Raw genomic sequence first — 71,014 nt, forward strand, 5'->3', positions numbered from 1 at the left:
CCTTCACACTCCTTCCCTTATTCAGAGTATTAAGAGTTAGACAGAGAAACAGTCACGACTTGTTAGAGCGGGTTCTGACACGCCCTGCATTTCTCTCTGATGAAGAGAACTAAGAGAACAATCAGACTGAAACTCATTCTACCTGAAACACTGACAACAGTACATGGAGATCTTTCTAAACTCATTCTGCTTTCACTCAGAGAGAAACCCTACACAATATTTCAGACAGATGTTCAACAGACCCTGGATATGTTTGAGTTATCTTAACTAACCCTAACAAACGAGATCTCGCTAAGTGGTCCTACGACGCTGGTTATCAACTCAGTAAATCAACCAGGGTTTCACAAACATGGACAAGCGTACTGACAGCACAGTGTCATTCATACTTCATGATTGAATAGTAAACTATCATGTTAGACAAATATGAAGACGTTCAACTTTTAACATCCATGACTTAACACTTTATCCAGGATAAAAGACACATAGTTGCAAGGTCAATACAGAACAGCTGGTAAAAAAAAAACTACCAAGTGTTTGAATGCGTTCATTAACAGTTTTATGATATTACTGCCTGTCTACTCACAGACTCTCTTCAGGTCTACTCACAGACTCTCTTCAGGTCTACTCGCAGACTCTCTTCAGGTCTACTCGCAGACTCTCTTCAGGTCTACTCGCAGACTCTCTTCAGGTCCACTCACAGACTCTCTCCAGGTGAGGAGGAAACTCCGCTCATCTCTTCCTCTTCAGTCCTGAGTCTGCCTGCATCTGATCTGAGGACACCTTCACACCCTCAGAAATCCAGAGAGTAAACACACGTCAGAGTCACGTGGAAACCAGCCTCACAGGATGTAGCTGTCAGCCTGCCAGACTCTCCCTCACCTGCCTTATTCAGAGCATTAAGAGTGAGACAGAAAAACAGTCACGACATGTTAGAGCGGGTTCTGACACGCCCTGCATTTCTCTCTGATGAAGAGAACTCAGAGAACAATCAGACTTCAATTCATTCTACCTGAAACACTGACAACAGTACACGGAGATCTTTCTAAACTCATTCTGCTTTCACTCAGAGAGAAACCCTACACAATATTTCAGACAGATGTTTAGAATCAGCATCAAGAAACATGTGTCCTGTTCAGTGTTGCGCAAGTTAAATGTAATACAGTATATTGTAGCGATCACTAATTTACTCATGTTACATCATTCACTCATGGAACTACGTGTTGGGGGTATTGTTTCCGCACGGACACGTATGTTGACTGTACCTACTGTATACCTACTGTGTGCCCTCCGTTCTCTTCTTCCCTTCTCTTCCCGGTCTTCAAGCCAGCAACATGTGCTTTTCTGCTGCTCAATAAAGTAAACCTTGCACCTTCGATGCACCGCCTCCGACTCTCATCTCTCGGCACTACACTATATTACTTATTAGTGTCTCTTTTAAGTAATGAGTTACATTAGAATATTACTGTCTCTGAAATGTAATGAGTTACACTACTTTAGTTACTTTTGAGTTACTTTCACCAAAATAACTGCAAAAGAATGGCTAGCTATTTTAAATGCTGAAATGTAGTTTAGTGCAGCTCATTATACATCCAGTGAAGGGCGATGTGGTATAGCATAACAACTGTGCAGGCCCTTAAGGCTACTAACAACTTTTATTCCACGGCTTAGATGAATCCTCAAGTTTGATTGGTCAATTCAGAACATGTGACACGTTGTTAATACAGCAGTACAGACCGCTGTCAAGGACTATAAAGACCATTGCTAAGGAGGATCAAGAAAGAGAAAGGAAAAGAGGTTAAAAGACGTAGCGCTGTACGTCAGATAAATCACCAGAAGAAGGCAGACAGGAAGTAAACACTAACAGGAACACGTTATGGACTACAAACAGGAAGTAAACACTAACAGGAACACGTTATGGACTACAAACAGTAAGTAAACACCAACAGGAACACGGTATAAACCAGCGGCAGACTGGGACTACAAATCAGCCCGGGACGGGACGGGGGTGCCAGTGACTTATCCGACCGGCCCACATCGTCCAATCGGCCCACTTTAGTACCGTCCCGACCGTCCTGATGGCCAATCCGCCCCTGGTATAGACAGAGATGAAGTAAACACTAACAGGAACACGGTATGGACTACAGACAGGAAGTAAACACTAACAGGAACACGGTATGGACTACAGACAGGAAGTAAACACTAACAGGAACACGGTATGGACTACAGACAGGAAGTAAACACTAACAGGAACACGGTATGCACTACAGACAGGAATTAAACACTAACAGGAACACAGAATGGGCTACAGACAGGAAGTAAACACTAACAGGAACACGGAATGGGCTCTGCAGTGTTAAAGGACTTGTTAGTGAAGGGGTGGGGAACCTCCGGCGCCCGGGCCGTATACGGCCCGCCCGCGAGACCATTTGATATGCCCCTCGAGTTAATTTATAAACAAAAATTAAATAAATCTAGATTGCAAAATAATTAAACAAGCGAGTGCCTGTTTTTCCTGGCCAAGGTCAAGGTCCTTGAACGAGCCTAACGTGTCATCATGTGGTGTATGTCTCGTCTGATGACACGTGCTGACGGAGAGCACCAGAACGCGGCTCAGCCACTTCAGAAAGTGCAATACCCACAAGGAGCCGTACACATGCCGCAGTTTCTGCGTGGCTGTGTCTTTAGTTGAAAGCCCAGTGGCGATCTGTTCATCTGTCAAACTGATCATACAGTCAATAACTTTGTTGTTATTAGCATCTGGTTAGCTAGCTATGCTAACGAATATAAGAAGCTTTTTCTACAACAACAGGTAAACAAGTATAAAATACTATATGACAGTAAAAAAAAGTTATTAATAAACAAGAATACAGTTTGAAAGGGGAGTGATGCTTTTAACTTCAACAAGGAGCATGCCCCTCGGACCCCCCTAGAGGAGGTGAGGACCCCCCCCCCCCACTTAAATCATGTCCACATGGATATGAAACTAAATACATTTGCATACATCTTGTGTCTATATCTTTCTGTGTTGTAGTGATGTGTCGGTCGCGAACGAGCCGATTCTTTTGAACGGCTCTTTGGTATGAACGAGGGGAACCGAGTCGTACTTGGTGAGAGCCGTTCTTGTTATCGTTCAATTGTTAGTCCGCACTCACTGCCTGCCAAAATCCACTCGCCTGTTAAAAAGCTTGATTTTGTTCCCCAAACGTATTCTGTGAAGACCCGCCCCTACTCTGATTAGTAGGTTTCAGCAGGAGGAGTGAGATGGGGTGGGTCTTAACGGAATACGCGAGAGAGAGAAGTCATAACAAGTGGTAGGCTACAGGACAGGTAGACGACGTGTTGTTCGGATGGAAAATGAGCCAAACGCGAAAACGCAGCAGCATTTTGATGCACTTCAACCAAAAAAGCGCACCATTTGTAAAGGCAAAATATCCTTTAAAGCAGGGCCAACAAATGATCTCCATCGCCACTTAAAAACACAGTATCTAATATTAAGAGTTGCGTGAATTTCATTCAAGGCAAGGCAACTTTATTTACTTAACACATACGGAGGGTAAATTCAAAGTAGTACATTCACGGACATGAATGACATGGATATGGCGCCACCTTGTGTCGTGTTTACAAAGCAGATTATTGACATTAGGTCTGGCAATACAGTCAATCCTTATCCTGGTGATTATTTCACAGACAAACCAAGTAACCCCGCCAAAAAAACGGCTCTTTTGAACGGCTCTTTTGAACGGCTCTTTGAAAGGAACGGAGCCATAAGATCCGGCTCTCTTCAAAGAGCCATAAATCCCATCACTACTGTGTTGGTGGTCATGCCACACCGTGCACGTGCATGCATGCCACACCGTGCACGTGAATGCATGCATGCCACACCGTGCACGTGAATGCATGCATCCGTGAGTCATGGTAAGATATCTGGATTAAGAGCTTGCTTTTTCTTTGCACAGCGTGAAAGAAAGACCAAATGAATGGGCTGTGATTTTAGTATTTTTAAGCAGACGTCAATAATTTGTACGGCCCTCGGAGGATGTTATAAAAATGTAAATGGCCCTTGAGAGGAAAAAGGTTCCCCCCCCCCTGTGTTCGTGGATCAGAAACTGTGATATTAATTATAATATTGTGAAGGGTTTCTCTCTGAGTGAAAGCAGAATGAGTTTAGAAAGATCTCCATGTACTGTTGTCAGTGTTTCAGGTAGAATGAGTTGCAATCTGATTGTTCTCTGAGTTCTCGTCATCAGATAAAAATGCAGGGTGTGTCAGAACCCGCTCTAACAAGTCGTGACTGTTTTTCTGTTTAACTCTTACTGCTCTGAATAAGGCAGGTGAGGGAGAGTCTGGCAGCCAGACTCTCCCTCACCTGCCTTATTCAGAGCAGTAAGAGTTAAACATCCTACAGGATCAATTAAGATATGTTTATCATGCTTGGGCTAAAATCATGAACCAGTTGTCAGAATCCAGTGTAATCTGCAGGAGAATTCAGATCAGATGATGTACTCTTACCTTCTGTACACTAGATGGTGATAGCAGACCATGTAATGGAAGAAAGATAAATGAGAAGAATGTATCAGAAGTAAAAGCACACAGTTATTGCTTGTTCTGAAGGTTAGATAACTCCACTAGTCCACTGCGCCAAACGCCTCCCACTTTCTTAACAAGAGAACATAATCGAGGGGTGATCAATAACTTTTCCGTATTTATTTATTTCTCCAAGTTATGTTTTTGTGTGCACGGAGGAGTCTCAAACAGGCGTTTGTTAAATCATTTAAAGATTGGCTTTAATCATTTGTTGTTAATTAATTATAATATATTGTAGCGACCGTGATAGGATGCTGAGGGTGTCACTCAGGCATCCCCCGTCTCTCTGCCAATCACAGAGCTGCACAGTGATGCTGGTCTAGGTGCGGTCCTGTGGTTGGGGGAGCAGACGGGGGAGGGCGGGGAAGTTGTGACGTAGACACTGTTATATATATGGGTATGTGTGGGAGTTAGCGTCAGAGAGTGTGTAAGGTGGAAACCCCAAGCTGTACCTGTATTCCTATAAGCTAAGAAGAGTTATTAAAGCCTAATAACTTGCAGCCTGTTTCCGACTCCATCTGTGAACGTTACAATATGATACATGAGAGGTAACATTTTATGTGAGACTGCAGGTCTCCCTTGAAAAAGAGATCTATGATCTCAAGGGACAATCTGGATAAATAAAGGTTTGAAATGAAATTCATGGTATTATTTCCACATATTTCTCTCCATTCTTCCTTCTGTCAACGGTGTCGCAGTTTCTCGTCTCTCCCGTTTTTGTGTGTGGAGGACGGCACATTTTCCAGTCAAGTTCGTTTTTTATAAATCGCAAAGATTGCTTAGAAATTGGCGTACGCCATCTTTTGAGCGTACGCCACGTTTATAAATGAGGCCCCAGGTCAGTGGCGGCGCCAGAGATTTTCTCTAGGGTGTGCTGTGGGTGTCACGGTTTGAGAAACAAGCAGGACCCAAATGCAGATTTAAACTGAAACTTCCTTTATTTCAAGGCTATGATATATATGTACAATGACAAACAGAACACTCACCGCAGAACTAGTCAGGGAACAAGACGAACCGACCAAGACAGACAGACAACCAGAACTTAAATACACACAAGACTCAATCACACAACAAGACACAGGTGAGGAGGGAGGAGAAAACACAGGGGCCCAGGTGAACACAATCAGACCATTAGACACACCAGGGAAACTAATGACAAGAGGAAAACACAGGGAGAAGGACCAGACAATAACCCAAAGGGAAACATGACATGGAAAACAGCAAAAACACCCAAACCTACAAAACTATAAACGTGACATAACATGAGAATCGTGACAGTGGGGTAGCTTGACGTTTCATAGAGGGTGCTCAAACTTTAAGGGTTTCCCATTAATGCACCAGCGCTACAGTTTAATTTTCAACTGCAACCATACTTGTCAACCCTCCCGATTTTTGCGGGAGACTCCCGATTTCATTGCCCTCTCCCGGTTTCCTCCCGGGGTCATATTTCTCCCGATTTCTGACAAAATCAGATTTACTCAGGACTGTTTCCACTCGGACTTTAATACAGCTACACCATTGGTTGGTTTCCATGGTAACACGTCTCTTTAGTAGCGCGCGCAACTCAAAGTCTGAGCGTGTGAGGAAGATATTCACAGAAAACAGAACAAGAATCGACAACTACTCTACTCTCTGCTCACTCCTTTCCTGTACAGGTCCAGCCCACACATATGCTCCATCAAGGACGGTGCTACAGGCCGCAAGGCAGTGCCCTTACAACTACAATAAGCATGTTAATGTTAATCTAACAGCTCCAGCAATCCACTAGCACCCCCCCCCCCCACCATTTTGCATTTTGAAATGCTCCCGATTTCTGAGGTCTCAAGGTTGGCAAGTGTGACTGCAACACTCCCCACACGCACACACAGTGTACCCGCGACTGTTACAATGAAGGCTCGGAAATCAGTTCACGGCATATAGGTGTAAGCAGGGGTAAAGTGCTATTTTTACAAGTGGGGGAGTGGACCTCACCTCCTCGAGGAGGGTCTTCACCTCCTGTTGTGGGGGAGATTTTTTTTTAAATATTGAAGTTAAAAGCATCAATCTGGTGCACTTTGGGAGCAAAATGAAGAGATCTATGGATACATCTCTCAACATACATATGAAACAGAAATGTAAACAGATTTACTATTTCTTTATAGATTTTTTAAAAATCACTCCCCTTTTAAAACAAACCGTTTGAGACCCACTGAGATAACTAGACTAAAGTTAACTATCTAAACACTGAGAGTCCTTTACTTCACCTGAGCTGAGGTTATCTGAGACTCTCAGTCTGACAGGAGAGAGTTCTCCCTCCACCTTGTTGTTGAAAAAGCTCCTCATATCCGTTAGCTTGGCTAGCTAGCACCAGATGCTAACCACAACGATCTCCGGTAGAGACCCACCGGTGCTTGCGCACGCACACAAAATGGCTCGTGCCACACACACACAGAGCAGAGCTTGAATGAAACACAGAGAGCCAGAAGTAAGCTACTTGTACTCACGAGGCCTATTATGTGCAGAATCCCTCTCGCTTTCAGGTGGTTTTGATTGAGTGTCCACACGTGGACGTTTAAGGACTACAAAACGATCCATTTGTCACTTTGCTGTTAGCAAATAATTTGGCGCTCCAGCTAACAGGAAGTCACTCAAGTGTCACAAAGTAATTTAGCCTATGTGTAGGTCAAAAATCTAATGGGTGCTGGCCATTGGCCTAATCATATCACCTGTGTTGGCTTTATGTTTTTGGTCAAACATTTATTTGTTTCACATTTGCATTGATGTAATCAATCATTTTAATAATTTAATTTAATAATTTCTTTTTTTTTAAAATCGAAAAAAAACAAACATATTTCTTCGGGGTGCTTAGGGGGTGCTTTGGTAATCCTGGGGGGTGCTTCAGCACCCCCTAGCTCCCCCCTGGCGCCTTCCCTGCCCCAGATCAGCCCAGAAGGTTCCCCACAGCCCCAGAACCACACACAAACTCAGGGTGTTGACCCATAAATATGTGTAAATGTGTCGCAGTTTATCACAGCACACACAAACAGTCACTTCAATTAACATCCACAGGTAAATTACAGCCCTGCCCGTCACAAAATATCCCACACACCTGGGGCCTCATGTATAACGCCGTGCGTAGGATTGACGTGGGAAGGTTGCTTACGTAGTAGAAATCCGAAAAATAGGTCCATACATTTTCAGCCACTTTGCGATTCACCAAACATTGCGTACCGGCGAGGAAAGTGCGTACGGCACTTCCTACGCCGGTTTCCCTTTATAAATCACAACCGACTCGAAATGCGGTGCAGCTTTTGCGGGCTTCACGTAACGCCCATGTTTGCCTATAAATAGTCAAAGAAACACCCTTTCATTCATTCATTTTGACTGACTGCATGGAGAAGATCGCAGGAAATGACGACAGCTAAAAAAAACATCTCACACCAGATTTTGGTTATTTTGGGGAGGTGGAGATAAATCATATTGTTTGGTGGATGCAGTTTGAACCAGAGTAGCAGCATGGAGGTCGGATCGTGACCAAAATAAAAATTGTGTTATATTAGCTGTACAATTTACCACATATGGTGCTCTTAGTTTCCATATATAAAACCATGCTCGTATCTAAAACCTATAGAAATGCAACACGGCGTCAGTTTAGACGTAATTCTGTCCTCCTGCTTACCGCATCATTTATGAGAAAACATTTCATAACATGAACACAACATATTCGAGGTGGTTTTAAATAACATATCTGTAATTATTTATTTCTCCCAGTTATGTTTTTGTGTGCTCTGAGGAGTCTCAAACAGGCGTTTGTTAAATCATTTTAGGATTGGCTTTAATCAATGTTTGAAAATGAATTCTTCTTATATGATAAATGAGAGGTAACATTTTATTTATGGTATTATTTCCACTTATTTCTCTCCATTCTCGTCTCTCCCGTTTTTGTGCTTAGTGCATGGGTTAAGGCCCAGATACACCGGCCCGAAATCGGCAGTAAATGGGAGTCGGGCCGAACATGAGCGTGGCCACGCCCTATTCGGAGTGGTGTGCGCCGCACCGTCGGGTCTTCTCTGCCGACCTGACGCCTTTTCTTGCCGATTCAACGTGTTGGATCGGCGTCGGGAACACCACCAGAAGTCGGACAAAGGGATAACACTGATTGGCTGTTCAGCTAGCGAATCAACGGAAGTGAGGGAGGTAAACAAATGATTTAAAATGGAAGACGGAACACACACGGACGGCTATTTCACCTCATGGGTTTATAGAGCTCCTGTTCGTTCATGTTTTCAATGGACGAGAGTGAACATGAAAAGAAAAACGCTATTTGTTGTTTGTTTATATCACGGAGTCTGTTCTTCTTCTCTGTCTTCCGGTTGTTCCGGTTGTTGCCTCTTTTGAATGATGAATACACACTACTGCCGCCTGCTGGTAAGGAGAGTTATTGCCACTCACGCATTTGCAGTTCATACGTGCTCGGCTCGGATTTGCGGTGTGTTCCAGTGCGCGAAGTCGGCAAATATGCAGGAGAGTCCGGTGACGCAACAGTCGGTGTCGGCGTCGGCGACTTCTCAACTGTCGGGCCGGTGTATCTGGGCCTTTAGAGTTTGCGTGGAGGACCGCACGTTTTCTCGTCAAGTTAGTATTTTATAAATCGCAAACATTGCGTAGAAACTGCCGTACGCCATTTTTTGAGCGTGTATCCTTTTATAAGTGAGGCCCCTGGTCAGTGTTGGAAGACGGGCCCTTCACACTCCTTCCCTTATTCAGAGTATTAAGAGTTAGAAAGAGAAACAGTGACAAGTTGTTAGAGTGGGTTCTGACACACAGGGGCGGCGCCAGGGGGGAGCTAGGGCCACCCAGGATTGCCAAAGCACCCCCTAAGCACCCCCAAGAAATATGCGGTTTTTTTTTTCGTTTTTCTTTGAAAATTATTATTATTATTTGTATTACATTAGAAAAATTATTGATTACATCGATGCAAAAGTGAACAAACTAATTTTTGACCAAAAACATAAAGCCAACGCAGGTGATATGATTAAGCCAATGGCCAGCACCTAGGGGTGTAACGTTATCCGTATTCGTACCGTACCGTCACGGTTCGGACGTCACGGTTCGGACGTCACGGTTCGGACGTCACGGTTCGGATGTCACGGTTCGGTGCATGCAGTCACATGACGAATACGCCTTTTTTTTACGAGTGGGAAAAAAGTCTGTCATTCAGGGCAGTATCCACTTCACTATTTATAATCCAGGGGGCGGTATTGCGCCTAAAAGCTGTTTTGCCAGCCGCCCTTAAACAACAAGTAAAGAAGAAGAAGAAAACACAACAAAACAAACAAAATACTAGAAGAAGAAAAGTTAGTAAGGTGATTTCAGATAACACATAGGAGCTAGAACCCACCTGCTTCTTTTAAATCAGCTGTGTGGGAACATTTCGGGTTCCTTGTGGGCTACAATAACGATGGAGTGCGAGTGGTGGATCGGGAGGACGGTGTGTCGGCTTGTGTCGGCCTAACCCTAACCCTAACCCTAACCCCTAACCCCTAACCCTAACCCCTAACCCTAACCCTAACCCTAACCCTAACCCCTAACCCCTAACCCCTAACCCCTAACCCTAACCCCTAACCCTTCTATAACCATTTTTTATGGACCATCTTTCCCTCAGTTTGACCACTAATCCTAACCACTCTGGCTCTTTGCCTAATCTTAAAATACTTCTCCATAAAAGGCTATTTTACTCTCAATTCCAACAATTAAAATTAACTTATGGTCATAGCCGTGGGAACATGTTTCAAATGGGGGGTGCTGTGGGGATGACACCAGGGGCGGTTCTGACCAATTTGCTGCCCTAGGCAAGATTTTAGCTGGTAATGAAAAACCTCTACAAAAGACCAATACACTACAAAAAGAGAAACGTATTGACATGGTGGACAGCTTATATAAAGAGGCTTCAAATATATTTAGTATTATAACATGTTTTAATTGGAGGGGTGGACTTCACATCCTCTAGGGCAGGGGTGGGGAACATCCGGCCCCCGGGCCGTATACGGCCCGTGAGACCATTTGGTACGGCCCTCGAGGTAATTTATAAACACACGCAAAAAAGAAAAATGTGTAAGAAATCTAGACCGCAAACAAATTAAACAAGCGAGTGCCTGTTTTTCCTTGCCAAGGTCAGGGTCCTTGAACACAACACGAGCCTAACATGTCATCACGTGGTATATGTCTCGTCTGACAGGGGTGCCGGTATGCCGGAGAGCAGCAGAACGTCGCCCCGGCTCTTCAGAAATTGCAGTACCCATAAGGAGCTGTACACATGCCGCAGTTTCTGCGTGGCTGTGTCTTTAGTTGAAAGCCCAGTGACGATCTGTTCATCTGTCATACTGACCATACAGTCAATAACTTTGTTGTTATTAGCCACTGGTTAGCTAGCTATGCTAACGAATATAAGAAGCTTTTTCTACAACCAGTGAGGTAAAGGCACATCTTTATATGATCATTATAGTTATAAAAAAAACAAGAGAATAAAGTAAACAGGTATAAAATACTATATGACAGAAACAAAAAGTTGTTAATAAACAAGAATACAGTTTGAAAGGAGAGTGATTTGTAAAATATCCATAAAGAAAAATAAATCTGCTTCCAGTTCTGTTTCATCTGGGTGTTGAGCGATGTATCCATAGATCTCCTCATGTTGCTCTCAAAGTGCACCAGATTGATGCTTTTAACTTCAACATTTAAAAAAAAAAATCTTGCCCCCAGACCCCCCTAGAGGAGGTTAGGTCCCCCCCCAACTGAAATCATGTGCACATGCATACGAAACTAAATACATTTGCACACATCTTGTGTGTCTATGCGCGAGTCATGGTAAGGTATCTGGATTAAGAGGTTGCTGTTTCTTTGCACAGCATGAAAGAAAGGCCAAATGAATGAATTTGAGCATTTTTAAGCAGAGGTCAATAATTTGAACGGCCCTCGGAGGATGTTGAAGAAATTGAAATGGCCCTTGAGAGGAAAAAGGTTCCCCACCCCTGCTCTAGGGGGGTCCGGGGTGCCCCCCCGGGAAAAGATTTTGTTGAACATTTTAAAGTAAAATGCTTCAATCTGGTGCACTTTGAGCGTCCAATTACTAGAGACTGATCTAGGTACAATTCTAAACACCCATATGAAAAAGATCGGTTTACATTTTATTAATCGAATCATATGAACATAACCAATAACCTACCATAACCAATACAAAATAAATGTAGGCTAACTTATTTTATTTTTGAGGTTCATTTATATCTTATTTTAACAGTCAACATTTATTTATTTATGCATATTTTTAAATCTCTCCAGTTTTAAACAATGTTTTTGATTTACTGTCCTATAGTATACATTGGAATGATTTCAAACCTGTTTTTATTTATCCTAATAATTATAAAGGTGTGCCTCTTTACTTAATTATGTCCTCCACCAGGGGGTGCTGCAGCACCCTCAGCACCCCTACTTCCCACGGCCCTGCTTATGGTACACTCTTATCTTAAATCCCAAACTTGAAATTAATTTAGATAAATAGTTGATTAATTAATGGGACACTCTTAACCAAATATCAAATAATAGACCATCTTCAGTCTAAATGCGGACTATTTTGTTCCCCAAAGGAACACAGCTTATCCTAGTTTGACCAACTAATCTCAACCACTTTGGCTTCCGTGCCTAACCCTAAACCACATTCTCCCCCTTCATTCTGCCCTGTTTCCGACCCCTTTCCGGATCGAGCTACTTTGTGAGTGACGAAAGGAAACGGGTTAAAAACAGGTACGGCCCTTGCGGCCATGGGAGGCGTCCGTCGGTAACCACCACTAACCTGCCCGGTGCCTGTCCTCAAGCTTAATGATCCTGTCTCCTGTTACACACTTCATTCTTTATGGTCCAGTCATAATGCTATGCTAGGGTAAGGCCGACACGTCCTCTAGTGCGCGTGCCTTTCCTTGGATCTCTGTATAACCATGAAGTCGTTGGGCGACATGGGGAGATCCGGTGGCCCTTACAAAAACCTAACCCTAACCCTAACCCTAACCCTAACCCTAACCCTAACCCTAGCCAATATCGCTAATGGTAGCACAAAAATGCTAAATCATATCAGAAGGCATCACCCAGATTAGCCAATCACCGGAGCCCGGCAAAAGACAACAGCAGTTCAACAGCTTCTCCCGCTGTTTTTAAGAAGCCAAGAGACATGAGAGTCAGAACGTTCATTTGTTTTGAGAATGCTTTTCTCATTTTTCTCAGAATATTTTTTTTCCCTAATTCTGACTTTTTTCCTGATAGTTTTTTTTAATCACACTTTAAAAAAGAGAAAAGGAAACATTCGGGGAAAAGGAATTTGACCTTTTTCAAAATTCCTGACTTTCCTGAAATTCTGTTTTTTCTCACAATTTTTGCTTTTCTTAAATTCTCAAAAACTAATTCAGATTTTTTTTTCTTAGAATTTAAATTTGTTTCCGAATTCTGACTTTTTCTTCAGGATTTTTGTTATTTATAGAAAGTTGACTTTTCTCATCTTTTGACTTGTTTCTCAAATGTTTTATTTGTTTGAGGATTCTGACTTTATTTATAGTATTTTGACTGTTTTCAGATTTGTTTTTCTTCCATATCTGACTGTTTCTCAGACTTTTGATCTTTTTCAGAATTAAAATGTGTTCATGATTGTTACGTGCCGTGGTTTGCGCCTTTCACGAAACCCAAGGTCGCTTTACAAGTTGGGTAGGGGGGGGAGTAGGGGCTCTTTACTGTCTTTGACTGATTAAGACATCACCTTGTGGCTTCAGCAATCAGTTTCCTCTCTCCCGGTTATTTTATGTGTTGTTACTTCCCTTTGTACTCTTTCTAGTCCCGGAGGGAACGTAACAAGGATTCAGACTTTTTTACAATATTTTTCCTTTTTCAGTCTTTTTTTTACGATATTCTCTCTTGAAATTAAAATGGTCAAATAAAGAGGACTCTCACGTCGTCAGGTCTGCAGTTTAATCAGAATCCCTTTTTTAGTCCTTACAGAAAAAAGGCAAACAGTTATAATAATAATAATAATACATTTAATTTAGAGACGCCTTTCAAAACACCCAGGGACACATTACATCTCATCACATCACATTTAGCTGAGGCTTTTATCCAAAGCAACTTACAATAAGTGCGTTCGACCAACAAAGTACAACCTTGAAGAAAACAGAATCATATAAGTCCATCAGGTTTCATAGAGCCAAACATTTCAAGTGCTCCTCAACTGGCTTTAGATCAGCCAGTCCTTTATTAGTATATAAGTGCTTTGTTAGTAATTCTATCTCTGGAAGTGGAGTCCAAAGAGATGAGTTTTCAGTCTGAAGAAGATGTGTAAGCTTTCTGCTGTCCTGATTTCAATGGGGAGCTCATTCCACCATTTTGGATCCAGGATAGCAAACCCACGTGTTTCTGCACCAACTATTCAGTAGAAGTACTCAGATCTTGTACTTGAGTAAAAGTAGAAGTACTCAGATCTTGTTCTTGAGTAAAAGTAGAAGTACTCAGGTCTTGTAGTTAAAGTAGAAGTACTCAGGTCTTGTAGTTAAAGTAGAAGTACTCAGGTCTTGTAGTTAAAGTAGAAGTACTCAGATCTTGTACTTCAGTAAAAGTAGAAGTACTCAGATCTTGTACTTGAGTAAAAGTAGAAGTACGCAGATATTGTACTTGAGTAAAAGTAGAAGTACGCAGATATTGTACTTGAGTAAAAGTAGAAGTACTCAGATCTTGTTCTTGAGTAAAAGTAGAAGTACGCAGATATTGTACTTGAGTAAAAGTAGAAGTACTCAGATCCTGTACTTGAGTAAAAGTAGAAGTACTCAGATCTTGTTCTTGAGTAAAAGTAGAAGTACTCAGATATTGTACTTGAGTTAAAGTAGAAGTACTCAGATCTTGTACTTGAGTAAAAGTAGAAGTACTCAGATCTTGTACTTGAGTAAAAGTAGAAGTACTCAGATCTTTTACTTCAGTAAAAGTAGAAGTACTCAGATCTTGTACTTGAGTAATAGTAGAAGTACTCAGATCTTTTACTTCAGTAAAAGTGGAAGTACTCAGATCTTGTACTTCAGTAAAAGTAGAAGTACTCAGATCTTGTACTTGAGTAATAGTAGAAGTACTCAGATCTTTTACTTCAGTAAAAGTAGAAGTACTCAGGTCTTGTACTTGAGTAATAGTAGAAGTACTCAGGTCTTGTACTTGAGTAATAGTAGAAGTACTCAGATCTTGTACTTGAGTAAAAGTAGAAGTACTCAGATCTTTTACTTCAGTAAAAGTAGAAGTACTCAGGTCTTGTACTTGAGTAATAGTAGAAGTACTCAGATCTTTTACTTCAGTAAAAGTAGAAGTACTCAGGTCTTGTACTTGAGTAATAGTAGAAGTACTCAGATCTTTTACTTCAGTAAAAGTAGAAGTACTCAGGTCTTGTACTTGAGTAATAGTAGAAGTACTCAGGTCTTGTACTTGAGTAATAGTAGAAGTACTCAGGTCTTGTACTTTAGTAAAAGTAGAAGTACTCAGGTCTTGTACTTGAGTAAAAGTAGAAGTACTCAGGTCTTGTACTTGAGTAATAGTAGAAGTACTCAGATCTAGTACTTGAGTAATAGTAGAAGTACTCAGGTCTTGTACTTGAGTAATAGTAGAAGTACTCAGATCTAGTACTTGAGTAATAGTAGAAGTACTCAGATCTTGTACTTGAGTATTCAGTGGCTCTTCTGTAACTACCAACTTGAACATGGAACCCTTTGTTGATTCCTGTAATTTCTCTCCTCTCAGCAGAAATCTCTCTCTCTCCAAACTGTCCTCTTTCCTTCCTCTTTTCATCCTGAAACTCCCCACACCCCCCCCCCCTCCCTCCACCAGCTGCAGCACAAAGCTTCTCTATCAACCAAACACATCAAATACAAACACAACGGTTGTATAATAATAATAATAAGAGCTGCCCTGCTCCCCAATAAGGTTGTATAACATCTCTAATGACGTCTTTGTTGACTGTCTTTCTGTGCAGCTCGTTTTGCATGAGCCATAAGTCGCTGTAAAGTCAGATAAACACACACTAACATCCAGAACTCTGTGTTGCTAAAACATAAACAAGAGATTATTCATTTCACCTAATGACATTTTTGAAGCGGAAAGCCACGTTGTTAGAAACAGAATCCCCCTTATTTAAATGTTATTCAAAGTATTCAAATATCTCTCCTGCGGTGATGAACTTCTCTCCATGGAGCTTCAATAAACCTTAAAATATACAAGTACACTTTATAATTATAAAGTCGGTGGGGGCCCTCGGCAAACATTCACTGGGGGCCCCTCGAACCAGCTTTTCATCACCACCCACAGCCGACAGCTCACTCCCCCCCCGCCCCCCCCCCCCCCCCCCCCCCCCATTTTACGGCGTGCTATGCATGGGGCCCCCTTGAGGGAGTTTCCCGACGTGTCGTTGCAGTAAATTAAAGGGTGTTTCATGTTGTCGTTGCTGTGGACCTTCTTAATCTACCTTCTTTGGGGGCCCCCTTCTGGTCCGGGGGCCCCGAGCAGTTGCCTGCCTTGCCTGTTCGCAAGCGGCGCCCCTGACAGTAAGGGAGTATTATTCCCTGCGGTGTCCGACAGGTGCGCTACAAGGAACACAATGCAGATGTAAAAACACAAAACCAGAACAAATGCAAATATAGAAGCAGCTGCAACACATTTATTATAATTATAATTATTTTATTAAATGTTCAATCAGTTTTTTATTTAGTTTGTACTTTATATGTGTTCCCACATTTGTAAGATCTAATTACCTCTGTGTCATTATTATATCTATTTTAAATAATATTTAAAAGCTTTTTAAAAAAACTTTTATTCACTTTTGTGTTGTTTATGTAATGTTCTGTTTAACTTCACCTAACGCATGTTTTGCATCACGTGACCCCCCCCCCCCCCCCCCCTCCTCCTCCTCCCTTTATTCCACAGCAGACGGTGTTGTGGATGTTTGGAAGTCAAATGAGCTCCAAAGTAACGGCCGCACTTTGCATGTCCTGCAGGCAACTGAGACGACCTGATGATGGAAAACCACTTCCTGTTAGTTCCAGTCGCTGCAGCTCATTGATGCTTCCCTTAAACACCGAGGACTGCAGGTAGGAACGTCTCTATTGATATATTTCTATTATATCAATATACATGTCTTCTTTATTTGATATAACTTGTGCCATAGCTGGTCCACTTCAACAGACAGTGCAGATATACTCAAAGTGTTTCACTGTGTTCTGACATTGCTGGTAAAGTACTCTGAATTGATGGTATAATAATATATATGTATATTAGTGCAGAGGAATACAAATCAGAAAAAAGGAAATAAATCCTAAATAATTGTAGAGGGTAATTAAGTGGTACATCTTTTAGTAGAACAAATCACGTTTTAGGACGTTTTAAGGCCATAGTAGGTTAGATTTAAAAAAATAAAGATACCAGTGTTCATAGACTAAAATTCTGATAAAAAAACTTGAAATAAATCTTAAATAATTAAAAAAGGTCATTAAAGGTTTCAAAATTAAATTGGGATAATTCAGTCGATCTAAAGGCACCTATTACCGAGAACACGTACTTGATTAAAGTGTTAAAATCGTGGAGAGAAATACCATCATTTTACAAGTAAAAAACTTGATCTCTAGACTTAAAGAGATAAACTAATACGAAGAAAATCAGTCAGGGTAATAATGTAGTATTTTCGGAGCTAGAAAGAGAAGTTGGAGGAAGTTGGAAATGTTCTCACGCCGTCCGGTCTGCAGCTTGATCAGAATCCCTTCATTAGTCCTGACAGACTGCAGGTCAAAAAGAGTAATAATAATAATACATTTTATTTAGTGGCACCTTTCAAAACGTATTACTCAAGTACTCAGATCTTGTACTTGAGTAAAAGTAGAAGTACTCAGATCTTGTACTTGAGTAAAAGTAGAAGTACTCAGATCTTGTTCTTGAGTAAAAGTAGAAGTACTCAGATCTTGTACTTGAGTAAAAGTAGAAGTACTCAGATCTTGTACTTGAGTAAAAGTAGAAGTACTCAGGTCTTGTTCTTGAGTAAAAGTAGAAGTACTCAGATCTTGTGTTTGAGTAAAAGTAGAAGTACTCAGATCTTGTACTTGAGTAAAAGTAGAAGTACTCAGATGTTGTACTTCAGTAAAAGTAGAAGTACTCAGATCTTGTACTTGAGTAAAAGTAGAAGTACTCAGATCTTGTACTTGAGTAAAAGTAGAAGTACTCAGATCTTGTTCTTGAGTAAAAGTAGAAGTACTCAGATCTTGTGTTTGAGTAAAAGTAGAAGTACTCAGATCTTGTACTTGAGTAAAAGTAGAAGTACTCAGATGTTGTACTTCAGTAAAAGTAGAAGTACTCAGGTCTTGTACTTCAGTAAAAGTAGAAGTACTCAGATCTTGTACTTGAGTAAAAGTAGAAGTACTCAGATCTTGTGTTTGAGTAAAAGTAGAAGTACTCAGATATTGTACTTGAGTAAAAGTAGAAGTACTCAGATCTTGTACTTGAGTAAAAGTAGAAGTACTCAGATCTTGTACTTGAGTAAAAGTAGAAGTACTCAGATCTTGTACTTTAGTAAAAGTAGAAGTACTCAGATCTTGTTCTTGAGTAAAAGTAGAAGTACTCAGGTCTTGTGTTTGAGTAAAAGTAGAAGTACTCAGATATTGTACTTGAGTAAAAGTAGAAGTACTCAGATGTTGTACTTCAGTAAAAGTAGAAGTACTCAGGTCTTGTACTTCAGTAAAAGTAGAAGTACTCAGATCTTGTACTTGAGTAAAAGTAGAAGTACTCAGATCTTGTTTTTGACTAAAAGTAGAAGTACTCAGATCTTGTTCTTGAGTAAAAGTAGAAGTACTCAGATCTTGTTTTTGACTAAAAGTAGAAGTACTCAGATCTTGTACTTGAGTAAAAGTAGAAGTACTCAGATCTTATACTTGAGTAAAAGTAGAAGTACTCAGATCTTATACTTGAGTAAAAGTAGAAGTACCAGAGTGTAGGAATACTCTGTTTCAGTAAAAGTAGTCGTTGTGCAGATTGGTCCATTTCAGAATAATAGATATGATATGTTTTATATCGAGCACCGCTAAATCTTTTAAAGAGTAAGCTAACTTATCAAATTTAGAGAAAAATAATGCATAAGTTATAAATGAGTAAACATGCATGCAATCTAAAAGCCAAGTGACATATTGAGTCATTTATTGCAAAGTAGAAATGAAGAAAGTTTGTTTATGAAACAGTTTATCGGAACATATGAAACATATTTATTGTTTCCTTGCTGTGTGTGTTGTTGTTGTTGTTGTTGTTGTTGTTGTTATTGTTTGCAGGAACACGATGTGGACGATCACACTCCTCTACATCCTGGGACTAACCCTCTGCCAGGTATCATTAGAGCACACATTCATATGTTATATTAAAATCCCACCATCACTCTGCGTCTAACGGCTGGTTTCCCGTGTGTTACAGGCGTCTGGACAAGGTGACTGATGACTCACAACGTTACACTTTAACACTCTTACTTTCTATGTGACACGTTTCCTTGTTTGAATATACAAATGAGAGATTATATAATGCTTGCTTTTCTCCATTTTGCATATTTGAGGCGCGTCCACACAGATGTACTATGTGAGGCTGACAATAGAGAGCAGTGCCCTCCCCAATATCACAGAGAAACTGGGGGAGAAGTTTGTGAAGGAGACGATCCTGCAGGTGGACGGCCTCACGATGACCACAGGTAAACTGCTTTATGTATATATATATATATATATATATATATATATATATATATATATATATATACACAGAATCACACGGGGGTGATTACCTGGAGGTTCACACACAGGAGGGATCAGTGCATTCAAAGACACAGAAAGAAGAATACGTAGCAAAACAAATCAAAGAAATGTCATGACAGCTTTTTGAAAACACTATTTTAACGATATGTAGAAAAACTTTCTACTGTTTTTACATTTTGAGAGAAAAGTAACTCACGCATGAACTGAATATCTATTATGCAAAATCTACGTCTTCATGTCTCTTCCACATCAACATGTGTCCCCTCTTCTTCATGTCTCCTCTACATCAACATGTGTCCCCTCTTCTTCATGTCTCTTCTACATCAACATGTGTCCCCTCTTCTTCATGTCTCTTCTACATCAACATGTGTCCCCTCTTCCTCATGTCTCTTCTACATCAAGATGTGTCCCCTCTTCTTCATGTCTCTTCTACATCAACATGTGTCCCCTCTTCTCCATGTCTCTTCTACCTCAACATGTGTCCCCTCTTCTTCATGTCTCTTCTACATCAACATGTGTCCCCTCTTCTTCATGTCTCTTCTACATCAACATGTGTCCCCTCTTCTCCATGTCTCTTCTACATCAACATGTGTCCCCTCTTCTTCATGTCTCTTCTACATCAACATGTGTCCCCTCTTCTCCATGTCTCTTCAACATCAACATGTGTCCCCTCTTCTCCATGTCTCTTCAACATCAACATGTGTCCCCTCTTCTCCATGTCTCTTCTACATCAACATGTCTCCCCTCTTCTTCATGTCTCTTCTACATCAACATGTGTCCCCTCTTCTTCATGTCTCTTCTACATCAACATCTGTCCCCTCTTCTTCATGTCTCTTCTACATCAACATGTGTCCCCTCTTCTCCATGTCTCTTCTACATCAACATGTGTCCCCTCTTCTTCATGTCTCTTCTACATCAACATGTGTCCCCTCTTCTTCATGTCTCCTCTACATCAACATGTGTCCCCTCTTCTTCATGTCTCTTCTACATCAACATGTGTCCCCTCTTCTCCATGTCTCTTCAACATCAACATGTGTCCCCTCTTCTTCATGTCTCTTCTACATCAACATGTGTCCCCTCTTCTTCATGTCTCTTCTACATCAACATGTGTCCCCTCTTCTTCATGTCTCTTCTTCATCAACATGTGTCCCCTCTTCTTCATGTCTCTTCTACATCAACATGTGTCCCCTCTTCTTCATGTCTCTTCTACATCAACATGTGTCCCCTCTTCTTCATGTCTCTTCTACATCAACATGTGTCCCCTCTTCTTCATGTCTCTTCTTCATCAACATGTGTCCCCTCTTCTTCATGTCTCTTCTACATCAACATGTGTCCCCTCTTCTTCATGTCTCTTCTACATCAACATGTGTCCCCTCTTCTTCATGTCTCTTCTACATCAACATGTGTCCCCTCTTCTCCATGTCTCTTCAACATCACCATGTGTCCCCTCTTCTTCATGTCTCTTCTACATCAACATGTGTCCCCTCTTCTTCATGTCTCTTCTACATCAACATGTGTCCCCTCTTCTTCATGTCTCTTCTACATCAACATGTGTCCCCTCTTCTTCATGTCTCTTCTACATCAACATGTGTCCCCTCTTCTTCATGTCTCTTATACATCAACATGTGTCCCCTCTTCTCCATGTCTCTTCTACATCAACATGTGTCCCCTCTTCTTCATGTCTCTTCTACATCACCATGTGTCCCCTCTTCTTCATGTCTCTTCTACATCAACATGTGTCCCCTCTTCTTCATGTCTCTTCTACATCAACATGTGTCCCCTCTTCTTCATGTCTCTTCTACATCAACATGTGTCCCCTCTTCTTCATGTCTCTTCTACATCAACATGTGTCCCCTCTTCTTCATGTCTCTTATACATCAACATGTGTCCCCTCTTCTCCATGTCTCTTCAACATCACCATGTGTCCCCTCTTCTTCATGTCTCTTCAACATCAACATGTGTCCCCTCTTCTCCATGTCTCTTCAACATCACCATGTGTCCCCTCTTCTCCATGTCTCTTCAACATCAACATGTGTCCCCTCTTCTCCATGTCTCTTCTACATCAACATGTGTCCCCTCTTCTCCATGTCTCTTCTACATCAACATGTGTCCCCTCTTCTTCATGTCTCTTCTACATCAACATGTGTCCACTCTTCTTCATGTCTCTTCTACATCAACATGTGTCCCCTCTTCTCCATGTCTCTTCTACATCAACATGTGTCCCCTCTTCTTCATGTCTCTTCTACATCAACATGTGTCCCCTCTTCTTCATGTCTCTTCTTCATCAACATGTGTCCACTCTTCTTCATGTCTCTTCTACATCAACATGTGTCCCCTCTTCTTCATGTCTCTTCTACATCAACATGTGTCCCCTCTTCTTCATGTCTCTTCTACATCAACATGTGTCCCCTCTTCTCCATGTCTCTTCTACATCAACATGTGTCCCCTCTTCTTCATGTCTCTTCTACATCAACATGTGTCCCCTCTTCTTCATGTCTCTTCTACATCAACATGTGTCCCCTCTTCTTCATGTCTCTTCTACATCAACATGTGTCCCCTCTTCTTCATGTCTCTTCTACATCAACATGTGTCCCCTCTTCTTCATGTCTCTTCTACATCAACATGTGTCCCCTCTTCTTCATGTCTCTTCTACATCAACATGTGTCCCCTCTTCTTCATGTCTCCTCTACATCAACATGTGTCCCCTCTTCTTCATGTCTCTTCTACATCAACATGTGTCCCCTCTTCTCCATGTCTCTTCAACATCAACATGTGTCCCCTCTTCTTCATGTCTCTTCTACATCAACATGTGTCCCCTCTTCTTCATGTCTCTTCTACATCAACATGTGTCCCCTCTTCTTCATGTCTCTTCTACATCAACATGTGTCCCCTCTTCTTCATGTCTCTTCTACATCAACATGTGTCCCCTCTTCTCCATGTCTCTTCTACATCAACATGTGTCCCCTCTTCTTCATGTCTCTTCTACATCAACATGTGTCCCCTCTTCTTCATGTCTCTTCTACATCAACATGTGTCCCCTCTTCTTCATGTCTCTTCTACATCAACATGTGTCCCCTCTTCTCCATGTCTCTTCTACCTCAACATGTGTCCCCTCTTCTTCATGTCTCTTCTACATCAACATGTGTCCCCTCTTCTTCATGTCTCTTCTACATCAACATGTGTCCCCTCTTCTCCATGTCTCTTCTACATCAACATGTGTCCCCTCTTCTTCATGTCTCTTCTACATCAACATGTGTCCCCTCTTCTCCATGTCTCTTCAACATCAACATGTGTCCCCTCTTCTCCATGTCTCTTCAACATCAACATGTGTCCCCTCTTCTCCATGTCTCTTCTACATCAACATGTCTCCCCTCTTCTTCATGTCTCTTCTACATCAACATGTGTCCCCTCTTCTTCATGTCTCTTCTACATCAACATGTGTCCCCTCTTCTTCATGTCTCTTCTACATCAACATGTGTCCCCTCTTCTCCATGTCTCTTCTACATCAACATGTGTCCCCTCTTCTTCATGTCTCTTCTACATCAACATGTGTCCCCTCTTCTTCATGTCTCTTCTACATCAACATGTGTCCCCTCTTCTCCATGTCTCTTCTACATCAACATGTGTCCCCTCTTCTTCATGTCTCTTCTACATCAACATGTGTCCCCTCTTCTCCATGTCTCTTCAACATCAACATGTGTCCCCTCTTCTCCATGTCTCTTCAACATCAACATGTGTCCCCTCTTCTCCATGTCTCTTCTACATCAACATGTCTCCCCTCTTCTTCATGTCTCTTCTACATCAACATGTGTCCCCTCTTCTTCATGTCTCTTCTACATCAACATGTGTCCCCTCTTCTTCATGTCTCTTCTACATCAACATGTGTCCCCTCTTCTCCATGTCTCTTCAACATCAACATGTGTCCCCTCTTCTCCATGTCTCTTCAACATCAACATGTGTCCCCTCTTCTCCATGTCTCTTCTACATCAACATGTGTCCCCTCTTCTTCATGTCTCTTCTACATCAACATGTGTCCCCTCTTCTTCATGTCTCCTCTACATCAACATGTGTCCCCTCTTCTTCATGTCTCTTCTACATCAACATGTGTCCCCTCTTCTCCATGTCTCTTCAACATCAACATGTGTCCCCTCTTCTTCATGTCTCTTCTACATCAACATGTGTCCCCTCTTCTTCATGTCTCTTCTACATCAACATGTGTCCCCTCTTCTTCATGTCTCTTCTTCATCAACATGTGTCCCCTCTTCTTCATGTCTCTTCTACATCAACATGTGTCCCCTCTTCTTCATGTCTCTTCTACATCAACATGTGTCCCCTCTTCTTCATGTCTCTTCTACATCAACATGTGTCCCCTCTTCTTCATGTCTCTTCTTCATCAACATGTGTCCCCTCTTCTTCATGTCTCTTCTACATCAACATGTGTCCCCTCTTCTTCATGTCTCTTCTACATCAACATGTGTCCCCTCTTCTTCATGTCTCTCCTACATCAACATGTGTCCCCTCTTCTCCATGTCTCTTCAACATCACCATGTGTCCCCTCTTCTTCATGTCTCTTCTACATCAACATGTGTCCCCTCTTCTCCATGTCTCTTCAACATCACCATGTGTCCCCTCTTCTTCATGTCTCTTCAACATCAACATGTGTCCCCTCTTCTCCATGTCTCTTCAACATCACCATGTGTCCCCTCTTCTCCATGTCTCTTCAACATCAACATGTGTCCCCTCTTCTCCATGTCTCTTCTACATCAACATGTGTCCCCTCTTCTCCATGTCTCTTCTACATCAACATGTGTCCCCTCTTCTTCATGTCTCTTCTACATCAACATGTGTCCCCTCTTCTCCATGTCTCTTCTACATCAACATGTGTCCCCTCTTCTCCATGTCTCTTCTACATCAACATGTGTCCCCTCTTCTTCATGTCTCTTCTACATCAACATGTGTCCACTCTTCTTCATGTCTCTTCTACATCAACATGTGTCCCCTCTTCTTCATGTCTCTTCTACATCAACATGTGTCCCCTCTTCTTCATGTCTCTTCTACATCAACATGTGTCCCCTCTTCTCCATGTCTCTTCTACATCAACATGTGTCCCCTCTTCTTCATGTCTCTTCTACATCAACATGTGTCCCCTCTTCTTCATGTCTCTTCTACATCAACATGTGTCCCCTCTTCTTCATGTCTCTTCTACATCAACATGTGTCCCCTCTTCTTCATGTCTCTTCTACATCAACATGTGTCCCCTCTTCTTCATGTCTCTTCTACATCAACATGTTTCCCCTCTTCTTCATGTCTCTTCTACATCAACATGTGTCCCCTCTTCTCCATGTCTCTTCTACATCAACATGTGTCCCCTCTTCTTCATGTCTCTTCTACATCAACATGTGTCCCCTCTTCTTCATGTCTCTTCTACATCAACATGTGTCCCCTCTTCTTCATGTCTCTTCTACATCAACATGTGTCCCCTCTTCTTCATGTCTCTTCTACATCAACATGTGTCCCCTCTTCTTCATGTCTCTTCTACATCAACATGTGTCCCCTCTTCTTCATGTCTCTTCTACATCAACATGTTTCCCCTCTTCTTCATGTCTCTTCTACATCAACATGTGTCCCCTCTTCTTCATGTCTCCTCTACATCAACATGTGTCCCCTCTTCTTCATGTCTCTTCTACATCAACATGTGTCCCCTCTTCTCCATGTCTCTTCAACATCAACATGTGTCCCCTCTTCTCCATGTCTCTTCAACATCAACATGTGTCCCCTCTTCTCCATGTCTCTTCTACATCAACATGTGTCCCCTCTTCTTCATGTCTCTTCTACATCAACATGTGTCCCCTCTTCTCCATGTCTCTTCTACATCAACATGTGTCCCCTCTTCTTCATGTCTCTTCTACATCAACATGTGTCCCCTCTTCTCCATGTCTCTTCTACATCAACATGTGTCCCCTCTTCTTCATGTCTCTTCTACATCAACATGTGTCCCCTCTTCTTCATGTCTCTTCTACATCAACCTGTGTCCCCTCTTCTCCATGTCTCTTCTACATCAACATGTGTCCCCTCTTCTTCATGTCTCTTCTACATCAACATGTGTCCCCTCTTCTTCATGTCTCTTCTACATCAACATGTGTCCCCTCTTCTTCATGTCTCTTCTACATCAACATGTGTCCCCTCTTCTCCATGTCTCTTCTACATCAACATGTGTCCCCTCTTCTCCATGTCTCTTCTACATCAACATGTGTCCCCTCTTCTCCATGTCTCTTCTACATCAACATGTGTCCCCTCTTCTTCATGTCTCTTCTACATCAACATGTGTCCCCTCTTCTCCATGTCTCCTCTACATCAACATGTGTCCCCTCTGTGGAAAGAGACTCTGAAAGTTTCAGGAACAAAGATTCTCTCTCTTTTTGATCCATTTCTATAAAAACCTGTCTGAAAATGAGCTGATCAGATTTTGGCCACTTGATGATGTCATAACGATGTTTTGTCTTGTGTAACCATTAGCCAATCAGTAACCAAGGTACCCCCCCCCCCCCCCCCTTATCACCTGAATCTCCTCTAGAGCTCCATTGAGTTCTTTGTAACCAAATGTCTCTCAGAGGGGCGTGGGGAGGGGCTCCTTATTTTCATCTAAAGTAACAGACAGAGAATCAACACTTTGGAAACAGGGCTGAAACAGAGGGGATTATGGGTAATGCTGCAATGATGGTGGTGTTTCAGCCAATCAGAGACAGGCTCTGGATATATCTGAGACCTGTGATATATTGATGAAGAGGAGGATGATAGGAGACCTTTTAAATAAAAAAAACTCAAATCTACAAGAAAAGTAAGTAAAATCCCCAAAATGTACAAAAAAAATGGACAAGAAGAAATCCAAAATATACGAAAAAAAATCCAAAAGGTGCAAGAAACAATCCCATATTTACAACATTAAAATTCCAGGAAAAATCACAAATGTTCAAGACAAAAAACGTTGATTTTCTCTGATATTAAAATGGTGAAATAAAGAGGTGATGTGTTGTGTCTCAGAGTGTCAGAGTGATGCGGGCAGCAGGGAGTGCTACTGCCGGCCTAACTTCAGATGGACCGAAAAGGGCTGCGATCTCCAGGAGAAGTGCACTTTCCCCAAAGACCGGACCCCAATGTGTGTTCATAACGATGCAGGTAGAGCTGCTCTTTTGCATTCATGTGTTTTTCTTTCTGTATATCTGCAGAGATGGCAGAAGTACACACATCATTTACTTTAGTAGAAGTACAGACACTCGTGTTTAAAAATACACTGGTGAAAGTAGAAGTACACACATCCTTTACTGAAGTAGAAGTACACACATCATTTACTCAAGTAGAAGTACACACATCCTGTACTCAAGTAGAAGTAGACACATCATTTACTCAAGTAGAAGTACACACATCCTGTACTCAAGTAGAAGTACACACATCCTTTACTCAAGTAGAAGTACACACATCCTTTACTCAAGTAGAAGTACAGACATCCTGTACTCAAGTAGAAGTACACACATCCTGTATTCAAGTAGAAGTACACACGTCCTTTACTCAAGTAGAAGTACACACATCCTGTACTCAAGTAGAAGTACACACGTCCTTTACTCAAGTAGAAGTACACACATCCTGTACTCAAGTAGAAGTATACATACATCCTTTACTCAAGTAGATGTACACACATCCTTTACTCAAGTTGAAGTACAGATACTGGTGTTTAAAAATACTCTGGTGAAAGTAGAAGTACTGACTAAACTTCTTTCCTCAAGTCAAAGTAAAGAGGCTTTGAAATGTACTTCAGTAAAAAGTACCCATAACTAGCAGCTGTTTTAAAGAGTACCTGACCTCCCTTTATATTAATAGAACAATGATGTCATTGTTAGCTAATGAATGTTTCCATGGTGACCAACGGCAACATGACAACGTTTCCATTGGTCCCTCTTCTTTAGAGAAGACCAGGAAATGATGGATACACGGATCGTGTTCAAATCAATAGGCACTCAATGACTCTCAATAATAATGATCAACATAACAACATGCATATTAGAGTCAAACTACGAGACTTCACTTTAAAATAGGGAACATATTCTGAGTTAGAAAAAACACATTTTGAGTTATTTTGACACAATTAACCCTTTTAGTTTCATGTCTTGTTCCATAAGAACAGATCATATCTGTTAGGTGTTATTATGGGAGAGTTACTATTCTCATTAGGCCCATATTGAGCATACCAAAACTCATGGACAACAACTTCCTCACTTGCAATAAATCAGCACTAATTAAAGGGTTATTGAGGAAAAACTCTCAACTAATGGTTTAGTACTTGTAGAATATGGTAATGTTTTATAATGACTAATAAAGAGCCAATAATATGCATGTTAATGAACAACTAGTTGATGGTTCATTTGTGTACCTTCATATAAAGTGTTACCAAAGCTTTTTGTTTCGTTGCAGTTGCGATCAATGGATTCCTTCGATTGGAAGGAACAACTTATCATGACTGCCTGAAACCAGAAGACAGCGCGGAATATAAGGCGTGTCATAAAGACATGTTTATTAAGGTAAAACTGTGGGAATAATAAACAAAAGAGGAGAGACACTGCAGGGGAATGCTAATATCAAACTAACAAATATCACAGTGAAGAAAAAATCTCAAGACGGAAATCCACCAATTTACAAGACGGAAATCCACTAATTTACAAGACGGAAATACACGAATTTACAAGACGGAAATCCACTAATTTACAAGACGGAAATACACTAATTTACGAGACAGAAATACACCAATTTACAAGACGGAAATACACCAATTTACAAGACGGAAATCCACTAATTTACAAGACGGAAATACACTAATTTACGAGACAGAAATACACCAATTTACAAGACGGAAATACACCAATTTACAAGACGGAAATACACTAATTTACAAGACGGAAATCCACTAATTTACAAGACGGAAATCCACTAATTTACAAGACGGAAATACACCAATTTACAAGACGGAAATACACTAATTTACAAGACGGAAATCCACTAATTTACAAGACGGAAATACACCGATTTACGAGACAGAAATCCACTAATTTACAAGACGGAAATACACCGATTTACGAGACAGAAATCCACTAATTTACAAGACGGAAATCCACTAATTTACAAGACGGAAATCCACTAATTTACAAGACGGAAATACACCGATTTACAAGACGGAAATCCACTAATTTACAAGACGGAAATCCACTAATTTACAAGACGGAAATACACCGATTTACAAGACGGAAATCCACTAATTTACAAGACGGAAATCCACTAATTTACAAGACGGAAATCCACTAATTTACAAGACGGAAATACACCAATTTACAAGACGGAAATACACCAATTTACAAGACGGAAATCCACTAATTTACAAGACGGAAATACACTAATTTACAAGACGGAAATACACCGATTTACAAGACGGAAATCCACTAATTTACAAGACGGAAATACACTAATTTACAAGACGGAAATACACCGATTTACAAGACGGAAATCCACTAATTTACAAGACGGAAATCCACTAATTTACAAGACGGAAATCCACTAATTTACAAGACGGAAATCCACTAATTTACAAGACGGAAATACACCAATTTACAAGACGGAAATCCACTAATTTACAAGACGGAAATACACTAATTTACAAGACGGAAATCCACTAATTTACAAGACGGAAATACACTAATTTACAAGACGGAAATCCACTAATTTACAAGACGGAAATACACTAATTTACAAGACGGAAATACACCAATTTACAAGACGGAAATACACCAATTTACAAGACGGAAATCCACTAATTTACAAGACGGAAATACACTAATTTACAAGACGGAAATCCACTAATTTACAAGACGGAAATCCACTAATTTACAAGACGGAAATACACCAATTTACAAGACGGAAATCCACTAATTTACAAGACGGAAATCCACTAATTTACAAGACGGAAATACACCGATTTACGAGACAGAAATCCACTAATTTACAAGACGGAAATCCACTAATTTACAAGACGGAAATCCACTAATTTACAAGACGGAAATCCACTAATTTACAAGACGGAAATACACCGATTTACAAGACGGAAATACACCAATTTACAAGACGGAAATCCACTAATTTACAAGACGGAAATCCACTAATTTACAAGACGGAAATACACCAATTTACAAGACGGAAATACACCGATTTACGAGACAGAAATCCACCAATTTACAAGACGGAAATCCACCAATTTACAAGACGGAAATACACCAATTTACAAGACGGAAATCCACTAATTTACAAGACGGAAATCCACTAATTTACAAGACGGAAATCCACTAATTTACAAGACGGAAATCCACCAATTTACAAGACGGAAATACACCGATTTACGAGACGGAAATACACCAATTTACAAGACGGAAATACACCGATTTACAAGACGGAAATACACCGATTTACAAGACGGAAATACACCGATTTACGAGACAGAAATCCACTAATTTACAAGACGGAAATACACTAATTTACAAGACGGAAATCCACTAATTTACAAGACGGAAATCCACTAATTTACAAGACGGAAATACACCAATTTACAAGACGGAAATACACCGATTTACAAGACGGAAATACACCGATTTACGAGACAGAAATCCACTAATTTACAAGACGGAAATACACTAATTTACAAGACGGAAATCCACTAATTTACAAGACGGAAATCCACTAATTTACAAGACGGAAATCCACTAATTTACAAGACGGAAATACACTAATTTACAAGACGGAAATACACTAATTTACAAGACGGAAATCCACTAATTTACAAGACGGAAATCCACTAATTTACAAGACGGAAATACAATAATTTACAAGACGGAAATCCACTAATTTACAAGACGGAAATCCACCAATTTACAAGACGGAAATACACCGATTTACAAGACGGAAATCCACTAATTTACAAGACGGAAATCCACTAATTTACAAGACGGAAATCCACTAATTTACAAGACGGAAATCCACTAATTTACAAGACGGAAATACACCGATTTACAAGACGGAAATACACTAATTTACAAGACGGAAATACACTAATTTACAAGACGGAAATACACCAATTTACAAGACGGAAATCCACTAATTTACAAGACGGAAATCCACTAATTTACAAGACGGAAATCCACCAATTTACAAGACGGAAATCCACCGATTTACGAGACAGAAATCCACCAATTTACAAGACGGAAATACACCGATTTACGAGACAGAAATCCACCAATTTACAAGACGGAAATACACCGATTTACGAGACAGAAATCCACCAATTTACAAGACGGAAATCCACTAATTTACAAGACGGAAATCCACTAATTTACAAGACGGAAATCCACTAATTTACAAGACGGAAATCCACCAATTTACAAGACAGAAATACACCGATTTACAAGACGGAAATCCACTAATTTACGAGACAGAAATCCACCAATTTACAAGACGGAAATCCACCGATTTACGAGACAGAAATCCACCAATTTACAAGACGGAAATACACCGATTTACGAGACAGAAATCCACCAATTTACAAGACGGAAATACACCGATTTACGAGACAGAAATCCACCAATTTACAAGACGGAAATACACCGATTTACGAGACAGAAATACACCAATTTACAAGACGGAAATCCACTAATTTACAAGACGGAAATCCACCAATTTACAAGACGGAAATCCACTAATTTACAAGACGGAAATCCACTAATTTACAAGACGGAAATCCACTAATTTACAAGACGGAAATCCACCAATTTACAAGACAGAAATACACCGATTTACAAGACGGAAATCCACTAATTTACGAGACAGAAATCCACCAATTTACGAGACAGAAATCCACCAATTTACAAGACGGAAATCCACTAATTTACAAGACGGAAATACACCAATTTACAAGACGGAAATCCACTAATTTACAAGACGGAAATCCACCAATTTACAAGACGGAAATCCACTAATTTACAAGACGGAAATACACCGATTTACAAGACAGAAATCCACTAATTTACAAGACGGAAATACACCAATTTACAAGACGGAAATACACCGATTTACAAGACGGAAATACACCGATTTACAAGACGGAAATCCACTAATTTACAAGACGGAAATCCACTAATTTACAAGACGGAAATCCACTAATTTACAAGACAGAAATCCACCAATTTACAAGACGGAAATCCACTAATTTACAAGACAGAAATCCACCAATTTACAAGACGGAAATCCACTAATTTACAAGACGGAAATACACCAATTTACAAGACGGAAATCCACTAATTTACAAGACGGAAATCCACTAATTTACAAGACGGAAATACACCAATTTACAAGACGGAAATACACCAATTTACAAGACAGAAATCCACCAATTTACAAGACGGAAATCCACTAATTTACAAGACAGAAATCCACCAATTTACAAGACGGAAATCCACTAATTTACAAGACGGAAATACACCAATTTACAAGACGGAAATCCACTAATTTACAAGACGGAAATCCACTAATTTACAAGACGGAAATACACCAATTTACAAGACGGAAATACACCAATTTACAAGACGGAAATCCACTAATTTACAAGACGGAAATCCACTAATTTACAAGACAGAAATACACCAATTTATTTAATATTACACGTTTTAAATATGCAAATAAGGCTTTTATCTAATGCTAATGCTAATGCTAATGCTAATGAGAGAAATCTGCAGACACAGACAAACTTATTAAAATAAACTCCTGGATGTTTTCTTTGCACTAAGAAGACATGGAGCGTAAATATTGAGCTTGGGATTTTCTTTTGTTGCAGCAGCATAACACAAAACAAGGCATTGAACATAATAAACAATTAAAAGAGTAGAAATAAACAATTCTAAAATAAAATCATCTCAAAATTGAAATTGAAATCAACCAGAGTATGAAAAATATACAGATGTACAAAATGTACAGATACAGATTGAATAAAAACACTATTAAATGGCCAATTTTCTGTGAACACCATGTAAGCAGAATATTATGAAGTACATGAGGAATGATGTTTATTGATTTGTGACTGATTTGTGATTGATTTGTGATTGATTGGTCGCCCTGCAGATGAAGAAGGTGTACAGCACTTTGCCGGGATTTGACACGTTAAGCATCACCAGATACAGGTGCCTGCTTGGTTTACTAAATCAAATAGTGTTTGTTTGTTTTTGTATTAAATATGACAATAAAAAATAACTGTATAGATTGCAAAAATGTTTGTTTGAAAATCAAAATCCCATTCTTTAAAAAGGTGTTTAAGACTTGATTCTGTTTGGGAATAATTAGCTTAGGTTTTCAACCTTCGACCCAGTTCATCGTTTTCTCCTCTCACCGTCTCCTTTCCCACGGCACAGGTCTACGGCCTGGTGTTCGGCTGCTCTCTCTCTCTTGAGGAGGGGCAGCTGGGGTATTGCTGCTATCTCTCTTGAGGAGGGGCAGCTGGGGTATTGCTGCTATCTCTCTCTTGAGGAGGGGCAGCTGGGGTATTGCTGCTATCTCTCTCTTTAGGAGGGGCAGCTGGGGTATTGCTGCTATCTCTCTTTAGGAGGGGCAGCTGGGGTATTGCTGCTATCTCTCTTTAGGAGGGGCAGCTGGGGTATTGCTGCTATCTCTCTTGAGGAGGGGCAGCTGGGGTATTGCTGCTATCTCTCTTGAGGAGGGGCAGCTGGGGTATTGCTGCTATCTCTCTTGAGGAGGGGCAGCTGGGGTATTGCTGCTATCTCTCTCTTTAGGAGGGGCAGCTGGGGTATTGCTGCTATCTCTCTTGAGGAGGGGAAGCTGGGGTATTGCTGGTATCTCTCTTGAGGAGGGGCAGCTGGGGTATTGCTGCTATCTCTCTTTAGGAGGGGCAGCTGGGGTATTGCTGCTCTCTCTCTTAAGGAGGGGCAGCTGGGGTATTGCTGCTCTCTCTCTTGAGGAGGGGCAGCTGGGGTATTGCTGGTATCTCTCTTTAGGAGGGGCAGCTGGGGTATTGCTGTATCTCTCTTGAGGAGGGGAAGCTGGGGTATTGCTGCTATCTCTCTTTAGGAGGGGCAGCTGGGGTATTGCTGTATCTCTCTTTAGGAGGGGCAGCTGGGGTATTGCTGCTATCTCTCTTGAGGAGGGGCAGGTGGGGTATTGCTGCTATCTCTCTTGAGGAGGGGCAGCTGGGGTATTGCTGCTATCTCTCTTTAGGAGGGGCATCTGGGGTATTGCTGGTATCTCTCTTGAGGAGGGGCAGCTGGGGTATTGCTGCTATCTCTCTTGAGGAGGGGAAGCTGGGGTATTGCTGCTATCTCTCTTGAGGAGGGGCAGGTGGGGTATTGCTGCTATCTCTCTTGAGGAGGGGCAGCTGGGGTATTGCTGCTATCTCTCTTTAGGAGGGGCATCTGGGGTATTGCTGCTATCTCTCTTTAGGAGGGGCAGCTGGGGTATTGCTGTATCTCTCTTTAGGAGGGGCAGCTGGGGTATTGCTGCTATCTCTCTTGAGGAGGGGCAGGTGGGGTATTGCTGCTATCTCTCTTGAGGAGGGGCAGCTGGGGTATTGCTGCTATCTCTCTTTAGGAGGGGCATCTGGGGTATTGCTGGTATCTCTCTTGAGGAGGGGCAGCTGGGGTATTGCTGCTATCTCTCTTGAGGAGGGGAAGCTGGGGTATTGCTGCTATCTCTCTTGAGGAGGGGCAGGTGGGGTATTGCTGCTATCTCTCTTGAGGAGGGGCAGCTGGGGTATTGCTGCTATCTCTCTTTAGGAGGGGCATCTGGGGTATTGCTGGTATCTCTCTTGAGGAGGGGCAGCTGGGGTATTGCTGCTATCTCTCTTGAGGAGGGGCAGCTGGGGTATTGCTGCTATCTCTCTTGAGGAGGGGCAGCTGGGGTATTGCTGCTCTCTCTCTTTAGGAGGGGCAGCTGGGGTATTGCTGCTATCTCTCTTGAGGAGGGGCAGCTGGGGTATTGCTGCTATCTCTCTTGAGGAGGGGCAGCTGGGGTATTGCTGCTCTCTCTCTTTAGGAGGGGCAGCTGGGGTATTGCTGGTATCTCTCTTTAGGAGGGGCAGCTGGGGTATTGCTGCTATCTCTCTTAAGGAGGGGCAGCTGGGGTATTGCTGCTCTCTCTCTTGAGGAGGGGCAGCTGGGGTATTGCTGGTATCTCTCTTGAGGAGGGGCAGGTGGGGTATTGCTGGTATCTCTCTTGAGGAGGGGCAGCTGGGGTATTGCTGCTATCTCTCTTGAGGAGGGGCAGGTGGGGTATTGCTGGTATCTCTCTTGAGGAGGGGCAGCTGGGGTATTGCTGCTATCTCTCTTTAGGAGGGGCAGCTGGGGTATTGCTGTATCTCTCTTAAGGAGGGGCATCTGGGGTATTGCTGGTATCTCTCTTGAGGAGGGGCAGCTGGGGTATTGCTGCTATCTCTCTTGAGGAGGGGCAGCTGGGGTATTGCTGGTATCTCTCTTGAGGAGGGGCAGCTGGGGTATTGCTGGTATCTCTCTTGAGGAGGGGCAGCTGGGGTATTGCTGCTATCTCTCTTTAGGAGGGGCAGCTGGGGTATTGCTGCTATCTCTCTTGAGGAGGGGCAGCTGGGGTATTGCTGCTATCTCTCTTTAGGAGGGGCAGCTGGGGTATTGCTGCTCTCTCTCTTTAGGAGGGGCAGCTGGGGTATTGCTGCTATCTCTCTTGAGGAGGGGCAGCTGGGGTATTGCTGCTATCTCTCTTTAGGAGGGGCAGCTGGGGTATTGCTGCTATCTCTCTTGAGGAGGGGCAGCTGGGGTATTGCTGCTATCTCTCTTTAGGAGGGGCAGCTGGGGTATTGCTGCTATCTCTCTTAAGGAGGGGCAGCTGGGGTATTGTTGTTGCCAGTCTATGACAGAGCACAAGCCGCCATGAGGTAGTTTTCTATTCAGGGACGAAGGTTCCCTGGAGCACATTCTTTCCTATGGACGAGAGTTAGATTCAGGGTCCATAATGTTTAGTCTCACTGATGAAGAATGTTGATTATTACCCCTCCGAACTAGTTAAAACCTGGAGCTGCAAAAAGATTTCTTCAGAATTGGTTTGGCAACCGCTTTGTCAACTCGTGACACTCCACATGTTTTGTGAATTCTCCGGCCGTAACTCCAAATAAACCGTCAGTGTTTGCCCTCAAAGCTCCAGCTCTCCTCGTGTCTCTGAGTCCTGACTCCATCAGAGCTCCAGCTCTCCTCGTGTCTCTCTGAGTCCTGACTCCATCAGAGCTCCAGCTCTCCTCGTGTCTCTCTGAGTCCTGACTCCATCAGAGCTCCAGCTCTCCTCGTGTCTCTCTGAGTCCTGACTCCATCAGAGCTCCAGCTCTCCTCGTGTCTCTGAGTCCTGACTCCATCAGAGCTCCAGCTCTCCTCGTGTCTCTCTGAGTCCTGACTCCATCAGAGCTCCAGCTCTCCTCGTGTCTCTTTGAGTCCTGACTCCATCAGAGCTCCAGCTCTCCTCGTGTCTCTCTGAGTCCTGACTCCATCAGAGCTCCAGCTCTCCTCGTGTCTCTCTGAGTCCTGACTCCATCAGAGCTCCAGCTCTCCTCGTGTCTCTCTGAGTCCTGACTCCATCAGAGCTCCAGCTCTCCTCGTGTCTCTCTGAGTCCTGACTCCATCAGAGCTCCAGCTCTCCTCGTGTCTCTCTGAGTCCTGACTCCATCAGAGCTCCAGCTCTCCTCGTGTCTCTCTGAGTCCTGACTCCATCTGAGCTCCAGCTCTCCTCGTGTCTCTTTGAGTCCTGACTCCATCAGAGCTCCAGCTCTCCTCGTGTCTCTTTGAGTCCTGACTCCATCAGAGCTCCAGCTCTCCTCGTGTCTCTTTGAGTCCTGACTCCATCTGAGCTCCAGCTCTCCTCGTGTCTCTTTGAGTCCTGACTCCATCAGAGCTCCAGCTCTCCTCGTGTCTCTTTGAGTCCTGACTCCATCAGAGCTCCAGCTCTCCTCGTGTCTCTGAGTCCTGACTCCATCAGAGCTCCAGCTCTCCTCGTGTCTCTCTGAGTCCTGACTCCATCAGAGCTCCAGCTCTCCTCGTGTCTCTCTGAGTCCTGACTCCATCTGAGCTCCAGCTCTCCTCGTGTCTCTCTGAGTCCTGACTCCATCTGAGCTCCAGCTCTCCTCGTGTCTCTCTGAGTCCTGACTCCATCAGAGCTCCAGCTCTCCTCGTGTCTCTCTGAGTCCTGACTCCATCTGAGCTCCAGCTCTCCTCGTGTCTCTCTGAGTCCTGACTCCATCAGAGCTCCAGCTCTCCTCTTGTCTCTCTGAGTCCTGACTCCATCTGAGCTCCAGCTCTCCTCGTGTCTCTCTGAGTCCTGACTCCATCAGAGCTCCAGCTCTCTTTGTGTCTCTCTGAGTCCTGACTCCATCAGAGCTCCAGCTCTCCTCGTGTCTCTCTGAGTCCTGACTCCATCAGAGCTCCAGCTCTCCTCGTGTCTCTGAGTCCTGACTCCATCAGAGCTCCAGCTCTCCTCGTGTCTCTGAGTCCTGACTCCATCTGAGCTCCAGCTCTCCTCGTGTCTCTCTGAGTCCTGACTCCATCAGAGCTCCAGCTCTCCTCGTGTCTCTCTGAGTCCTGACTCCATCAGAGCTCCAGCTCTCTTTGTGTCTCTCTGAGTCCTGACTCCATCAGAGCTCCAGCTCTCCTCGTGTCTCTCTGAGTCCTGACTCCATCAGAGCTCCAGCTCTCCTCGTGTCTCTGAGTCCTGACTCCATCAGAGCTCCAGCTCTCCTCGTGTCTCTGAGTCCTGACTCCATCTGAGCTCCAGCTCTCCTCGTGTCTCTCTGAGTCCTGACTCCATCAGAGCTCCAGCTCTCCTCGTGTCTCTCTGAGTCCTGAGCTCCAGCTCTCCTCGTGTCTCTCTGAGTCCTGAGCTCCAGCTCTCCTCGTGTCTCTCTGAGTCCTGACTCCATCAGAGCTCCAGCTCTCCTCGTGTCTCTCTGAGTCCTGACTCCATCAGAGCTCCAGCTCTCCTCGTGTCTCTGAGTCCTGACTCCATCAGAGCTCCAGCTCTCCTCGTGTCTCTGAGTCCTGACTCCATCTGAGCTCCAGCTCTCCTCGTGTCTCTCTGAGTCCTGACTCCATCAGAGCTCCAGCTCTCCTCGTGTCTCTCTGAGTCCTGAGCTCCAGCTCTCCTCGTGTCTCTCTGAGTCCTGAGCTCCAGCTCTCCTCGTGTCTCTCTGAGTCCTGACTCCATCAGAGCTCCAGCTCTCCTCGTGTCTCTCTGAGTCTTGTTTCTATTTGCTTCAGAAGTCCCCACAGATACATCTACAGGCAAAAATCTGAGAAAAAATTCAAAATTCTGAGGAAAAAGTCTGAATTCTGAAAATTATCAAATAGTGTTTTGTTGTTTTTGTATTTAATATGAGACTGACATCTTACGTTTTCTTCACTGAAGGGTTGGGAGCGTCATCGTTGAGTTTGCGTTGACCGTTGCTCAAAAAATCGGACAAAAAGACTTGGTCGACAAATCAGATCAACTGACCAGAAATGTGAATGCATCTCTGGATCTGGAGAGTTCAGGTACCTGTTCAGCCAGTGGGAAATCTCACATCCAAAATGTAAGGATGTATTCCTCCCCCAATGCGTCACACTTCCACCAAGTTTCATGAAGATCAGGCCAGTAGTTTTTCAGCATTTTGAAGCCGGAATATTGAATAATGTGAAATAGGGCAAACAGCTTTGACTGTAAGTGGAATCTTTTTTTGAATATTGCAAAAAAGTCTAAATGCAAATATTTAGAGAAGTTGTGAAATCTTTTTTTAAAAAGGTCTGAGTCGAGACGCATACAATTACAAAAAAATCTGAAATTATTTCAATTGAAAAAAGACAATTCAATTAAATATCAAAAGGAAAAGCTAAAAATGTGAAATAGGTCAAAAAGCTTTGAGGGAAATTATATTCTTACATTTTAAATATTGCAAACAAATCTAAATGTGGAAATTGCACAAATAAAAAAATTATATTTAAAGATTACAAAAATGTTTGTTTGAAAAAAGTTCCCTCAAAATCCCACCCTTTTAAAGACTTGACGCATCGACAAGAAAAATCTGAGGTAAAAGTCAAAATCCTGCTAATTCTAAAAAATTAGAAATTCTGACATCAAATCTAAATTCTGATAAAAAATAGTCTTCCTAACAAAAGTAAAACTTGTGAGATAAAATCTAGATTTAGCGAAAAAAGTCTGAATTTGGACCGTTTCAGATTTAGAGATTTTTTATAATCTTCTTTAGGAAAAAAGGCTGAAAAAAATTGATTAATTATTTCTAGAAAAAACAGTGGAATATCGTAAAAACAAAAAATGCAAAACATTTATTTTTTTAAATCTCCCAAAGCAGTTTGAGTAGTTTGTGATTATTGTTTTTCTGCAGGTGTCATCAAGTTAACCATGCCTGCCAGCCCGGTGTGTTTCTCAGCGAAGCCCCTTCTTAGCTGTACGTTACAGGAGCCCCTGGACACACTGCCGGTCTGGCAGCTGAGCCGAGACCGGAGGGTGACGGAGATTTTTAACGGCACCGAGGCCTTAGTGTCTACTGAACCGAAAGAAACCACCGTCCAGCTCCTCAAAATCTCTGAACTCTGGGAAGGTTCGTTTTTACTTTATTTACATATTGCAAGGCAAGTTTCAATTCAAAGCGCTTTACAGAAATGAAAGACATTAAGAGCATTAAGAAACATATTATAAAATGGCATTTAAAAAAACAAAACAATTACATATGCATTTTTTTTTTTAGGCGTCTATTCATGTGCCTATCATCAGAAGAAGAACGAGCTCTCCATTTCCCACCAAGCCAGCGCTCTGATGGACCTCGCCCTCCTGCCAGACATCCTCATCAGCACCGAGCCGGGGTTCCCGAAATGTGATTCGCCGGATGCAGCTCTGAGCGTGAAAGTGATATGTGAGATCGAGAAAAACACGGAAAACTACACGGTGACGTGGTCCCACGAAAACCTCTTCAATGGTAACTCCATCATCTTCTTCCCATTCATTTCAATGGAAGTGCAAAACATATCTAAATATCGAAAAGATAGTCAAAATTCATTTAAAAAAATCTAAATCCTTACTCTTGGTCAGTTATAAAAAAGCATGTATAAAATGTTAAATATTATGAAAATTAAAAGATGGAAATATTGGACATTTTAATCTAAAAGAAATTGTAAAATATGCCAAAAAGCTTTGAGGGAAAAAAATTGTTAGCATTTTTTCCCATTCGTTTCAATGGAAGTGCAGATTTTGGGGAAGATTCTCTAAATATTGAAAAGGATGTAAATGTGGATATTACAAAGAATAAAATAAAAACATTGCAAAGATGATTGTGGGGACCTCAAAGTGCCCTCAAAAGCTCATCCTTATATAACGTAGGCCTACTGATCGTTATATTAAGTACAAATTATGACAAAAAAAGTCAAAATTCTGAAATAAAAAGTCAAAATTCTGAAATAAAAAAGTCGAAATTCTGAAATAAAAAAGTCGAAATTCTTACTTTAATCTAAAATTTCGGGGGACATTTTTTTTTAGGATCAGATCTTTAAAAAGAACATTTACATTTGGAATCTTCTTCTGTAAAATGTAATTTCCCAAATTTGGAATATCGTGAACATTTAAAAACAAAATCAGAAAAAAAATTCAAATTGACAAAAAAGAAAGAAAATTCTGACAAAAAGTCAAAGATTCTGAAAAATAAATCATAATTTCACAAAAATGTATCAGATCTTTAAAATAGAAAAATTCAAATGTAGAATCTTCTGTAAATGTAATTTCCAAAATGTGGAATATTATGAAAATTAAAACATGGAAATGCAAAACATTTTAAAAACAAATGAAGGGCTTTTTTTCCCATGAATTTCCATGGATTCTTGTTGAAACTGACTTCCTGTGATTTCAGCGGTTCCTTCTGAAGAAACTGTGAAAACGTTTACAGCCGATGCGACCGTCACCTGTAAAAAATCCGGGCTCCCTACAGTCACGTGCAACTTTATGAACCGCTGCAATGAAACTAGATCAGCGAAAGTGAATATCAACATCATATACGGTAGGTTTAACATATGGTCATTGTTACGACTGGGGCACACGATGAAATGATAAGACCCGAATGCACGACTCCAGACGAAAGGACGGTTCAAAAAAGGAATTTACTTTAGGTGATTTGCGAGGCAATACAAACACTCATAGTAAACATGGACTTACTAAATACTAACTTAAACTTACTCGAGCACAGATATCAACTGGCTGACAATTCACGAATAACAAGACTCGACTCTAAGGCTCGGAACAATCTGACACTTGGCACAGAGAAAACCCAGATTAAATACACACACGAGGGGCTCGCAAACAATAAGGGCGGGGCAGGTAATCAGGTCAGGGAAAAACACACATGGGTAGGAGTCGAACTAACTGAAATGAGAGAGGAGATGACCAAAGTGAAACAGGAAATGACTGACAACAAAAGGGTTAGCGGACGCGGACTTGACAATATCAACTTAACCGAGAAATAATACTAATACAAATAAACAAGGATCAAAGAACTGACGAGACACAACAGTCTTTTTGAGGTTCTAGTACTCAGGTCTTTATTTGGGTTCAAGTAGTCGTTCTGAAATGTAAAAATACTACAAGTCTTTTGATTTAGATTCAAGTTCAACGAAATGCAGTTTGCATCCAACCAGAAAGTGCAAATGGTAATAAAGCGCATCGTTTTCAATTAATTTACAGAACGAATTTAAGGTGCAGAAATATATAGATGAATACAGATGCTATAAATAGTAAATAAAGACATTGTTAATCAGTGCAATGTCCACTAGTTCAAATTTGATCTAAATTACTTTAGATATTGGATAATTGTGTTAAGTAGATTTCAGGAGCTGTCGGTGAAATATTTAAAATGTATTGATTCGTTATTAAGAATTCATATTTCTTTGGTACATTTCAGAAGGTTGTGGCAGTGCACTGCAAAAAATGTTATTAAATGTATGAATGAGTTATATTTAGAGTAATTATGTCGATTTAAAGATTAATATTATTAAATGTTCTTGTTTAAACAGAAGATGATAAGTTCTGTCCGGCTGAAGGAGATTGGGGCAACACCAAAGTTGGATTCACCGGCAGATTAAAATGCAAAGGAGCGACTGGACACAGAACGAGGGCATGCACAAAGGGGTACTGATAGACAGAGAGGACTCTTTAAAGTAGAGACACTACATACTGATATACACCTGAACATCAGCAGGAGAGGACTCTTTAAAGTAGAGACACTACATACTGATATACACCTGAACATAAGCAGGAGAGGACTCTTTAAAGTAGAGACACTACATACTGATATACACCTGAACATCAGCAGGAGAGGACTCTTTAAAGTAGAGACACTACATACTGATATACACCTGAACATCAGCAGGAGAGGACTCTTTAAAGTAGAGACACTACATACTGATATACACCTGAACATCAGCAGGAGAGGACTCTTTAAAGTGGAGACACTACATACTGATATACACCTGAACATCAGCAGGAGAGGACTCTTTAAAGTAGAGACACTACATACTGATATACACCTGAACATCAGCAGGAGAGGACTCTTTAAAGTAGAGACACTACATACTGATATACACCTGAACATCAGCAGGAGAGGACTCTTTAAAGTAGAGACACTACATACTGATATACACCTGAACATCAGCAGGAGAGGACTCTTTAAAGTAGAGACACTACATACTGATATACACCTGAACATCAGCAGGAGAGGACTCTTTAAAGTAGAGACACTACATACTGATATACACCTGAACATCAGCAGGAGAGGACTCTTTAAAGTAGACACACTACATACTGATATACACCTGAACATCAGCAGGAGAGGACTCTTTAAAGTAGAGACACTACATACTGATATACACCTGAACATCAGCAGGAGAGGACTCTTTAAAGTAGAGACACTACATACTGATATACACCTGAACATCAGCAGGAGAGGACTCTTTAAAGTAGAGACACTACATACTGATATACACCTGAACATCAGCAGGAGAGGACTCTTTAAAGTAGAGACACTACATACTGATATACACCTGAACATCAGCAGGAGAGAACTCTTTAAAGTAGAGACACTATGTACCGATATACACCTGAACATCAGCAAGAGAGGACTCTTTAAAGTAGAGACACTATGTACCGATATACACCTGAACATCAGCAGGAGAGGACTCTTTAAAGTAAAGACACTACATACTGATATACACCTGAACATCAGCAGGAGAGGACTCTTTAAAGTAGAGACACTACATACTGATATACACCTGAACATCGGCATGAGAGGACTCTTTAAAGTAGAGACACTACATACTGATATACATCTGAACATCAGCAGGAGAGGACTCTTTAAAGTAGAGACACTACATATTGATATACACCTGAACATCAGCAGGAAAGGACTCTTTAAAGTAGAGACACTACATACTGATATATACCTGAACATCAGCAGGAGAGGACTCTTTAAAGTAGAGACACTACATACTGATATACACCTGAACATCAGCAGGAGAGGACTCTTTAAAGTAGAGACACTACATACTGATATACACCTGAACATCAGCAGGAGAGGACTCTTTCAAGTAGAGACACTACATACTGATATACACCTGAACATCAGCAGGAGAGGACTCTTTAAAGTAGAGACACTACATACTGATATACACCTGAACATCAGCAGGAGAGGACTCTTTAAAGTAGAGACACTACATACTGATATACACCTGAACATCAGCATGAGAGGACTCTTTAAAGTAGAGACACTACATACTGATATATACACCTGAACATCAGCATGAGAGGACTCTTTAAAGTAGAGACACTACATACTGATATACATCTGAACATCAGCAGGAGAGGACTCTTTAAAGTAGAGACACTACATATTGATATACACCTGAACATCAGCAGGAGAGGACTCTTTAAAGTAGAGACACTACATACTGATATACACCTGAACATCAGCAGGAGAGGACTCTTTAAAGTAGAGACACTACATACTGATATACACCTGAACATCAGCAGGAGAGGACTCTTTAAAGTAGAGACACTACATACTGATATACACCTGAACATCAGCATGAGAGCACTCTTTAAAGTAGAGAAACTACATACTGATATACATCTGAACATCAGCAGGAGAGGACTCTTTAAAGTAGAGACACTACATACTGATATACATCTGAACATCAGCAGGAGAGGACTCTTTAAAGTAGAGACACTACATATTGATATACACCTGAACATCAGCAGGAGAGGACTCTTTAAAGTAGAGATACTACATACTGATATACACCTGAACATCAGCAGGAGAGGACTCTTTAAAGTAGAGACACTACATACTGATATACACCTGAACATCAGCAGGAGAGGACTCTTTAAAGTAAAGACACTACATACTGATATACACCTGAACATCAGCAGGAGAGGACTCTTTAAAGTAGAGACACTACATACTGATATACACCTGAACATCAGCAGGAGAGGACTCTTTAAAGTAAAGACACTACATATTGATATACACCTGAACATCAGCAGGAGAGGACTCTTTAAAGTAGAGACACTACATATTGATATACACCTGAACATCAGCAGGAGAGGACTCTTTAAAGTAGAGACACTACATACTGATATACACCTGAACATCAGCAGGAGAGGACTCTTTAAAGTAGAGACACTACATACTGATATACACCTGAACATCAGCAGGAGAGGACTCTTTAAAGTAGAGACACTACATACTGATATACACCTGAACATCAGCAGGAGAGGACTCTTTAAAGTAGAGACACTACATACTGATATACACCTGAACATCAGCAGGAGAGGACTCTTTAAAGTAGAGACACTACATACTGATATACACCTGAACATCAGCATGAGAGGACTCTTTAAAGTAGAGACACTACATACTGATATACACCTGAACATCAGCAGGAGAGGACTCTTTAAAGTAGAGACACTACATACTGATATACACCTGAACATCAGCAGGAGAGGACTCTTTAAAGTAGAGACACTACATACTGATATACACCTGAACATCAGCAGGAGAGGACTCTTTAAAGTAGAGACACTACATATTGATATACACCTGAACATCAGCAGGAGAGGACTCTTTAAAGTAGAGACACTACATACTGATATACACCTGAACATCAGCAGGAGAGGACTCTTTAAAGTAGAGACACTACATACTGATATACACCTGAACATCAGCAGGAGAGGACTCTTTAAAGTAGAGACACTACATACTGATATACACCTGAACATCAGCAGGAGAGGACTCTTTAAAGTAGAGACACTACATACTGATATACACCTGAACATCAGCAGGAGAGGACTCTTTAAAGTAGAGACACTACATACTGATATACACCTGAACATCAGCATGAGAGGACTCTTTAAAGTAGAGACACTACATACTGATATACACCTGAACATCAGCAGGAGAGGACTCTTTAAAGTAGAGACACTACATACTGATATACACCTGAACATCAGCAGGAGAGGACTCTTTAAAGTAGAGACACTACATACTGATATACACCTGAACATCAGCAGGAGAGGACTCTTTAAAGTAGAGATACTACATACTGATATACACCTGAACATTAGCAGGAGAGGACTCTTTAAAGTAGAGACACTACATACTGATGTACTCTTTAACGGATTGATTGATTGATTGATTGATTGATTGATTGATTGATTGATTGATTGTTTCAGGGATCCGGAGCCCTTTTGGGAACCTGAAGTTTCATCATGTGTGAATCAGGACTTGAATTACGTGCTGAAGAATGCAGAAGTGAGTCTTTGATATTACAGGTTGTGGGAGTGCACTAAAACAATGTTGATTAAAGGACACCTATATCCTCTTCTTCCTGTCTCTTCTACATCAACATGTGTCCCCTCTTCTCCATGTCTCTTCTACATCAACATGTGTCCCCTCTTCTTCATGTCTCTTCTACATCAACATGTGTCCCCTCTTCTCCATGTCTCTTCTACATCAACATGTGTCCCCTCTTCTTCATGTCTCTTCTACATCAACATGTGTCCCCTCTTCTCCATGTCTCTTCTACATCAACATGTGTCCCCTCTTCTTCATGTCTCTTCTACATCAACATGTGTCCCCTCTTCTCCATGTCTCTTCTACATCAACATGTGTCCCCTCTTCTTCATGTCTGTCCTACGTCAACATGTGTCCCCTCTTCTCCATGTCTCTTCTACATCAACATGTGTCCCCTCTTCTTCATGTCTGTCCTACGTCAACATGTGTCCCCTCTTCTCCATGTCTCTTCTACATCAACATGTGTCCCCTCTTCTCAATGTCTCTTCTACATCAACATGTGTCCCCTCTTCCTCATGTCTCTTCTACATCAACATGTGTCCCCTCTTCTCAATGTCTCTTCTACATCAACATGTGTCCCCTCTTCTTCATGTCTCTTCTACATCAACATGTGTCCCCTCTTCCTCATGTCTCTTCTACATCAAAATGTGTCCCCTCTTCTTCATGTCTCTTCTACATCAACATGTGTCCCCTCTTCCTCATGTCTCTTCTACATCAAAATGTGTCCCCTCTTCTTCATGTCTCTTCTACATCAACATGTGTCCCCTCTTCTTCATGTCTCTTCTAAATCAAAATGTGTCCCCTCTTCTTCATGTCTCTTCTACATCAACATGTGTCCCCTCTTCTTCATGTCTCTTCTAAATCAACATGTGTCCCCTCTTCTCCATGTCTCTTCTACATCAACATGTGTCCCCTCTTCCTCATGTCTCTTCTACATCAAAATGTGTCCCCTCTTCTTCATGTCTCTTCTACATCAACATGTGTCCCCTCTTCTTCATGTCTCTTCTAAATCAAAATGTGTCCCCTCTTCTTCATGTCTCTTCTACATCAACATGTGTCCCCTCTTCTTCATGTCTCTTCTAAATCAACATGTGTCCCCTCTTCTCCATGTCTCTTCTACATCAACATGTGTCCCCTCTTCTTCATGTCTCTTCTACATCAACATGTGTCCCCTCTTCCTCATGTCTCTTCTACATCAAAATGTGTCCCCTCTTCTTCATGTCTCTTCTACATCAACATGTGTCCCCTCTTCTTCATGTCTCTTCTAAATCAAAATGTGTCCCCTCTTCTTCATGTCTCTTCTACATCAACATGTGTCCCCTCTTCTTCATGTCTCTTCTAAATCAACATGTGTCCCCTCTTCTCCATGTCTCTTCTACATCAACATGTGTCCCCTCTTCTTCATGTCTCTTCTACATCAACATGTGTCCCCTCTTCTTCATGTCTCTTCTACATCAACATGTGTCCCCACTTCTCCATGTCTCTTCTACATCAACCCGTGTCCCCTCTTCTCCATGTCTCTTCAACATCAACATGTGTCCCCTCTTCTTCATGTCTCTTCTACATCAACATGTGTCCCCACTTCTCCATGTCTCTTCTACATCAACATGTGTCCCCTCTTCTTCATGTCTCTTCAACATCAACATGTGTCCCCTCTTCTTCATGTCTCTTCTACATCAACATGTGTCCCCTCTTCTTCATGTCTCTTCTACATCAACATGTGTCCCCTCTTCCTCATGTCTCTTCTAAATCAAAATGTGTCCCCTCTTCTTCATGTCTCTTCTACATCAACATGTGTCCCCTCTTCTTCATGTCTCTTCTAAATCAACATGTGTCCCCTCTTCTTCATGTCTCTTCTACATCAACATGTGTCCCCTCTTCTTCATGTCTCTTCTAAATCAACATGTGTCCCCTCTTCTCCATGTCTCTTCTACATCAACATGTGTCCCCTCTTCTCCATGTCTCTTCTACATCAACATGTGTCCCCTCTTCTTCATGTCTCTTCTACATCAACATGTGTCCCCTCTTCTTCATGTCTCTTCTACATCAACATGTGTCCCCTCTTCTCCATGTCTCTTCTACATCAACATGTGTCCCCTCTTCTTCATGTCTCTTCAACATCAACATGTGTCCCCTCTTCTTCATGTCTCTTCTACATCAACATGTGTCCCCTCTTCTTCATGTCTCTTCTACATCAACATGTGTCCCCTCTTCCTCATGTCTCTTCTACATCAAAATGTGTCCCCTCTTCTTCATGTCTCTTCAACATCAACATGTGTCCCCTCTTCTTCATGTCTCTTCTACATCAACATGTGTCCCCTCTTCTCCATGTCTCTTCTACATCAACATGTGTCCCCTCTTCTTCATGTCTCTCCAACATGCGTCCCCTCTTCTTCATGTCTCTTCTACATCAACATGTGTCCCCTCTTCTCCATGTCTCTTCTACATCAACATGTGTCCCCTCTTCTCCATGTCTCTTCTACATCAACATGTGTCCCCTCTTCCTCATGTCTCTTCTACATCAACATGTGTCCCCTCTTCCTCATGTCTCTTCTACATCAACATGTGTCCCCTCTTCTTCATGTCTGTCCTACATCAACATGTGTCCCCTCTTCTCCATGTCTCTTCTACATCAACATGTGTCCCCTCTTCTTCATGTCTCTTCTACATCAACATGTGTCCCCTCTTCTCCATGTCTCTTCTACATCAACATGTGTCCCCTCTTCTCCATGTCTCTTCTACATCAACATGTGTCCCCTCTTCTTCATGTCTCTTCTTCATCAACATGTGTCCCCTCTTCCTCATGTCTCTTCTACATCAACATGTGTCCCCTCTTCTTCATGTCTCTTCTACATCAACATGTGTCCCCTCTTCTTCACGTCTCTTCTTCATCACCATGTGTCCCCTCTTCTCCATGTCTCTTCTACATCAACATGTGTCCCCTCTTCTCCATGTCTCTTCTACATCAACATGTGTCCCCTCTTCTCCATGTCTCTTCTACATCAACATGTGTCCCCTCTTCTTCATGTCTCATCTACATCAACATGTGTCCCCTATTCTCCATGTCTCATCTACATCAACATGTGTCCCCTATTCTCCATGTCTCTTCTACATCAACATGTGTCCCCTCTTCTCCATGTCTCTTCTACATCAACATGTGTCCCCTCTTCTTCATGTCTCTTCTACATCAACATGTGTCCCCTCTGTGGAAAGAGACTCTGAAAGTTTCAGGAACAAAGATTCTCTCTCTTTTTGATCCATTTCTATAAAAACCTGTCTGAAAATGAGCTGATCAGATTTTGGCCACTTGATGATGTCATAACGATGTTTTGTCTTGTGTAACCATTAGCCAATCAGCAACCAAGGTAACCCCCCCCCCCCCCCCCCCCCTTATCACCTGAATCTCCTCCTAGAGCTCCATTGAGTTCTTTGTAACCAAATGTCTCTCAGAGGGGCGTGGGGAGGGGCTCCTTATTTTCATCTAAAGTAACAGACAGAGAATCAGCACTTTGGAAACAGGGCTGAAACAGAGGGGATTATGGGTAATGCTGCAATGATCTGTTTGGTGTTTCAGCCAATCAGAGACAGGCTCTGGATATATCTGAGAGCTGTGATATATTGATGAGGAACAGTATGATAGGGGACCTTTTAAGTTATCTCCAGCTTTCTAGACATGAACTCTCTTTTGTTGCAGAACTCGGACATCGGGCTCGGCTCTCTGGATGAAAACGCAGCCGATGTCTTTTCTCAGCTCGATCAGGTCACGAACAACTCGCAGAGAATAAACTCATACGCCAACCTCAACGCTTCGGTCCAGGTCCTCTTAAGTCTGAGCAACAAACTCAACAGCATCAACAACGACACCACGGCCGACGTAAGCAACGCAGAATATTTTCATTTCTTAATCGAGACCTTTCTGAGCATTAAAGGAAACATGTCCACGTTACTGTCGTCCCAGCTCTCCCCTCCTTTTCTTTTAGATACTTTAAAGGGATTGTGCTGATAACACTCCTGTACTTTTATTTAGAGTATGTTGACATTAATAATGAAGCTTTATTTATGTAGCACTTCTCATACAGCACGTGTAGCTAACAACAAGAAACTCCCCTCAGATCACATGTTAAGACCTTTCAGCAACAAAGTCAATAATGTTTCCTCTAGACACAAGACTAAGTGAATCGATGCACAATATGAAACCCTATAAAATAACTTCAACTGTTAAATAAATAATATAAGATAAAACCCTTTACGACCAATACAAAATAAAACAATATAAAAGTAGGTAAATAATAAAGACTAAAGGCTAACAATACGCTGTCGTTTAAAAATGTCCACTGAGGCCTCTCGTGATAAAAGACCATTTTAATTTGGGGGACTTTTATTTAAAAAGCTGAAGAAGACCTCAGGGCTCGTCCGGGGACATACAACGAGACTCGGTGAGAGACGTGGGAGCCAAACCATTCAGAGCTTTAAAAACGTGTAACATAATGTGTCATTCTAAAAGACACTGGCAGCCAATGCAGTTCAGATAACACCGAATAATGAGCTCCCTCTTTAAGCAAAGGATCTGAGTCCTTCTTCCAACACGCTATCATTACGTTATCGTGAAGCGGAAGGTTTTAGTATGTTGTACCTGCACATTAAACTTGCTGTTCTAAATCAGGACACACCTCCAGCTTGTACTAATTGATGGTTGAATCATTTCAAACTACATATTATTATTATTACATATGGTTTGAGACATATTGTATTTTACATCTTTACAAAAACACTTACAATGAATTCATGTTTGTGAATAATCATGACATTCAGTTACTATCATGATATAAATATTTGTTTCTTAAGAAATGAACTAACTCAATGAATACCTGATTAACTAACTTATAATAATAATAATAATGCATTTTATTTATATAGCGCTTTTCACGACTCAAAGACGCTTTACAATATGAGGGAGGGTAGACAAACAAGGACAGGCAAACAAGTAAGTATAGTAAAATAAATAAAAAGGCAGTCAAGAGGAAGTTGATTGAGAGGAGGGGGGCTTATGGGTAGGCAGAGTTGAACATATGTGTTTTGAGGCGGGACTGAAAGACTGTGAGGGACTCAGAGTCACGGAGATCTTGGGGGAGGGAATTCCAGAGCCTAGGAGCTGCCACTGAGAAGGCTCTGTCCCCAAAGCTGCAGAGTGTGGATGTGGGAATGGATAGGAGTCCGGCTGCGGTGGATCTGAGGGACCGTGGAACTTATGTCCTCAATAACTAACTTATTGAATACATGATTAACTAACTTGTTTTCTTAAATAACTAGTAACTAACTCGCTGCTCAACGCCTTCCAGGTACCGCTGGTCGTCCCTTCAAACTGAATATAATCACAGTAAAAAGTATTCCTTCTACTGTTGAGTGTTTAATCTCACAGTCTGTATTTTATTCTGTTAATCTGTTTTTCCTATTAGAACCTTTATTTCTATTTCCTAATCCAAATCTTAATAAGTACAATGTATAACTCAATGATTGCTTTTCTTTTGCAGGACTTCTTTGAGTCCTCCAGTAATCTCCTGGAGGAATCTCTCAAAGACTCGTGGACGAAGAAGTCTGGCCAAGAGAACATTTCTCTGGCGGAGAGATACCTGAGCTCCGTGGAGAAGCTGATCGACGCCACAAACGTGACCCGATTGAAGAAGAAGAAAAACATCGAGGTGATGGCGACCAACTGCACGAAGCAAAACACCAAATGTTACAACAAGGTGTTCAACGTGTCCGTGACCCTCAGAAGCCCCGACCCCGGAAAGGTGAAGACGGCCGGCTTCAAAGAGCTGGAGAAGTATTTACCGCAGAAAGACAAAACGCTGGAACCGAACAGCATCGTAGTGTCAACGACCATGGAGAACAAGACCTCGTCCGTGGAGGTGGAGATTCGCTTCCCGTTGTTGAGAAAGCGTCCTCCCCACGTTCTCATGAAGTGCGTCGCGTGGGATAACGTCACCCAAGACTGGTCTGGAGACGGCTGTGAGTGGAGCGGAGCGTCAGACGAAGGACTCTGTACCTGCAAACATCTGTCCTCCTTCGCCATCCTGATGCAAAGGTATCCTCTGAAGATCGCCGGACTCGACCAAGTCACCCAGGTTGGTCTCGTGGTGTCCGTGGTTTCGCTCGTAATCTGCCTCATCATCGAGGCGTTGGTTTGGAGCTCCGTGGTGAAAACCAACACGTTGTACCTCCGCCACACGGCTCACATCAACATCTCGCTGTGCCTCCTGGTGGCCGACAGCTGCTTTTTGGCGTCCATGGACCCCGAGAGCGTCTCCGAGTTGTGGTGCCGTATCTTCGTGGTGCTGAAACACTTCTGCTTCCTGTCCATGTTCTTCTGGATGCTGTGTTTGAGCGGCATGTTGCTTCACCAGGCCGTCTTTCTGTTCCACAACGTGAGCAAGAAGACCTACCTGAGACTCTCCATGTTCCTCGGCTACGTCTGCCCGCTGCTGATCGTGGTCATCACGTTCCTGGTGTATGACGGAGGCATTGAAGGCCAGTATTTCTCCAAAGAAAGTTGCTGGTTGTTGTACGAGGGACTCATGAAGGGCTCCATCCACACCTTCTTTATCCCCGTGGGAATCATCGTGTTCGTGAACATTCTCTCCATGATGGTGGTGATCATGAAGCTGCTCGATCACCCAAAGAACGCCGAGCGGACCAATGAGAGCGAGAAGAAGGCGGCCGTCACGGTGATGCGGTCGGTTATTCTGCTGACTCCCATCTTCGGAGTCACCTGGGTGTTTGGGTTCGCTGTGATGTTGATGGATCTCACATCTGGAACCATTGCTATAACAGTGAACTACCTGTTCACGCTGCTCAACGCCTTCCAGGTACCGCTGGTTGTTACACATAACCGGATATTATTAAGAGGAGAAAGTATTCATTCTACTGTTTAGTGTTCAATTAGTTTTCTTGTATGTCACACACTAACTAGTATAATGATTGACTCAGATAAAAACTGTTGAACTCATTTATTTTATTTTTAAACAAACACATTAACTAACTAACTAACTCACTAACAAAGTAAATAAATACCTTATTAATTTACTTATTTTATCAACTAACTAAGTCAAACTAACTAGCTAAATAACAAACTAATGGATTTCCTTACTTAAAAAGGGACCTATCATTCAAAATGCACTTTTTGATGTCTTCTCTACATCAACATGTGTCCCCGGTGTGTCCCCGGTGTGTCCCTGGTGTGTCCCTGGTGTGTCCCCTGTGTGTCCCCGGTGTGTCCCCGGTGTGTCCCCTGTGTGTCCCCGGTGTGTCCCCGGTGTGTCCCCGGTGTGTCCCCGGCATGTCCCCGGCGTGTCCCCGGTGTGTCGGGGAACTCACGCAGCGTCAGGAAATAAAACCCCCTCTCTTTTCCTCTGTACCCAAATCTCTAAGAAACGGGGAACAACGGAGCTGATCCAGATTTGCGTCCGATATGACGTCATATCTGAAATGTGGACCCACGGCCCAATCAGAAACGTTGCTATCAGAAACAATGCCCGACTGTTTTGGATGTAATATGGTCGGTGTTTACATTAGCATGGCTAACACTCAGAGCTAACCTGTACTGGAGAGCATGTGTGTGAAGAAGCAGGAAGTAAAAAGGAACTCACCTTGTGGTATAACCGGCAAGAGAGAAAGCCTTTGAGCTCCATACTGTTTCAGAGAGAATCCTTGATAATCCATGATATGGCGTTTCATCACGGCAGCATTTAGTTTAGACAGTAGCTGCCGGGTCCCGCATGAGCTCAGACCCCTCCTCTTTAAAGCTTTATACCCAAATCAGCACTTTAGAAACAGGAAGTGAAATAGAGGGATATGAGGCGTGGCTAGAATGGGTGATCTGTTTGGTGTTTGGAGCAAAACACTTCATAGACATGTTTTATATATCTGAGACCTCTGCTATTGCCTGAACATAACCTGATAGATGACCTTTCACTAACTAGCTAACTTATTTCCTTACCAAACAAACTAACTAACATAATAATGAACTAACTTTATTTCCTTGACTAACTGTTGCGCCCATTAGAATGGTTGATATGTGTTTGTTATTTTGAACACTAGATGGCGTAATGGGGCGACACCATGTGATCTCCTGGCACAGGTGCATTGATTGTGACTGGGAGAGCAAGAGTTTTTTGACCGTGTCTTTCGTGTCTGTGAACACGCTGTTTTCTTTGATATTAAAAGCTAAACTTCGTCGTTCATGGAGATTCCAGGGGTCCAATTAGTTCAACCCAGTTTAGTGAATCCCAGGTGATATTGAGTGGCAATAGTCACCGCACTAACAAACGTAATTAACTTTCTAATTACATTATTACATTAGACGCTTTTATACATTCAGTACTATGGACAATCCCCACAGGAGCACTTTGGGGTGAAGTGTCTCAGGGACGCAACGACATGCTGACTGCAGTGGGGTTTGAACCTGCTACCACCTGATTCGAAGTCCAGCACACTATCCACTTAGCCACAGCCTCCCCCTAATTTTTCAAACTTACGAGCTAAATAACGAACTAACTTTCCTAACGATTGTCTAACTAACTAACTACCTGTGTACTTACACCTTTACGTCTGCAGTCTTTATTTTGTGTTGCCTTGGTTAAGCATGTGAACAGCCCTGCTCGGTGTTACCTGTCAGACGGCAGTAACATGTTAGTATTAGAATTGTGTTTGATTTCCTGCTCAGTAACTTGTCCTTTTTTATTCTGCAGGGTTTGTTCATTCTGTTAACAACATGCGTGATGGACAAATCGGTAAGATGTTACTTTTTTAAATAACGCATCCAAATCACAACACACTAGTCAGTCGGTGATTTACTTTCTACTAACAAGTTAAATATGTAAAACCACAAACAGGATATTGTAGCATAACAGTTTTAATCTCATTTCCACAGACCCGAGAAGCACTTGGGAAACGTCTGAAGAAAAATGTAAGTGTCCCTTAAACAGGATTATTAATGAAAAAAACACAACGATTAAAAATGATTTGAATCTCTCTCATTCCCCGTCTCTCCAGGCTTCAGCCCCGATCTCCAGCAGCACCACAAAGCTACAAAGCACTTGGAAGAAGTGAAAATGATCCTAAATATGTTTCACACATTTTACGTACAATATATCTGACTAGGCTTCAAGTTCGTACATTTTTATCGTGATTACTTTGATGTATTCCCTGATATATGAACACTGTGCAATGCTTGTTTACCAGGAAATATCTCCATCTTGTACCGATTGATTTTTATTTAAAACTTCATTTTATTGCGACATATTGTTTGGGAAACACTGTTTATTACATCTTTCTACCTATAACCTCGTAATGTATAATTACCTTATTAGCTTTTGATGTGTTATTATTTTTTATATTCATTATTTGTTTCTGTCTTTTTGGGGTTTTGGTTTTCCTCAGATTGTCTTTACTCGTCATTTTTCATGCTTTCTTCAAGATAAATACATGATTTAACACGGAGCTGTTTCAGGATTACTTTGTGTAGAAACTCACTTCTGTGTATCTGTCATTTGAATCATATGAGAGGTGAGATGTTCTTGAGTTCAAGAAAGCGCTAAATAAATAGATTTTCACCCAAAAACTATTCATTAAAACTGAAATGTTCTATCGGTGAAGCAAATGTTTGTTTCTTAACACTGTGCACGGTAAAGTGACCCCGTTTGTTTCAGTGACATTTTAAGCTTATTTTGATGATGAATATAATGACTTTCATACGTCAGCTTCTTGCTCCTCTTCTCCTCGTTCTCCTGTTTGCTCCGCACCTCGTTAGTGTCGTCCAATGAGATTCCTTTCTGAGCCTCTGCAACACAAACAGGGATATTTACCTATAAAATATTTAACTAACAGATACCAGCATGAAACCTCCACCCTTCATTGCTAACATTAACACAATTCTTTTTTATATTACAAGTTTTCTGACAGGTTATGTTTAAATTTGCAAATGAGGCGTTTTGTGATGCTACCTGATGTTGCTTTGGAGAAATCTACAGACACGAACTGTTAGTCAAATAAACTCCTACATCTGAAGTTTTATTTAGTCTGATAATAGACATGTGATGGAGCCTGAATAACCCAAAGTCTAATTAATAGATTAGATTAGATTAATAGAAATCAACCAAAGCGACCACTTTAGCCACTTTATTTAAACTTCACCCAGAATTCGGACTTTTTCTCCACTTTTTTACGAAGATTAGCGCCAAACATTTTATTTGAGATCTGAACAAGAGATTTTTTATTATATTTCTTTTTTTTTTTCTGAGTCTTGACTTCTGTTCTCAGAATGTTGAACTTTTTAAGAATTCAAACTTTTTTAGAATTTTGATTTTTTTTTCAAAGTCTTGAATTTTTAAGAATTTAATTATTTCCAGAATTTTGATTTTTACTCAGAATTGAAACTTGTTTTTCAGAATAATTTTTTCTCATTATTTTGACTTCTTTTAAATCGTAAAATCCACATATAGCCTCTTAAGTTACTTCTTGAGGGATCTGATGCAGTCGTGGTGTCCGTAGCCTATATCTGGGCGATGCGTTCAGGCTCCAGAAATCGTCCGGGTTCAGGCTCTAAGAATTTGAACTTTTTTCTCAGATTAATCTTTTTTCAAAATGTTGACTTTTTTTTCATCTGATGTCTTTCTGATCTTTGAAAGTTGCATTTTTTCTGAAAGTTGAATTTCTTCTCAGAATTTTTCTTCGGAATTAAAAAATGTTCCTGAATTTTGACTTTTCTTTGAAACTTTTTAAGAATTAAAACCTTTTTCTCAAAATGTTGACTTTTTTTTCAGAATTTCGACTTTTTTGTCCACACATGTCCCAGTAGAGACACTAAATCCTAAAATCCACTCTATCCGCCTCTTAATTTACTTCTTGAGGAATCTGACGCAGTCGTGGTGTCCGTAGATCTGCGCGATGCGTTCAGGCGTCTCTCCACATAAGTCCTCCAGGTCCAGCGGTGCATTCAGGCTCTGCAGCAGCTTCAGGACAGGGAGGTGTCCGGCCTCCGCGGCGCTGTGGGCGGCCGTCCATCCGTGCTCTGTCACCAGAGAGGGACACGCCCCGTGACCAATCAGGAGCCTCACAATCTCCACGTGACCTGAGGGGGGGGGGACAGTGAGATCTCACACTTAAAAACCTCCATTACAGTTTATAACTTTTTCAAGACAATAAACAACAAACAATAACAAGCAAAGTGACACAAGGCATTGTTGACAGACAGTTTGTGATCTACAGTTACGAGAAATATTCCTTTGTATTATGAACTCTGATGATGGTTTTCAATATTTAAAAAAAAAAAAAAGGTAAAAGAAAGGTAAACAAAAATAAAAATAAGTTCAAAAGTAATTTATTTGTAGCCAAAAGCTAAGACTACATCTACAGTAAGTGTTTTGATGTTTCTGTAGACAAAAGTTCTGTGTGACTCATTAATCACATCTTAATTCCTATTATCAGTGAAAAGGTAATAACATAAAATGAGTGCACTAATTATTCATCTGCAGAATGAGTACTTTTACTTTTCTCCACTTTCTCTCAGAATTTTTACGGAAGAAGATTAGGGCCACAGGAACATTTCTTTGAGATCTGAACAAGAGAGATACTTTTTATGAGTTCTGGGATTTAAGTAAAAGAATATGATTAAAAACATTTTTATTTATTTTTCTCAGAATAAATGGTCAGATCTCACTGTGGCCCCTACTTTTACTTTTATACTTTCACTTATTTTGCTCTACTTCTTATGTATTGTCCCATTGGTCCATAAATCAGTTCTGCTTTTTTGACTCAGCCCTACAGGTGTATTTTTAGACCAAAGCTATTCATCTAAACTATTGGATGTTTTCTGTGGATAAAAGTTTAGTTTAAATGCTGATGGAAACTAAAGTAACTAACCTGTGTTTAAAGTGTAAGAAGTAGAAAGTACAGGTATTTGAGTTCAACATGTAAGAAGTAGAAAGTACAGGTATTTGAGTTCAACATGTAAGAAGTAGAAAGTACAAGTATTTGTGTTCAACATGTAAGAAGTAAAAAGTACAGGTATTTGTGTTCAACATGTGAGAAGTAGAAAGTACAGGTATTTGAGTTCAACATGTAAGAAGTAGAAAGTACAGGTATTTGTGTTCAACATGTGAGAAGTAGAAAGTACAGGTATTTGAGTTCAACATGTGAGAAGTAGAAAGTACAGGTATTTGTGTTCAACATGTAAGAAGTAGAAAGTACAGGTATTTGTGTTCAACATGTAAGAAGTAGAAAGTACAGGTATTTGGGTTCAACATGTAAGAAGTAGAAAGTACAGGTATTTGAGTTCAACATGTGAGAAGTAGAAAGTACAGGTATTTGAGTTCAACATGTAAGAAGTAGAAAGTACAGGTATTTGAGTTCAACATGTAAGAAGTAGAAAGTACAGGTATTTGAGTTCAACATGTAAGAAGTAGAAAGTACAGGTATTTGGGTTCAACATGTAAGAAGTAGAAAGTACAGGTATTTGAGTTCAACATGTAAGAAGTAGAAAGTACAGGTATTTGTGTTCAACATGTAAGAAGTAGAAAGTACAGGTATTTGTGTTCAACATGTGAGAAGTAGAAAGTACAGGTATTTGAGTTCAACATGTAAGAAGTAGAAAGTACAGGTATTTGTGTTCAACATGTAAGAAGTAGAAAGTACAGGTATTTGAGTTCAACATGTGAGAAGTAGAAAGTACAGGTATTTGTGTTCAACATGTAAGAAGTAGAAAGTACAGGTATTTGAGTTCAACATGTAAGAAGTAGAAAGTACAGGTATTTGTGTTCAACATGTAAGAAGTAGAAAGTACAGGTATTTGAGTTCAACATGTAAGAAGTAGAAAGTACAGGTATTTGGGTTCAACATGTAAGAAGTAGAAAGTACAGGTATTTGGGTTCAACATGTAAGAAGTAGAAAGTACAGGTATTTGGGTTCAACATGTAAGAAGTAGAAAGTACAGGTATTTGGGTTCAACATGTAAGAAGTAGAAAGTACAGGTATTTGGGTTCAACATGTAAGAAGTAGAAAGTACAGGTATTTGAGTTCAACATGTGAGAAGTAGAAAGTACAGGTATTTGAGTTCAACATGTGAGAAGTAGAAAGTACAGGTATTTGAGTTCAACATGTAAGAAGTAGAAAGTACAGGTATTTGAGTTCAACATGTAAGAAGTAGAAAGTACAGGTATTTGTGTTCAACATGTAAGAAGTAGAAAGTACAGGTATTTGAGTTCAACATGTAAGAAGTAGAAAGTACAGGTATTTGGGTTCAACATGTAAGAAGTAGAAAGTACAGGTATTTGTGTTCAACATGTAAGAAGTAGAAAGTACAGGTATTTGAGTTCAACATGTAAGAAGTAGAAAGTACAGGTATTTGTGTTCAACATGTAAGAAGTAGAAAGTACAGGTATTTGGGTTCAACATGTAAGAAGTAGAAAGTACAGGTATTTGGGTTCAACATGTAAGAAGTAGAAAGTACAGGTACTTTTGTTCAAAATGTAAGAAGTAGAAAGTACAGGTATTTGTGAAAAGTAAAAAGTGTTCAGAAAAATAAGTAGTGGAGTAAAGTACTGATACCAGAAACATGTACTTAAGTACTTCAAACCTCTGAAGCTGACCCAGGAAACACAGGGGGAAAGATGTAGTTAAAGTTGACCCTCTTTGTTATATGCTCAAAGACAAAAATATATACACAACGTTACAAATTAAAACTAAAAAGGTAAGTTTATATAACGATTATTTTCACTATAGGCCTTATCTAACTGCCAATATGCGTGTAATTTTGCTTACAAACAGTATATGGATGCAGGACTTGTAACAAAGTATTTCTACAATTCAGTATTGGTACTTCAAGCTAAATATCTGAGTACTTCTTCCACCTCTATACTTAATTAATACAGGTGTATCAGGTGATCAGGTGTATATCAGGTGTGTGTACCTCCAGCAGCTGCCCAGTGCAGGGGGGTTTTGCAGCTCCACTCCTCGTCCTTCTGGTTCGGATCACATCCTCTGAGCCTCAGAATCTCCTGCACTTGGAGCAGATCTTCTGCAGCTGCAGCCTGGTGGAGCTCCGTCATCTCCACCGCTGAGTGGTCACCTGGAAACAGAGACAAACAAACATGGTGCCTGCTGCTAGTGTTGCTAAACCCGAGATGCTAAGGCTCAGTGCTGCCACCTGCTGGGCGTGAACAAAGGTGCATGTAGTAATAATAATAATAATAATAATAATAATAATAATAATAATAATAATAATAACAATAGATTCAATTTGTATCTATTATTCAAGGGACCCAAGGCCGCTTTACATGGGGAACAAACAAGCAAACAAACAAACAAACAAACAAAGAGGCACATAAAGTAAAATAATTAAATAGATAGCAGTAGGAGTGGAAGCAGGGGGGCTGTGGTGGGTAAGGGGTCAAATGTATTTACTATATTCCATTTTATTGTATTTTACTCATTGATTTATCTACACTGCTATGTACAAATGACGATTAAAGCCTTGAATCTTTATACCTTGAACGTGTTTTTAGTTTTTATTTTGCTTCTCTTTGTTATTATTATTGTTTGTTTTGTTTCTAACATGTTCAATACATTTACTAATTTAAAAAATATATATATAAACACAATGTGACACACTGAGAAAACTGCATTGTGCTGAAGAAGATGAGGGCCATATGAGAACATGTTTATGGGATGTGATCATGTGACCAAAAGTAAAACAAATACTAGAGTTCTGAGTTTTCTCTCAAATAACAATAACAAATAAGTGGAAAAATATCTTTATCTCTATTTTTTATTTTAAGTGTTAAAGGTAGGGTAGGTAAGAATGGAGAAACCAGCTTGAGTGCGCCAGAATCTGAAAGTACGCAGCCGAAACAAATCTGCACCTTCCTTCAGACTTCCTCACAGAGCCCCTCCTACAACACACACGAACGCGCACATGACCAATGAGGGCACGAGATCAGTTTGTGCACAGATGGATGGCTGACAGGCAGGTAGGCCATCCAGTTATTTTTGCCAGGCCGGCTCAGGGGCCTCATTTATAAAGGGATATACGCTCAAAAGATGGCGTACGCCAGTTTCTACGTAATGTTTGCGATTTATACATTTTTACGCAAATTTTAACCCATGCGTAAAAAAAAAAAAAAAGTTAAATACCTAAATACTTTTTTTTTTATCTACATCCAAACATAATTATTTCTCCAAATTGTTAAAATTTTAACAAATATATTATTTCAAAGATGAACGAGGATCAATAACAATTGCACGTTGTATAACCATTTAAACATCTGCCTCTTTCTTTGACTGAAATGCAAGATTATATTGAGTAAAATCCAAACTAAGTGTTAAAATATCATTACTTTAAAAAGTATATTTTCTACATTGAATGCATTGTAAACCTATTGATTAAAAAAGGCAGACCTCTTTAAAACTGTACAGTGAACGTTTTAAAGAACAATGTTAGTTTCTTTCCTTATATTTTGTATTATAGAAGTTTATTCTTATTCTATTTATTATTGCGTTTTATTTAAATTCTTGTTTCTCTGTACCAATGATTTGTGTGACACATACTACCTCACCAAGGAAGGTAATACCAATACTTCAGGGTTGCAGTCGAATAGTCCATTTAGCTTAGGAACCTTCCTAACGGAGTGAAATGACCCGGAAGTCCCTCAGTGGCAGCCATGATAAGTGCCGTTCGAATTCTCTAGGAAAGGAGGTTTCAAACTTCCTTTATAACCTCCTTTAGCTTAGGAACCACTGGATCTCCCTTACCGAAAGGAGAGGAGAAAATGCTGCCCCACAATGCATTGCAGCGGCAGCATTTGCCGTCACACAACAGTCGGCCGTATGACAGAGAAATGAATTCATGAAAGTTACGGTGCTTATTAAGCATTTTTAAAACGTAGGTGGTAACTTGCCAAAGTGCTTTGTTTTGAACGTTCATCAGTATTATAATCAAAAAGAGAAATATGAACATTTATAATAAATACAGTATTTATTTTAAGATCTTTTCATACAATCATACGTATTGGGATCATTTGTATTAATGTGGACCGGAGGGAGAGGGTGACGAGCAGAAGTTTCACTTTCCTTTTTTATTTCAATTCCAACTTTGGTCATGAAGAATATGTTTCTCTGCTGTTCATAAAGCATAATCAATCAATCAATCAATGTTTATTTATATAGCCCAATATCACAAATGTTACATTTGTCTCAGTGGACTTCACAGTTTGTACAGAATATCAGTATGACAATACGACACCCTCTGTCCTTAGACCCTCACATCGTACAAGGAAAAACTTCCAGAGAAAACCCCACAGTTTAAAGGGAAAAATGGGAGAAACCTCAGGGAGAGCAACAGAGGAGGGATCCCTCTCCCAGGACGGACAGACGTGCAATAGATGCCGTGTGTAAATTGAAAAGATAATACATTTGCAACATAGGTAGTCCAAATGTTTTGAAATGCATGTGTGTATAATAAGAAGATGAATCCACGAGGATATCCATCCAGGACTTATGATCCAGGACCGCAGCCACGACTCAAGATCCAGGACTCGCAATCCATGACACAGGACCGCAGGATCATCCATGACTCCGGATCCCGGCGTATATAGACACCAAAAAGAAAGAAATTTGGGGAAGCTGGGTTAATCGGAACATGAGAGTACACAGGTATAGACAGAGAGAAGGAAGAAGTAAGATGTCCCCCGACAAACTAAGCCTATATCAGCAAAACTAGGGGCTGAATCTAATCAGCCCTAACTATAAGCTTTATCAAAAAGGAAAGTCTTAAGCGCACTCTTAAAAACGGATAGGGTGTCTGCCGTCCGAACACAAACTGGAAGCTGATTCCACAAAAGTGGAGCTTGATAAGAAAAGGCTCTGGCTCCCATTGTACTTTTAGAGACTCTAGGAACAACCAACAACCCTGCATTCTTGGAACGCAATGCCCTAGTAGGACAATAGGGTATAATGAGTTCTTTAAGGTAAGATGGCGCCTGCCCATTAAGGGCTTTGTAGGCGAGAAGAAGAATTTTAAATTCTATCCTGTGTTCTATAGGGAGCCAGTGTAAGGCAGCCAGAACAGGAGTAATGTGGTCCCTTTTCCTAACTCTGGTTAGTACACGAGCTGCAGCATTTTGAATCAGCTGAAGCGACTTGACTGACTTCTTGGTACACCCTGATAATAAGGAGTTACAATAATCCAGCCTTGAAGTAACAAATGCATGGACTAGTTTCTCTGCATCGTTTTGAGGCAAGATATGCCTGATTTTTGCAATGTTACGTAGATGGAAGTAGGCGGTCCTTGAAATTGATTTTATGTGGGCGTTAAAGGATAAATCCTGATCAAATATAACACCAAGATTCCTTACAGTCTCACTGGAGGCCAAATTAATGCCATCCATAGTTAATATATCTTTAGATAATTTGTTTCGTAGATTCTTCGGGCCAAGTACAATAACTTCAGTTTTGGTCGTGTTTAACATCAAAAAATTTAAGGTCATCCACGTTTTTAAGTCCTTGAGGCAGTCTTGAATTTTATTTAGATGATTAATTTCATCAGGCTTGATTGATAAATATAGTTGAGTATCATCCGCATAACAATGAAAGTTTACAGAATGATTCCTTATAATATTGCCTAATGGAAGCATATATAGGGTGAACAAAATAGGTCCAAGCACTGAGCCCTGTGGCACTCCATGGCTAACTTTGGTTTGCATGGAAGATTCATCGTTGACACGTACAAACTGAGAGCGTTCAGATAGATAAGACCTAAACCAGCCTAAAGCAGTTCCCTGTATGCCAACTAAGTGCTCTAGTCTTTGCAATAGGATATCATGGTCGATAGTATCAAATGCAGCACTAAGATCGAGTAAGACAAGAATAGAGACAAGTCCCTTGTCAGAGGCTATTAGAATGTCATTTGTGACTTTAACCAGAGCTGTCTCTGTGCTATGTTGTGTTCTAAAGCCAGACTGAAAATCTTCAAATAAATCATAGTTTCTTAAGTAATCACACAGCTGTTTTGCGACTGCTTTCTCAAGAATTTTTGAGAGGAACGGAAGATTAGAAATAGGTCTATAGTTGGCTAAAACCTCTGGATCGAGGTTGTGCTTTTTAAGAAGCGGTTTTATCACTGCTACTTTGAATGATTTTGGAACATAGCCTGATAATAAAGACATATTCATAATATTTAATAAAGAAGTGCTAATTAATGGAAAAACTTCTTTTAACAGCTTAGTTGGAATCGGGTCTAAGATACACGTTGATGGTTTAGAAGAGAGAATCATTGAATTTAATTGTTCAAGGTTTATGGCTGAAAAGCATTCTAGTTTACTATCTAGTGTAATATTATTAGAACTTACGTTTCCGGGAGCTGTTGATAACACTATACTGGTCAAAGGCAAGAGGTCATTGATTTTGTTTCTAAGAGTAACAATTTTATCGTTAAAAAAGCACATAAAATCATTACTACTCATCAAAGCAACAGCATCAGAGCACGGTGCAGAGTCTCTAGATGAGTCCCTCCTTCTTATTAAACATCCATGTTGTAGTCCGCTGTATAGAAAACTGTAGTTTCTATAGTTTCCCCACAGCAGCAGCAGACGCACACAATGACGTCCGCCGGCGCATCATAAACACGTCGGATAGGGAAAGTGCAGTCGATTCTCTAAAGTACCGCAGTCTCTTCTCCTAAGTCCTTTTGAATTCTCCTATCCACTATCCCTTAACCCCGTGACCTTTCACTCAGAGGTCAAGGAATAGACGATAGGGTTAGATGTTAGGAGCTGATTTTTGGACTATTCAACCGCAACCTCTATGTATATATATATATATATATATATATATATATATATATATATATATATATATATATATATATATATATATATATGTATATATATATTGACACAGAACCAAATGACAAGTTTAATTTCCTTTATTTATTAAAATCTTTTTACATTTTTCTGCTTAAAAATGTATTTATCAACAAGAGGCGAGACCGCTCATTCACGTCTGGGTTTCATTGGTCCAAAGCTGCAAAAAAGAAAAATTAGTTCACATATTACATTTTATATTAAAAGTAAGTCTTTTTTAATAATGCACATGTTTTATATAAAGAAATGCTTGAAAAATCCGTCTTACCATTCTTTTGATGACTTTACATTCTTCATCACGCTGTAATCAAGGCCAACTTCTAATGAAAGAACAATCATTAAAAACAAAATCGATATAAATCCGCAACAAGACTATTCTGAGGGCGCATTCACAAGCCAAGATTTGGTTTATTTTAATAGAACTCGGGTGCAAATAAAAAAAACATTTTCAACCAAACCCGTAATGTGTATGTTTTCGGGGGAAATAGTGATCAACAAATTGGTTAAAAACCAGAGCCTTATCTGGAAGTGTTCAAAATGTGTATGCTAGGAAAACCAAACCAGGATTACTGCTATCACCAAAACCATGTTTATCCACCACATTTCTGACCAATATCGAAGACTTCTGCAAGTCATCTTCCAGACCTGCACTGCTATACACTCCTACATTATTTAACAATATGAAACTGTACAATATTAATACGTAAACTAACGAAACATATACAATTATCTCCAAGCAGACTTGCCAATTGGACAACAGCTTGTCAAAGCGCCCTTAGGTTAAAGTATAGTCTACTAACCTGCTTCCAAACACATTCCAGAAGCGTCGCCTGTGTCCAATCCTTTCCAGTATTTCTCCATAATTGTATTTACAACCGCTCCCTCACACTCCACCTCCACTGCATAAGGAGGGACTGCTATCTCTGGATGGTAGTCCATGTTCAGGACTGTCACCCTGATTAGTTTATCAACCAGAAGGTTGTAGAAGACATCATGAACTTGGTCATCCCAGGAGCCTTTGGACGTATCAAATCCATCCAGAGAGCACAGAAAGGCCTGAGGATCTATCTCCATCAGACTCTGAGGCACTGATCTCACGTTCTGGATGTCAACGTCAGTCTCGTTTCCATAGTCGATAAACACAACGTCAAATGTATCTTCAGCTCTGCGAAGAACTTGAGCTCGATACCAGTGTTTGTCCCTGGAAAACAGAGCAAGACATGGACTACCAGGACCGAGAGTCTCAGGAAATGTCCTATCCTGCTGAGCCAGTCCTGCTTCCTGAGCAAGACTTGTCACTTTTTGCTGCTCCTCTTCATCGGCGTACTCACACCAGAAGTAATGTGGTCCAACAATGCAGGATGCATAAACCTCCACCTGTTTGTTTTTGGAGATGCTTGGCTCCTTGAACATACCAGCTTTCACATTTCCTGTGGAAACATTAAGATGTGCGGTGCTGGAATCTGTCTGAATGTCCCTGTTGGACTCCGTCTGAATATCTCTGTTGGACTCCGTCTGAATGTCTCCGTTGGACTCCGTCTGATTGTCTCTGTTGCATGCCATCTGAATGTCTCCGTTGGACTCCGTCTGAATGTCTCTGTTGGACTCCGTCTGAATGTCTTGGAGGGAAGTCTCGGTTTGATCCATTTCAGGTTTGGCATGTTCTGTGGGAAGCGCTTTCCAGTATTTCTGCATCACGGTATTCATAACCACATTTTCACACTCAATTGCCACAGCATAGTGAGGGAACACACTGCCTGAATGCTCTTCTATATTTAACACTTTCACCCTGATTAGTTTATCAACCAGAAGGTTGTAGAAGACATCATGAACTTGGTCATCCCAGGAGCCTTTGGACGTATCAAATCCATCCAGAGAGCACAGAAAGGCCTGAGGATCTATCTCCATCAGACTCTGAGGCACTGATCTCACGTTCTGGATGTCAACGTCAGTCTCGTTTCCATAGTCAATAAACACAACGTCAAATGTATCTTTAACTCTGCGAAGAACTTGAGCTCGATACCAGTGTTTGTCCCTGGAAAACAGAGCAAGACATGGACTACCAGGACCGAGAGTCTCAGGAAATGTCATATCCTGCTGAGCCAGTCCTGCTTCCTGAGCAAGACTTGTCACTTTTTTCTGCTCCTCTTCATCGGCGTACTCACACCAGAAGTAATGTGGTCCAACAATGCAGGATGCATAAACCTCCACCTGTTTGTTTTTGGAGATGCTTGGCTCCTTGAACATACCAGCTTTCACATTTCCTGTGTAAATATTAAGATGTGCGGTGCTGGAATCTGTCGGAATGTCCCTGTTGGACTCCGTCTGAATGTCTTTGTTGGGCTCTGTCGGAATGTCCCTGTTGGACTCCGTCTGAATGTCCCTGTTGGACTCCGTCTGAATGTCCCTGTTGGACTCCGTCTGAATGTCTCTTTTGAACTCCGTCTGAATGTCTCTGTTGAACTCAGCCTGAATGTCTTTGTTGTCCTCCGTCTGATTGTCTTTGTTGGAATCTGTCTGAATGTCTCTGTTGGACGCCATCTGAATGTCCTCCGCCTGATTGTCTTTTTTGGACGCCATCTGAATGTCCTCCGTCTGATTGTCTTTTTTGGACGCCATCTGAATGTCCTCCGTCTGAATGTCTTTGTTGAACTCCATCTGAATGTCTCTGTTGGACTCCATCTGAATGTCTCTGTTGGACTCCATCTGAATGTCTCTGTTGGACTCCGTCTGATTGTCTTTGTTGGAATCTGTCTGAATGTCTCTGTTGGATGCCATCTGAATGTCCTCCGTCTGAATGTCCTCCGTCTGAATGTCTTCATTGGAATCTGTCTGAATGTCTTTGTTGGACGTCATCTGAATGTCCTCCGTCTGATTGTCTTTGATGGAATCCGTCTGAATGTCTCTGTTGGAATCTGTCTGAATGTCTCTGTTGGAATCCGTCTTAATGTCTTTGTTGGATGCCGTCTGAATGTCTCTGTTGGAATCCGTCTTAATGTCTTTGTTGGATGCCGTCTGAATGTCTCTGTTGGACGCCATCTGAATGTCTTCCGTCTGAATGTCCTTTGTCTGAATGTCCACCGTCTGAATGTCTTCGTTGGAATCTGTCTGAATGTCTCTGTTGGACTCCGTCTGAATATCTTTGTTGGAATCCGTCTTAATGTCTCTGTTGGACTCCGTCTGAATGTCCTCCGTCTGAATGTCCTTCGTCTGAATGTCCACCGTCTGAATGTCCACCGTCTGAATGTCTTCGTTGGAATCTGTCTGAATGTCTCTGTTGGACTCCGTCTGAATGTCTTTGTTGGACGCCATCTGAATGTCCTCCGTCTGATTGTCTTTGTTGGACGCCATCTGAATGTCCTCCGTCTGATTGTCTTTGTTGGACGCCATCTGAATGTCCTCCGTCTTATTGTCTTTGTTGAACTCCATCTGAATGTCTCTGTTGGAATCCGTCTGAATGTGTTTGTTGGATGCCGTCTGAATGTCTCTGTTGGATGCCAACTGAATGTCCTCCGTCTGGATGTCCTCCGTCTGAATGTCTCTGTTGGAATCTGTCTGAATGTCTTTGTTGGACGCCATCTGAATGTCCTCTGTCTGATTGTCTTTTTTTGACTGCATCTGAATGTCTTTGTTGGACTCAGTCTGAATGTCTTTGTTGGACGCCATCTGAATGTCCTCTGTCTGATTGTCTTTTTTGGACTGCATCTGAATGTCTTTGTTGGACGCCATCTGAATGTCCTCTGTCTGATTGTCTTTTTTGGACTGCATCTGAATGTCTCTGTTGGACGCCATCTGAATGTCCTCCGTCTGGATGTCCTCCGTCTGAATGTCTCTGTTGGAATCTGTCTGAATGTCTTTGTTGGACGCCATCTGAATGTCCTCTGTCTGATTGTCTTTTTTGGACTGCATCTGAATGTCTTTGTTGGACGCCATCTGAATGTCCTCTGTCTGATTGTCTTTTTTGGACTGCATCTGAATGTCTTTGTTGGACTCAGTCTGAATGTCTTTGTTGGACGCCATCTGAATATCCTCCGTCTGAATGTCTCTGTTGGACTGCATCTGATTGTCTCTGTTGGACTCCGTCTGAATGTCTCTGTTGGACTCCGTCTGAATGTCTCTGTTGGACTGCATCTGATTGTCTTTGATGGAATCCATCTGAATTTCTCTGTTGGACTCCGTCTGAATGTCCTCCATCTGATTGTCTTGGTTGGAATCTGTCTGGATGTCTTTGTACGACGCCATCTGAATGTCTTTGTTGGAATCCGTCTGAATGTCTCCGTTGGACTCCGTCTGAATGTCTTGGAGGGAAGTCTCGGTTTGATCCATTTCAGGTTTGGCATGTTCTGTGGGAAGCGGTTTCCAGTATTTCTGCATCACGGTATTCATAACCACATTTTCACACTCAATTGCCACAGCATATTGAGGGAACACACTGTCTGAATGCTCTTCTATATTTAACACTTTCACCCTGATTAGTTTATCAACCAGAAGGTTGTAGAAGACATCATGAACTTGGTCATCCCAGGAGCCTTTGGACGTATCAAATCCATCCAGAGAGCACAGAAAGGCCTGAGGATCTATCTCCATCAGACTCTGAGGCACTGATCTCACGTTCTGGATGTCAACGTCAGTCTCGTTTCCATAGTCGATAAACACAACGTCAAATGTATCTTCAACTCTGCGAAGAACTTGAGCTCGATACCAGTGTTTGTCCCTGGAAAACAGAGTAAGACATGGACTACCAGGACCGAGAGTCTCAGGAAATGTCATATCCTGCTGAGCCAGTCCTGCTTCCTGAGCAAGACTTGTCACTTTGTTCCGCTCCTCTTCATCGGCGTACTCACACCAGAAGTAATGTGGTCCATCAATGCAGGATGCATAAACCTCCACTGTCTTGCTTTCTGAAATGTTTGGCCATGTGTACATGCTGATATTCACATTTACCTCGGAGCAAGAAAGAAGGGAAGGTTGTCTCACTTCTGAATCATTGCTGCATATTTCCGAGGTTGGTTTTCTTCCTTCATCTAAAGTCTGTTCATGTTCAATCTCTGGCAAAGAGACTTTAGTAACTGGTTGTGAACTCAGCTCATCTCTTGCACAGGTTTTGTTGCTATTGGCACGTTCTATGTTGTTTAAAAGCTGCTGATCAGTCTTCTGAGCAAGAGCCATCATCCCCGGTTTCATATTTGAAATCCTCTCTCTGACTATTGCATTTACACTCAGAGATCCATCGAACAGTTCAACGATTAGCTTCCCCTTTTCCCCTTTAGCTACCACAGAAATGGTCAGATTTTGGCCAACGGCATGATCTGCAAACCACTGGTTGACTTCCTGTGGCACTTCTGCAGGGACATCAAACAGTCCCAGTGGAACAGCCTGAACAGGGAGAGCTCTGACAATACTTTCTCCCGTGGGACAGGGGCAAATATCAAATTCATTCACGACCAGGGTTTCACCATAATCCACAAAGTGTACTTTAAGTTTTGGAGACAGTTCTACCACTTGTCCTCTGTACCATTGCTTATCAGTGTACTTGGCAAAGCAAATGCTATTAAGTCCAAGTGGACGATCCTTGCACTGTTGCTTGCTGAGTAGTTGTTTGACATTTTTCATCACTTTGTCAAACAGATGGTAGTTCCTGTTCAGTTGGCAGTGGAAGAGATTGACATTGTCTGAAGACATTATCCACACATTTTCTTTTCCATTCACCTGAATGTTGTGTGTGGAGTAATTGTATGAATCTGATTGAACCGGTGGAGGTTTTTGCATTTTGTGAGCTTCATTCTGTGCGTATTCTTTAGTCGGACGCCTGCATGTACCGTCAGATGGTGGTTTAATATCTAGCACATTTAGCAGGAGACCTTCCTCATCACAAGTGGCAGCTTTTACCGTGCAAGTCAAACCAATGCCTGACTTAGCACATGATTCTGCAAACTTCACAAATTCTCTGTCAGTCCAAGTGGGATTTGTGGATTTCTTGTCTGGAGGCTGGCATAAGCAGCACTGAAAAGCCTTTGCATTCAGCTGTAAGAAAGCCGGATCGATGGGGTGTATATCCCGCAGAGGAACCGTTCGCATTCGACCAAAGTCTATGAATCTCACATCTACAACGGGGGAGTGTTGACTCGCCAAGATCTTTGCTCTGTACCACATGCCGTTGTCTGGACTTCGGGCCACACAGATTGAATCGACGAGTGGCTGACGGTGGGGCGGATGCGTAGTGGTTTTGCAGGTCATTCATCAAGCGTCCTAAAGAGTCACAATCTTCCGTTTTTTGACACCAGAACTTCTTTAGACTTTCGAAACAAGATACCATAACGTTGAAGCTTCTACCTACAGCAAACACATCACCATGGGGAGTGTTTTGCACCTCAGTTGGAAGGTGCCCGTTGATCTGTATTCGAGGAGATGGATGTTGTTCCCTGTTTTTGCTGCCAGTCGTTGGTTCATCGGTCCATCCATTGACTGATTGGTTCTTTGTGTTTGGCAAAGTTTCTCCAGTAAAACATCAACATCAACCTTCACTGTGTTCTGCACATTTAAATCTTGTTCGGTGTTGACAACATCAGAGGATGCAAAATGTCCCATTTTCTTTATGAAACTATTGTTGATGCATGTACCACAATTTGCATAGAGAGTGACGTGATAGACATCTTGAGCTTTATTGTGGCGGTTAAACTTTGCCACCTGAGTTTTGTTAAGAAGCAAGGACTTCAAGTAAC

The 71,014-nt window shown here is 41.2% G+C and overlaps 4 protein-coding genes across 5 annotated transcripts in view; 1 reads left to right on the forward strand and 3 right to left on the reverse strand.

Annotated features, from left to right (window-relative positions):
* LOC307047110 (NLR family CARD domain-containing protein 3-like) overlaps positions 1-748 on the reverse strand; it is a 38,325-nt gene extending 37,577 nt beyond the window's left edge. For both annotated transcript variants that reach the window (XM_079693857.1, XM_079693856.1), the window contains exon 1: positions 584-748. The gene's annotated coding sequence lies outside the window, so the exon portion shown is untranslated. The remainder of the gene's footprint in view (positions 1-583) is intronic.
* Positions 749-16,592: 15,844 nt separating this feature from the next.
* On the forward strand, positions 16,593-54,879 carry adgrf3a (adhesion G protein-coupled receptor F3a). Its single transcript, XM_079693860.1, has 18 exons — positions 16,593-16,715; positions 18,933-18,987; positions 19,072-19,084; positions 19,208-19,339; positions 26,442-26,576; positions 27,867-27,973; positions 32,604-32,662; positions 37,905-38,029; positions 38,878-39,093; positions 39,241-39,468; positions 40,393-40,539; positions 41,549-41,663; positions 45,261-45,339; positions 49,076-49,255; positions 50,913-52,247; positions 54,129-54,170; positions 54,311-54,346; positions 54,433-54,879. The coding sequence occupies exons 1-18, from the start codon at positions 16,612-16,614 to the stop codon at positions 54,487-54,489; spliced, it is 3,165 nt and encodes a 1,054-aa protein (XP_079549986.1). The 5' UTR covers positions 16,593-16,611; the 3' UTR covers positions 54,490-54,879.
* Positions 54,880-55,009: 130 nt separating this feature from the next.
* ankrd66 (ankyrin repeat domain 66) lies at positions 55,010-59,551 on the reverse strand. The gene is made up of 3 exons (XM_079693862.1): positions 59,345-59,551; positions 56,281-56,509; positions 55,010-55,219 (listed from the first exon to the last, which is right to left on the reverse strand). The coding sequence occupies exons 1-3, from the start codon at positions 59,481-59,483 to the stop codon at positions 55,186-55,188; spliced, it is 402 nt and encodes a 133-aa protein (XP_079549988.1). The 5' UTR covers positions 59,484-59,551; the 3' UTR covers positions 55,010-55,185.
* A 4,787-nt stretch (positions 59,552-64,338) lies between these two features.
* Positions 64,339-71,008, reverse strand: tdrd6b (tudor domain containing 6b). The gene is given in 4 exon segments (XM_079692879.1): positions 64,339-64,452; positions 64,561-64,612; positions 65,093-70,499; positions 70,501-71,008. Coding segments are annotated over 4 exon segments (5,598 nt in total). The 5' UTR covers positions 70,609-71,008; the 3' UTR covers positions 64,339-64,421.
* Between the last annotated feature and the right edge of the window lie 6 nt (positions 71,009-71,014).

The sequence above is a fragment of the Notothenia rossii genome (genome assembly GCF_949606895.1).
Source record: "Notothenia rossii genome assembly, chromosome: 7".
NCBI classification, from domain to species: Eukaryota; Metazoa; Chordata; class Actinopteri; order Perciformes; family Nototheniidae; genus Notothenia; species Notothenia rossii.

Coding starts and splice junctions, on each gene's coding strand:
- ankrd66 (XM_079693862.1), bottom strand. CDS start 59,483: ATGACGGAGCTCCACCAGGCTGCAGCTGCAGAAGATCTGCTCCAAGTG. Junction 56,510..59,344: donor GCACTGGGCAGCTGCTGGAG/GTACACACACCT, acceptor CCCCCCCCTCAG/GTCACGTGGAGATTGTGAGG. Junction 55,220..56,280: donor TGCGTCAGATTCCTCAAGAA/GTAAATTAAGAG, acceptor TTTGTGTTGCAG/AGGCTCAGAAAGGAATCTCA.
- adgrf3a (XM_079693860.1), top strand. CDS start 16,612: ATGTCCTGCAGGCAACTGAGACGACCTGATGATGGAAAACCACTTCCT. Junction 27,974..32,603: donor ATAAAGACATGTTTATTAAG/GTAAAACTGTGG, acceptor GTCGCCCTGCAG/ATGAAGAAGGTGTACAGCAC. Junction 38,030..38,877: donor TCTGGATCTGGAGAGTTCAG/GTACCTGTTCAG, acceptor GTTTTTCTGCAG/GTGTCATCAAGTTAACCATG.